General features: G+C 39.5%; 3 protein-coding genes and 1 long non-coding RNA gene across 5 annotated transcripts in view; 3 read left to right on the top strand and 1 right to left on the bottom strand.

Annotated features, from left to right (window-relative positions):
* The window catches only part of LOC105165906 (squamosa promoter-binding-like protein 14), a 7,593-nt gene extending 3,804 nt beyond the window's left edge, over positions 1-3,789 (bottom strand). Inside the window, exons 1-3 of one of the 2 annotated variants that reach the window (XM_088882598.1) lie at positions 3,286-3,789; positions 2,216-2,873; positions 144-325 (exon numbers count right to left, since the gene is read on the bottom strand). In XM_088882598.1, coding sequence (XP_088738724.1) covers positions 144-325; positions 2,216-2,826 — 793 coding nt within the window. In that variant the 5' untranslated portion in view covers positions 2,827-2,873; positions 3,286-3,789. The remainder of the gene's footprint in view (positions 1-143; positions 326-2,215; positions 2,874-3,285) is intronic. The other variant, XM_011085059.3, reaches the window with a different exon arrangement.
* Positions 3,790-7,615: 3,826 nt separating this feature from the next.
* LOC148787445 (uncharacterized) lies at positions 7,616-9,084 on the top strand. Its single transcript, XM_088882756.1, has 3 exons — positions 7,616-8,158; positions 8,358-8,581; positions 8,664-9,084. Exons 1-3 carry the CDS (start codon positions 7,616-7,618, stop codon positions 9,082-9,084), a joined length of 1,188 nt encoding a protein of 395 aa, XP_088738882.1.
* A 7,362-nt stretch (positions 9,085-16,446) lies between these two features.
* Positions 16,447-18,094, top strand: LOC148787444 (uncharacterized). Its single transcript, XR_016066468.1, has 2 exons — positions 16,447-16,513; positions 17,027-18,094. It is a non-coding gene; the product is annotated as an uncharacterized LOC148787444 (long non-coding RNA).
* Positions 18,095-52,123: 34,029 nt separating this feature from the next.
* LOC148787443 (uncharacterized) lies at positions 52,124-53,003 on the top strand. The gene is made up of 2 exons (XM_088882753.1): positions 52,124-52,301; positions 52,375-53,003. Exons 1-2 carry the CDS (start codon positions 52,124-52,126, stop codon positions 53,001-53,003), a joined length of 807 nt encoding a protein of 268 aa, XP_088738879.1.
* The last annotated feature ends 19,086 nt before the right edge of the window (positions 53,004-72,089 follow it).

Raw genomic sequence — 72,089 nt, 5'->3', positions numbered from 1 at the left:
CTGATCAAAAATGAACTGAACTTTCTTTTCTAAAACCTTTCATGTTTTTAAGCAAAAAAAGGCTTTAATCTTCCCTAGTAATAATTACATGATGCATCTATGGCCGACACATGAACTTGAACCTATACTAGCTAACTTTATACCTTGTGCACGAGTTAACACTGCCAATAATTTTACGATATCAATATTGTTGTCATTGCTGCCAGGAACTAACAACCGTGTCGTGCTATCTTCTGGCTGAGTTTTCCTCCTCCTCCTGTTGTGACCAGCAAGTCTGCGCCGACAACTTCTCTTCCCCTCATCAAATTCTGAGAGGGGGTGAAACCTAGAAAATGGAATAAACTCATGCTGAAGTACTGGCCCAAACTGTACATTAGAAAAGAAATATTTTCTACATATAAATATATATATATATATACACACAAGTATGAGTCGTTCATATTTATTTTTTATGTTTCTTCTTTCTGAAGACATAAATATTTCTATGAAACCAAGACTAGAATAGCATGGGAGAATGGTTGATGAGTAGAATAACCCTATCAACAACTATACGACTCCCTCCAAAAAAAAAGAGAAAAAAAAAAAGTCACTTTCATGGATATTGCTAAGAATAACTCATCACATTGCACACAATTTTACTTGAAGGATAACAGTAAAAAATGAGTAATCAAGATACATCCATAGTGTAAGTTGTCAGAGCATGAAGGAGATTCTTGGATCCTTTGCTTCTAACTTCAAACTACTTAAGTGAACCAAAATAATGTTGGAAATGGCTAGGCCCAATCTCTTCAATTGGGTCCAGATCCTAATAGATATTTGGTTTATAATTTATATCTATAATTAAGGAGTCCATATCTCATTTCTTCAAGAGAGAGGAAACAAAGTGGAAAAGAAGTATATTAGTGAGTCTAATAGGGAACAAATTTATAATTGCTTCATGGTTGCTGACTATATTTTCACACAACAAAAATGATCTAAACCAGGCTTTCATACAGGTTTGAACTTCTTCGAGAAAAATAAAATAAGAAATAACAATTAAACACAAAGAGATAAATGCTTCTCCTTTAACTAACTGCAATACATAGACGAATACAATTGGATTCGATGGAGAAGAATGTACTAAGTGATTAAACAAAGAATTGAGAATGAAATAAAGCTATGTAAGACTTTATTTGTGCAATTTTCTAATCAAATATATTATAGACCACATATAGTATATAGTCAATTGGTCAATGTTAACCTCTGTGTAATTTGATTTTTCTAAATGACCTATTTCCGAACAAAATTTATTTAAGTTAATTAGCTTTTCAAATTGGGTTGAAAATTAAAATAAATTACATTACTAGCTCATCTCAACAATTATATTTAGGTTCTGGATGGCTATTAAGTTAAACCTCCAATAGGAAATTGTTTTAATGTGCACAATTTCACTAATACAACTGTTGAATGTGACACTGGTGTCACTCCATAAATAGCAAAATTTGAAATGTTATTATGGAGTTTTTTTCTTGTTTTCTCTCTATATTTGTCTTGTTAAAATTGACATCCATTTCTAGAGCTACTCATTAGTTGTAAGTAAGAACTATATTTCAAATGAGTAGAATATATTTAGTTTTTCCTTATTTAGAGTCCTCAAAATTGCAAATAGTGCAGATAGATTTGGATATTAAAAAGCGACGCCAAAAACTAAATCTGAGATATCTTGGAAATTACAATTACGAAACAGTTAATCATATTAAAAAAGGCAAACCCTCCAATTAAAATAAATTTCAAATCTTCATAGGTACAGGTTTCTGAACTCATCCATGATTAGGACAAGTGAAAAGACAGAAAACTTATTAAGAGATACAAAAATCTTAAAAGTTACATAATTCTAAAAATCAATAATCGAATCAGAGTAACCATACATGTCTTGACAGTTGACAGTTCTACTAAACTGAGAAAAACACAGAAGTTCTTGAAAATGGCTAATGCCAGTCTAGATGCAATCTTCTCTTAAACCAAGGCAGTTAAACCAACATTAACATAATACAATACCATAAATATAGTTCTAGTAAACTGAAAAAACATAAAAGCCTGCGAGATGATGTAAACATGGCTAGTGGCAACATAGACATAATCTTCTCTTAAACCATGGCTAAAACTCAACAATAACCAGTAGCAGAACATAATAAAACACTTAGAGTTCATAATGAAGAGGTTGGATATACAAAACCTGCTGCACTGCTGGCAGAACCTCTGCATCTGTTTCCCCACTAAGGCCTTACCAGCTTTGCTGTGAACCTCACAAACCTTGTGACGACGGTGATAGTCTTTAGCAGTAGACAGATCTTCGTTGCAATTATCCACCTGACACACTGGATAATTAGCACCACCGGGCGATCCAGATCGTACTCTTTTGTTGGGCCTTGACACTGGCTGTGGCTCCACAAAATTTACGCCACCACTGCCGCCATCGCTTCTAGCTCTGTCTCCACCTCCAAGCTTCAGTCGAAGATTTTCATTATCTTCTGCAGCATGATCGGGCTTTCTAGGATTTTGAGCATTATTTTGTAACTCATTCCTCCTTGGCAAGCCTGGAAGAACCTGAGTGCCATTTCCCGCATGGATTTCGTCACATTGCAAAGGTTTGGCAACAAACCTCGAACTATCCCAATCCCAGGACTTAGGATTCCAGTTATCAGAAGCATTTTGATGAATATAAGTTGAGGAATGAAAAGGTAGACCGCGTTTCTTTGCCATGGGATACGAATCACAAAATCTTCCAGACAGGGTTTGGTGGATGACTGTGGGGGCAACTACTTGGGCGCCCACCTCCTCCATCATCTTCTCAATATAAAAACTTTGCAAAAGCCCAGAGCAAAGAGAAACACCTGGTGGACATAGGAAAATGAGGAGAGTTGGGGAATCTAACGCGGTTTGAGAACAAATAACAAGGAAACAAACATTTTCCTCTCTCGAAAAGTTGCAGATTTAAACACAGGTATCCAAAATGTAAAGCGTAGTGCTAAAAAAATATAACATAAACACCAGAAAATGGAAGGGAATAGAGATATAAGTAAAGGATTTGCGTGAAAGGCTTGTACTAAAAGCCATAATTTTGGGTACTATACCTTGACCGTATTCTTGCAAAACTTAAATCTGCTGTCAGTAATTAAAAAGCATGCCAGGGAGTCCAATTATTACAGAAATCATCAGGTCAAATGAATTACCACCACACAGCAGCCACCCCCAAAAATTAAAAAAAATAATACAATGAAATGAAAAAGGAAAAGCAGAAGGGACCTTATGTGTGAAGAGATTTCATCTCCAAAGGATGGACTCTCTCTGAAAAACACAAACTTGAAACAGATTTGTTCTCCTTAGCAAAGCAGTCCAATTCGTGATGTTGTTGTTCTTGTTGTCCTCGAGAAAAGCAAAAAAGAATAGAGAAGGGGATGGATTGTCAACGGGAAAACATGATTAAGTAATTGATGAAATCTGAGGAGAAAACATAGATAAAAGAGAGGAGGGGGTTGGGGGAGATCTAGGAGAAAGAAGAAAAGGAGTAGAATAAGAAATTGAAAAGGAAGGACTCAAACCCAGACCCAGTCTCTCTCTCTCCTATATCTCTTTCTCTCTCCTCACAACTTCAACTACAACTATTATATCTTTTACTTTTCTTCTCTCTCTCTCTCTCTGTACTCTCTGTAGTCTGTACTTTCTACTTTCTTTCCTCAACAAACTTTTCCTTCGTTTCACACTTCCAGTTTCATTTCTCAATTTCTTATTTAGTTTTTGCCCTTCTCTCCGCACACTACTACCGCAACCCCCCTCTTATTTAATCGTTTTCTTTTCATAAAATTGAGCTACACCAATTTGACAGCTGTCTATTAACTAGTAAAACACCCATCATCCTATTCCTATATATATAGACAGAGGGTTAAATGTGATCTTCATGAGAAATGAATAAAAAGATTTTTACTTTATTTTTCAGAGTCTATAACATAATTTGCTATTTAATTTTTTTATAGAAAATTTTTTACTTATTATTTTTTTCATATATATATAGAATTTAAAGCAAAAATCCTTGTGATAGTTGAAAAAAAACAAATTACCTCATGTAATAAATAAAATAGCAAAAATTATTCCTCTATGAAAAATACAAATAGAGGAATTACACCTTCCAACACCGGTTCGCATAATTCACTCGCTTTTTTCTTTATTTTTTTATTTTTTTAATTTTTTAATTATAAAATTCGATTTATACTCTTTTTAATAACTATAAGTTTTGATTGAATTTAAGGTCTAAATTTAACTAGTAAATCTAGGGCACTGATTTTGTTTATTTTCAATCAACTATTAAAATTTAATAGATATAAATTTTAATTATATAAATATAATATATATAAAAAATATATTATATATAATTTTACAATTATATATATATAGAAAGAGAGAGAGAGAGAACAGGGGTGGTGATGGCAGAGAAGGGAGGAGGACGTGGCGACGTGAAGGGGAGGGGAGGCTATGGCGATGGGGGAGGCGATGATGGGGGAAGGGAGGGGAGGGGGGGAGGGAGAGGGATGCGCAGAGGGAGAAGGGGAGGAACAGGCGCGAGGGAGGGAGGGGACTTGAAGGAGGGGGTCAACGGCGGCATAGGGAGATACCGACTGTAGGGGGTGGGGGCTGATAGGGATAATGTTTTATATTTCATATATTATTAATATTAATATCTTATTTATTTATATTAATTATATATAAATAACAATATGTAATTATATATAATTAATATTTTATTCTTAAAAATTCGCAATAGTGCGTGCATTATACCCACCATTTTAAGGGAGTAATTTGCTTTATTTTGTGAAATACAAGGTGATAATTTGATATTTTTATTTTTATAAAGAGTTATTTTGCATATACCCCAGGTAGGTTACATGCATTTTCCTATATATATATAAAGAAGAATTTTATAATTTAATAATGATGTGTAGAGTGTAGTGTAGTGTTGTGTTTTTTTCACTTGAGACGTAGTTTTTGTAGTACTAGCAATGATTGCACGTGGTTCCTTTGCATATAATTTTATCGAATGTAATGTGAAAATTAATTTTTTTTTGAATTAATAAGAAGTTGATGTTTCAAATTAATTAGCAAGTTTGGTACTGAAATTTGACGAAGTGAAACATTTCCATTAGCTGTAATGAGGCAGAACATTTATTGTATTTTCAGTTAATTGTTTGATAGCATCAATTATAGTTATGGGTATAGGTATTGAGTGAGCAAGAGAGACTATTCTTTGGTTCCTTGTCAAATGAGTGAAAAAAAATATTTGTATTGATCAAGCAAGTTAATTTACATGAGAAACTATTATATGAAATTTGATAAAATAGCATGTTTGAGAGGGTTCATCTGTTCATGTTTTTTGAAATGAACAATGTGTAACTGATTTGTAAGTAAGCTGTATAAAGTAAATTGTCACTTAAAAAGAATCATAACATTAAGGTAAAATTATAGACACCTTCAATATGTAATGTTTCAGTATGTCTCGATGTTGTCTCATATGCATTAACATCGACAACAGTTGGAACAGTATTGTTAGTTCTTCGGATGTGGTAAAGATGGCGTCTTTTTGCAAGATATGCTTCTCGTTGTTCTATTGTCATCCTTTCTCTCCTTTCTCTTTGGAGCGGATAAGCTGAGACCTAATCTACCAGAATCCGGCCTTCCTTCTCGAATACGCAGCTCTCTCCAAAGTCTCTGCAAAGAGGGACTCTTCTTATATAAATATGGGCGGCACCCCTCAACAGACTTCTTCCTTCAATAATCTGAAAACTCTCTTCAGATCTCTCTCTCTTTCAACTCATGTTCTTGCTACCGGAAATTCTTATTTCTATTACAGTTTCTTGTTATAATTTATCTCTACATTTATTTATTCTTAAATTTGAAACTAACTTAAGCATCGGAGTGCTAATGTGTTGTTTTGCATATCCTTTTTCTTAAGTTCTTTCACTCAATTAGCCCAGATCCAACATCAAGATCCAAGAACTTCGGACCGTGCTATAATTAAACGCATCAATTGGCGTCGTTTGTGGAAAATTGAGTGAAAGGCATGAGTTACTATGGAAACCCCGATTAATCCCGCTAACAAGCAGAAAGTCGTGGAGGCACCCAGCAACAATCAGCTTTTGCAGGTTGTTGTGGGAACCTTCCTAGCACAAATAGGAGGGTCTACTCCAACTTTGCCTGCTCTGATGCTAACCCCCAGGATTGTGGACCCATTGGTTGACCTTCCAAGGGCGAAGTACCTCTTCAGATACTACACTAGGAGAACTCTCCCCAGCCTTTGCTGGACGGAATTCAACAAGTAGTAGCAACGGCCATTTGGGAGCAAATGGCGGTACTAGTACCTGCCTGCTCAGCCCTTGTGGTAGAAGCAGGCATCCCTCAAGGAGGAGTAGAAGGAAGCCCACCAGAAGGAGACATCGCCGTAACCAAGGCTCCGCTAATGGCGATACACCCAAGAAGTTCCCCAATAATGGCTGGCTTGGTTGGGGTGCTTTCAAAAAGACCTCCAGGACGTCCAGCACCAGATAGCAGGAGTTTTAGGAGAAGAATAGCAAGGTGTCCCCTTCATAGACGCAGCGATGGCAGACGAGCTCCCTGTAAACTGTTGTGCCCTTGCTGTTGCTGAATAGGATGAGTCAACTGACCCTCAAGAACTCCTTTCGCATTTTGAGAACGCAACCCTCTTGCACAGGTACAAGGATGGGATTAAGTGTTGAGTTTTTGTCACCATCTTCGGCAAGGCCACACAACAATAGTTTAACCAGTTGCCCGTCGAAGCAATAGGAAGCTTCCATGAGTTCAGATCCCTGTTTCTGCATCAATTTCTCCAGCACCCAGAAGCTTCAGAAAATGAAGCTCAGCCTTTTCGCCATACGCCAATAGGACAACAAGTCTTTGAGGGAGTACTTGCAAAGGTTTAAAACCGCGCCTTAGAAGTGCCCTCCGCCACACAAGAAGTGAGGGCCAGCGCCTTCTTGCAAGGACTCGTAGATGGTGACTTTTTCAAATCCCTGGCCAAGAACCTTGTTTCGAAGTTCGATACTCTCCTAGCTCGCGTAGCCTAGTATATTAACATGGAGGACGTCCAAGGGCTTATTAACTCATCCTTAACGGTGGAGAGAACAACCCCAACCGCGGAATATTCAGGTCCCAAGAGCTCCCACAATGGCGCTCTTGTCATCACCACGTTATTGGCTAATTACGAAGTGGGGTGTGTGTTCATTAGGGAGTTTTGCTGACATACTGTTCGGAGAAGCATACGATCAAATGCAACTAGGACACACCCCTCTAGAAAAAGTGAACACCTCCTTCTACGGGTTCGTAGGGGAGATGGTTTATCCTAGGGGTATAATTTCGCTCCTTCTAAACTTAGACACCGATGCCACTCGAAGAACGTGCCTGTTAAAATTCTTGGTGGTAGACACCCCTTCAGCCTATAATGTTATTCTAGGAAGAGCCACCCTCAACGCCTTCGAAGCCGTGATATCCACCTACCACATGAAGATCAAATTTTCTACATCTGGGGGTATAGGAGAGTGCAAGGAAACCCCTCCAATCAAAATTTTATATGGAGGCTGTGCGAAAAGGACAAAAGAGAAGCAGGGACAAAGTTCCCAAGGAGGCATTCCCTAGCAAACGTGAAAAGGAGGTACCCCCTAGCAATGAAAAGGAGGTCATCGAGGGTAAAACAAATGAGAAGGCATCCCCAAAGGTCCAACCAATGGAAGAATTAATGAACATCGAGATTGTACCTGGGGATCCAAAGAAGTTCACACGCATTGGTTCTCAACTAGAAGATGCGACACGTGAAGAAATAATTAAATGCTTACGTCGCAATAGAGATGTTTTTGCATGGACTCCCCAAGATCTAGAAGGGATTAACCCTAACATCATAACGCACCACCTTAATATCGACCCAAATAGAAAGCCGATGAAACAAAAAAAGAGGCATTTTGTGCTTGAAAAAATAATCCAGACTAAAATCAACAATCTGTTGGCAGCCGGTTATCTTGAAGAAATACAATTCCCTAAATGGTTATCTAACGTAGTGTTAGTTCCCAAGCCAGGAGGGAAATGGCGATTGTGCATCGACTTCAAAGATCTCAACAAGGTGTGCCCTAAGAATTTTTATCCTCTTCCTCGAATTGGCCAATAGGTAGATTCCACGTCTGGATGTGGACTCTTAAGCATGATAGATGCATCACAAGGATACCACCAAATAATGCTAGCTCTAGAGGACCGCGAAAGAGTTAGCTTCATTACGTCTACTGGAACATTTTTTTTACGTTGCTATGCCATTTGGCCTAAAGAGCGTTAAAGCCGCCTGCCAGCGCTTGGTAGACAAAATATTTCGCTCTCAAATTAGAAGAAATGTAAAAGTATATGTAAATGACATGCTTGTGAAGAGCAGGAAAACCCAAGATCATGTGGCAGACCTAGAGGTGACATTTGCCATCTTAAGAGAATACCGGTTCAAACTTAACCCTGGAGAGTGCACCTTTGGACTAAAAAGAGGACGTTTATGGGATTCATGGTTACCCAAAGAGGGATTGAAGCCACCCCCCTCAAGATCAAGGTCATCCTAGATATGAAAGTACCCTCCAACATCAATGAAGTACAAAGGCTAATGGGGAGGGTAGCAGCGCTAAGCCGGTTCATTTTCAAATCGGCAAAAAAAGCCTGCCCTTCTTCAAAGTTCTTCGGAAGGCAAAAGATTTCAACTTTGAGGACTCTTGTCAACAAGCTTTTGAAGAACTTAAGCAATATCTAGCGGGGATCCATCTATTAATGAAACCGTCTCTAGGGAACACCCTCTATGTCTATGTGTCAGCCACCTCTCAAGAGGTTAGCTCCGTCCTGATTCGTGAAGAGGAAGGAAAATGGATGTTGATCTATTACGTTAGCAAGGTTCTTAATAGAGCAGAAGGACGATATGCTCTCATAGAAAAGATGGCCCTCGCATTGGTCATCATTGCTAGAAGGTTAGGCCCATACTTTCTTTCACATTCCATTGGAGTGAAGACTACCTACCTTTGAAAATGTCCTAAACTACCATCAAAGCCTAGGCTCTAGCCAATTTTTTCTCTAAAACGACAGGAACATCTGAAGAGGGCACCCATTAAGCCGAGAAATGGCTATTGCATTTAGACGGATCATCCAAAATTCAAAGTAGTGGTGCAGACATAGTCCTCACCCCACCCCAAGGATAAGATCTGGAGTTTGCTATTAAATTTGGATTCAAGGCCTCCAACAACGAGGCTGAATATGAGGCACTTGTAACGGGACTCAGGATACCGCATAAAGTGGGAGCTAGACATGTGATATTCATATTCCCAGTTGATAGTGAAGTAAGTGGAAGGCTCCTACGACATGATATAATATCTGCTGATAGCGGAATTGAAAACGTGATTTGAAAGCTTTTAAATTGTACAAGTTCAAAGAGAAGAAAACATTAAGGCAAACTGCCTCTCCAAACTAGCCAGTGCTCTCGAAGATTGTAGAACGAGGGACATCACCATAAAATACCTCCCTAAACCAAGAGCTCCCATTTGTACTCAAGCCATATCCCACTCAGAGGATTGGAGGATCCCCGTTATCCGGTAGCTTGAAGAGAGACGCCTCCCAGATAACAGATGGGAGGCTGCCAGGCTTAAAATTCAAGCTGCCCGTTTTTTATTACAATGAGGGATCCTTTACAAGAAATCCATTATGCATCCTCTACTCCAATATTTATCCCAGTCAAAAGGAATCCATATTCTTAAAGAAATACACAGCGGCTGTTGTGGAATGCATGCGGGCACGTGGGTGCTCGCCAACAAAGCATTGCGGGCAGGATACTTCTAGCCTTTCATGAAATAAGATGCAAAGAAACTGGTGATCAAATGCGGGAAATGCCAAATATATTCTTCCCTCATACATCAACCTGCGGAGCCCTTGTCAACTATGCTATCACCCTGTCCTTTAGCACAATGGAGGATAGATATTGTGGGACCATTCCCCCTAGCCATTGATTATTTTACCAAGTGGGTGAAAGCTGAACCACTTGCCTGCATTACAAAAATAGAGGTGATGAAATTTATATGGAAGAACATCATTTGCCTCTTCGGGCTCCTTCACAAAATAATCTCAAACAATGGTCGATAATTTCAAGGCCATAAAATACAAGACTGGTGTAAGAGCCTGCATATTAAGCAAAGATTCATATTAGTGGCGCGACCCCAAGCCAACAGGCAAGTCGATGTCACCAACTGAATCCTTGGCCAAGGGATCAAAAGACGATTAAAAGAGTTGGGAGAAATTGGTCAAAAGAATTAACTAGTGTCCTATGGGCATATGGTGCAACCCCTCGAGGATCCACAGGAGAAAGTCCCTTCACCATAATGTATAGGATAGAGGCAACCATTCCACTTGAGTTGGGAGTACCCTCCCTCAGAATCCTACATTTCTCTAAAGAAAGCAATACGGGGTTGTTGAAAGAAAATTTGGACCTTATCTAAAAATTGAGGGAAAAAACCTTCATTCGTATCAAAAGTTACAAGAATATCAGGATCAATGCCCACAACAGGAGGGTTAAGACACAAAGTTTTCAAGTAGAAGACCTTGTATTATGAAGAGTGGACACATTGAAACTGGTGGGAAAATTAGAACCCACCTGAGAAGGACCCTTCAAAGTTACAACAGTAATCGGACAAGGGGCATATGAGCTTGAAGATTTTGAAGAACACCCATTATCACGTCCCTGGAACATTCACAACCTCAAGAAGTATTACGCATAAAGAAGGGCGCCTCTATCCCATGTAGAGCACCCTCCAATAAATCCTCCTAAAAGATAAAATGTCCTCCCGCAAGGCACCTCCAATAAGTCCTCCTAAAGGACTCCTCCTAAAAATGTCCTCCCGCAGGGCACTCTCCAATAAGTCCTCATGAATGACTCCTTCTAAAACTGTTCTCCCATTGGGCATCCTCCAATAAAGTCCTCTTGAAGGACTGTTTCTAAAAGTGTCCTCCTGCAGGACATCACCCAAGAATTCCTCTTGCAGGACCCCCCTACAAAGTCTACGTCTGTAGACATCACAGAGCCCCATCTCTCTTTAGGTACATCCCTCTCAAAAAGGTATGATGTATTACATTTCTTGAAATGAGGCATAAAAACCGTATAGGAGCAAGCCTTGGCAAAACTTAGGTAGACTTCCATCATCTAAAGGACCCTTGGGGTTCCCCTTTTAAGCTCTCATACACTTTATATTCATTACTTCTTTATGCGAGTATATTTCGTGATACAATGTTTAAGAACTCATATGCAAGAAAAGTTACGGAAGCATCCCTCAAGAAAGCTGAAGGGAACCTTTCTACCTAGAAGGCCTAAGGAAGCATCCCTCAGGAAAGTGGAAATGTACCCTCCTACCAAGAAAGTCTAGAGGGAAATCCTTCAAGAGAGACAAAAGGAATCCCTCACCAAGGAGACTTAAGAAGGCATTCTCCAAGAAAAAGTGCAGGAAATTTCTTGCCCAGGAACACTGGGATAACATCCCTCAAGAAAGAGGCAAGGAAGCCTTGCCAAGAAAGATCGAGAAAGTATCCCTCAAGAAATTTGAAGGGAGCCCCTCATCACAACAAAATCTGAAGTCTCCAACATATCAAGAGAATAGCAGCAATTAAAGATAAGCATCAAGTATGGAAGGAAGGACTAGCAGCATTGCATTTCAAGCCCCTGGCCTAAAACTATGGCGGGGGGCGAACCAAAGAAGGAACATCCAAACAAAACAGTAAATCAAATCGTCTCATCCCCATTTGAAATGGCGGGGGGGAGAACAAGTCAAGCGAGAAAAGTGAAGATTGTTCCATCTAACAGCTTAAAAGTCAATCACATTACATCATCAGGTTTTTCCTCACAAGCGAGACAATCTGTCTCTTTCTCAAGGGGAGCATCAACAGTAGGCACTGGAGTGGTAGGAGGAGTTCCATCAGTGGCCAAAGGAGGTCCTTCTTCCTTCTCATATGGGTTGCCTTCTCCCTGGAGATCCCCCGCTATGGCATCAATGCTGCTTCGTTGGGGAGACCCCTTACTTCTGCCTCCACCTCCCCTAATAAGTTGTCCAAGTTTCTTTTTCTGCAAGGATCAATACAAAGCTAGGAAGAAGTAAAAATGGAAGGCCAAGAAATAAACCAACCTGAATCTGGGTGGAAGACTCTGTCTCCTTGGGTGGAGCCTTCAACAAAGAGATAAGGTGCATTGTATAAAGCTATGGCAAGATCAAGGAAGGCTACAACAGGCAACGAGAAAGGCGGGCACCAGGCTAACGAAGATGGGTCCATTTTTCCGGGGCTACAAAGACCCCCACTTCAAAGAGTTAGGAAACACCCTCCTTCCTTCAGGCGCCAGGTTAGTGAAGACTGGTTCCTTCTTCGGTGATACAAGGGCTCCTAATCTAAGGAGCTAGGAGGCATCCTCCCTCCTTAGAGTGGGGGGAACTGAAGGATAGGTGTGGCCCAAAAGTGATTAGCCCAAGTAGAAATTTCGAGACCAAGTCACGCTTGTCAGCCCATGATGAAGGTAACCCGCAAAAGTGTCAGGCTTAGCCTAAGAAGGGAGCCCTCCTCTACAGCAGGTTTACCCTAAGAGGGAGGCCCACTAGGCTCAGTCTAGGAGGGAGTCAACCACACCAGAGTCTGTCCAAGAGATAAGCTTGCCTCACTAAGTTCGGCCCAAAAAGAAAACCTTGTTCGAAGGACTGATACACCCTTCTAGGCCTAGGGAAGGGAGGTGCCCTCAAGAAAATGAACTCCTCAGCCTAAGAGGACTCCTTGCAGGGCAAGAGTTTTCATGAAGAATGAGTCCTTCCTCATCCGAAGGCGTGCTGCTCACTCCAGAGTCTCTGCGAAGAGGGACTCATCCTCTATAAATATGGGTGGCACTCCTCAACAGACTTCTTCCTTCAACAATTTGAAAACTCTCTTAAGTTTCAACTGGTGTTCTTGCTTACAAAATTCATATTTCTATTACAGTTTCTTGTTATAATTTATCTCCACATTTATTTATTCTTAAATCCGGAATTAACTTAAGCATCAGAGTGCTAACGTGTTATTTTGCAGGTCCTTTTTCTCAAGTTCTTTCACTCAATTAGCCTAAATCCAACATCAAAATCCAAGGACTTTGGACCCGTGCTAAAATTGCACGCATCAATAGTAATGATTAAATCTAGCAAATCAAGTAATTTAATTATCCAACTATAACATTCTTAAAGCAAATGTGATATTTAACCGATGCTAATTTATAAACTGGCAAACTCATCAAATTTTCTAATTAAACATTAAATTTGATAATATAAATTATATTTAATAAATACACTAATTAAATAATATAATTATATAAATTTATAATGATAAAAATCAAGAATTTTTGCCTTAGGGTTCCTCGAAAATGTGTGTATTGATGTGTGTGTTTTAGTTTTAGATGTTAATTGTCTAATATATATCGTAAAGTGGCGGGTGGCAGCCAATTTTTCTTTCTTTATATTTTTTTTGTTTAATTTTAAGTCAAAATTTTCATTAAATCTCCTAATTCATTAGTTTATATTATTTGCCTCCAAATATTTTATATAAAACTCTAATTTAAGCCTTTCAAGTTTTAATATATTTGAATTTAATCTATAATTTATTTATAATAAAATTTAAATTTTTTAATAGTTACCGATTAGTCTTTCAATTATTTATAAAATCCTATGAACGTTACAAAGTATGTTAAGAAACCTTAAAAACCTGTCACAACTACAAGCACGAAATTGCTTGAATTAATTCATTCAGATTAGTTAATTTAAAAAATAGACTAAGTAAAGGTGGTAAAATATATATATATATATATATAATTTTTCTAGATATTCTAAGATTTATCTACTAAGAACAAAAGATGAAGCAACTGAAATGATTTTGAAAACCAAGTACACAAGAAAATCAAAAGATTTGGGTTTATGGCGGTGGTGAATATGGCTAATTTTCTTAAGAATTTTTGTGAAATAAATATTGAAACTAGTGATTCTTATACACCTCATCAAAATTGCATAGTTGAACGAAAAAAATAGAATTATAAAAGAAATGGTGAATGTTATGTTATTACGGGGGAAGCCATTTACTACATACTATATTCTTAATAGAGTCTTACATATAAAAAATAAATAAAACACTGTATGAAATGTAGAAATATTTTAGACCGAACTTGGATGAGGCTGCATGTTTAGAATTTAAGAAGTATAATATTGGACTTAAAACTTTTGATTGTGCGTTTATTGGTTATACTTCGAATAGTATTTCCTATAGATTTATGCGTTTAAAGATAACTTTATAACTCTATCAACGCATCTAGAGATGTTGAATTTTTTGAACCTGAATATTCGTTGAATAATACTTATGAATCTCATAAAGTTTCCTCAAGCAATATGATTAATTCTCTAATAAACCCTTTTGCTTCAAGTATAATAGAACTTAGAAGGAGTAAGAGACAAAAAACTGAAACTAGCTTTGGACCAAATTTTTTAATTGTATTTTTAGTTGAAGACCTTGATAAGGTAGATGAATATTTTGTTTAAATATTTCTGGCTGATTAAAACCCTAAGTCATACATAGAGACCATAATTTCTATAGACTCCATTTAAATTATTTCATCTTGAATTTGCCGATGATTTACTACTTTTCTGTAAAGCTGATATGGACTCCATTGGGGTGTTTAAACGGGGTCTGGATCAATTTGCTGAGTTATCTGGACTTCGGCTTAATGTGCAAAAGAGCCATCTCATTTTATCACGAGCGGCACACGGGATGAGAGACCAGTTATTAGCAGCAGTCGGGTTTCAAGAGGGGCATTTACTAATGCGTTAGCTGCGGCTTCCTCTAATCTCTTCCAGACTATCAATAGCGGATTGCCAACCTCTATTGGCAAAAATTGATAGTCGCATCCATGGTTGGGAGGGTACGATATTATTATATGCGGGACGGATTCAGATTATTAAATCCATTCTCATGGCTTTGAGTATCTATTGGGCTTCCGTGTTCATTCTACCTAAAGATGTTATAAGGGAGTTTGAGAAGAGTGCGCACCTTCTTATGGAAACGTGCAACTAGTGGGGGTTATGTAAAGGTAGCATGGAGGGATGTATGTAAGCCTGCTGTAGAGGGAGGACAGGGCTTATGAGACATCGCTATTGTTAATCGTGCATTAATGAGTAAGAATTATACAATGTGATTCATTGTGATAGAACATCTATATGGGTGGAGTGGTTGTACCATGGGCGCTTGCGTGATAGGTCCATTTGGACAATTCCTGAGTATGGAGGTTCGTGGGGTTGGAGAAAACTCCTTTGCCTACATACCGTTATTCGACCATTGGTGGATTACCAAGTGGGTGATGGAGCTACCTTCTATTTGTGGCAGGACCCGTGGCACCCCCTCGGACCACTTATTCAAAGGTTCCCACGTGGCCCGCAACTCACTGGTCTTGGACTCTCGGAGAAACTTAATAGGGTCATTATGGATGGGCATTGGCACTGGCCCTCATCACGGACATGTTTGGAGATTGTACAGAATTTGCCCATAATCCATGGAGACGATGATCACGTTCATTGGCGAGATACGAATGGGCGTCTCACTGTTGCATTGCTATATCGTATATTACACCCGCTGAAACCCAAGGTAGGTTGGACTTCACTACTCTCGAGCTCCCTGAAGATCCCTAGACATACATTCATACTGTGGCTCGCTATATTAGGGAAACTATCCACATCAGTTAAACCGTGGTTATCGTATCTTGGGACCTGTGTTCTTTGTGATGAAGGGGCAATAGAAACACATACACACTTATTTTTTCGATGTCGTTATGCCAGACGATGCCTTATAGCTGTGAGACAGAATGTTCAATTCACATGGTCGAACCGAGACTGGGCCTTAGACGTGGAGTGGGCTACTATGAAGCGGAGAGGAAAGCATATCGTCAATTTATCCTACAGTGCATTACTCGTTGCATGTGTCTATCGTATCTGGAGAGAGCGGAACTTGCGCCGCTTGAGCATGTTTGTGACGCCCCAAATATTATAATACATAATTGTAGGATTAATTGGTAAATTTTTGTGAAATTTAGTTAATTAGCCACTAAATTATGGGTCATAATTAGAATATAATAACACTTGAATGAATTAAATTGGAGTTCGTTATAGTATTTTGGGACAATTTCTATTAATTAAGAAATTTAGGAAGGACGTAATTGGTATTTTGAGAAAAATTTAATAAAAAAAATCTATATATATATATTATATATATAATAATATAGTATATATATATAAAGTGAAGAGAGGGAGTCGAAATAGAGGCGGTGGGGCCTCTTCACCCAATTTCATGTTAATACACAATTTACACACACATACACATAATACACAATTCACACACACACCAACGCACACACACATCGTCGAAGACAGAGGTACGGTATTTATTATTTTAATTTATATTAATTTATATAATTATATTATTTAATTAGTTCTTTTATTAAATATAATTTATATTGAGCAGTGAACTATTTAATCGGAGTATTTTATGATTTTGATTATTTAAATTAATGTCAAATTAAATATCACAATTGCTATAAAAATGATATAGTTGGGTAACTAAAATATTAGATTTGTTAGATTTAATTATCCTTATAGCTAATTTACACAATTCCATCGGAATGATTAACCAAATATGTAATTCTATGTAGTATTGTTTAATTAAATTGTATAGCAGCGAGAAATTGATAGAAAATTCATAGAAGTATTTCGAAAGTTATATTTAATAAATGGCGTGTTAATAAAGAGGATAAACGAAGATTTGTAATTTGATAGAAATGGAATATTAAAGAATTATTAGAAATTATACGAATAATATTTAATATTATATTTAAAGTAAATTACGATATTCTCGATATATTAACTATACGTGGTATAACTCATTATAGGGTACGGGGTAGAGTGAAAGACCAAATCACTACCTTTTGGATAGATAAGCGTTGTAAGGTCGAGGTAAGTAAATAATTAGTATTATCTATATATGTCCTTTTTATTTGTGGTGCTACTGTTATATGATTTTGTGGTTCGTGCTGACATTGATTTATCTGAAGTATATGAGTGATGGATGATTTGATTTGATTGACGGTATTGTGTACGTAGAATGAGGAAATGCAGTGAGATATTATGTTTGTTGTTTGATGTACTGTGGATATCTGGAATGAGAATATGTTGATATATGGTTTTACGTTACTAGTTGCTTACAAGAATGGTGATATGTGGAAATGAGGGGGTGGTGGAAATTGAATATAATTGTGGTGTGAATACCCCTTGATGTGTTGAAAAGCCTATAAGGCGAAAATATGAAAAGAAAATGCTATGTGCGCAATGAAAAGAGCTTTGATGCGATGCTATGTGCGAAAAGAAAATGCTATGTGCGAAATGAAACAGCTATGTGCGAGATTGATAAGCCGGCTGTCAAGGGGGTTCACTTAAATTTATATGCGGTGAGATTGAGTTGGTGAGAAAAACACAATATCACCTTTTGGTAAGCAAACTAGGAAAAAGAGGAAGTTTAATTGATTATCTTATTGCATGATAACTATGTGGTGTAATAAAGATGGTTATGTGGAAGCAAATTGACTATATATTCTATGCATATTGCCTATGTATCTTGTTTGAGGTTATATTTGGTATACATATATAGATAGGTCTGGTTATTTGCTTACTAAGTGGCAGGCTCATCCCTCTGCTGACATTTTCTTAGACTTTGAGGTGTCTGACTGTTGAAGGCTAGGTCTACGTGTTATACTTAGGCAGGTCGGGCCAGTATGCAGTTTTCTCCTCTTTGTCAGTTAGAGTATAAATTGTATTTTGTTTGTATAAAGAGAACATAGGCGTAGAGATCAATTGTGGTGGATCACTTGTGGTGTTTGATTTGTATATATGTGATGTTGTGGGTTGACTATGTCGTTATGACGTTGTGACTACGTATGCATATTGATAGATGATTATGTGCATTTATATATATATAAACATGGATTATTATAAATATGACGTTTAGGGTAGATATAGCACTTGTAGCGAAGGGGGTGCTACATTAAGTGGTATCAGAGCAGGGATTAGACTCACTCTTTTACATTCGATTATAATGACTCACTCTTTTACATTCGATTGAGAAGTGTAGGTAGGTGGCTTTTGGAAGAAAAGCTATGAACGCGTGCGCCCTTCCCATCCAGGTCCCGACTGGGCCACACGATTTTAAATCTTTTTGGAGAAAACACTTTAAAAAATTCTACTTTTACCCAACCTTTTTTATTTATTTTAAACTAAGCTGACTGAGTTCGTTTTGCCCCTGAGAAAATCCGCCTCACTTAACCCTTTTTTATCTTATATGATCTTCCTTAAATCTCTCAACAACTGAGGCCTTCACTTTATATAAATAGGCCCCGATTTTACATTTCAGATACAAAGTTCGGAGATCTCTGCTTTCCTTATCTTCTCGTTTCTATTGCTGCCATTTTGAGTGATATAATTTGCTTATTTTAACTCTTTGTCACGAGCGTATGTAGAAGAGTGCTATGTTAATCTTGAGGAACAAATTGTATAAATTGTGTACTCATTAATGAATGAAGGCCGAGAAAAAAAGAATTTCCAACTCTATTTTGTCTATATTTATAAAGCTAATAATAAGTAATGCAAATTCCAAGGGTTGGATATGAGATAAGAATGAGAATGAGAGGGTAGGGGCAGATATATGTATGGGGATGGGAGGAAACTGCCAATCGCAGTGCCAGCTGTATATTACTAAATGGCAGATCGGCAGTAGTACATTTAGATGAGATGGGACTACTCACACTCCTCCGTACACCTCCACGTACTCTTCTTACTACCATCTATTATTATGCCGTCCCTTGCCCTCACCCTTATGGCCCCACCCCACATTAGGGTTAAATATGTTTTGCATTATAATATTTATATATTTTAAAAAATTATTCGATGCAGTATTGAATATTTATCGAATATGAATACGCTCGAATATGTGTTGGACATGATATTGAAGCGTCAAAAAATATATAAAAAGAAAGGACATGGCAGTGGATATTCCTATTGACACGTCATATAATTTTGGAGGTGTGTCCGACATATTTAGAATTATTTTTTATAATTTCAAAAAGTCATAAGTTGTCTTTGAAAAAAATAGACTTTATTAAAAAAAAAGAATTAATTCACTTCAAATTAAAAATTCTGGGATGAAATTACTAAAAGTATTGAGAGATGGTCATGATAATTTAATAATTTGGATATATTAGAATTGCGCACATTTTACTATAAAATCACTATAGAATATTATAAATTAATTACATTATAAATTTACATATTATATATATATATATTCAATGTAATATAATAAAATTATACTGATGATTTGTTATTAAAAGAGTTCAATACATGTAACAACACAAGAAAAAATTATGTAATTTTTTAGCAGCTATGTAAAAAATATAAGGATTATAAATATATAGAGTTTATTAAAATTCGGTACTCATTATAATAATCATAAATTTTGAATAATATTTATTTTAAATAAATTTTTATAATAATTCAAATTATGTTTTAGGGGAATGAATGATAATAGACATATTTTGGAAGATGTAAATACTATAAGAGGATTTTGGTTACAAAAAGTTGATCCATCTCATGATGGGCCATTTTGTCATATTTTATAATTTACGCGAGTAATTGCACTTCATACATTGTTTAGGGATACAACATATATTTAACATCACAGTATTGGAATGTTTGCGATATTTCTATTTTTATATTAAAAATAAATTGTACATAAAATCGTAAATTAAGTATTAACAAACTTCTCGGGGGTTTAGAATAAAAAATAAAAAAAAGTAGAAAAAGTTGAAGTTGAAGTATTTAGCAAAATAAGTTAATGATAACATTTATGATCATTTGCAAAAGTTGGTTAGAAAATTAATTATCATTTTTTATTTAAAGCAATTTATAAATAATTTAAAAACATACACTATGAATCAAGTACTTTTTATTTATTTTTCAACGGTAAGTTGATAAATGTTTTATTTAGTCAATTGCAAATATTGTTGGGCCTAAAAATTACGTAAGAAATTATTATTTAATTGGTTTCGAATTTATTATATGCACATTAAGACATGAAAGAAGGGTAAAAATGTTATCTTTTGAAATGCCGTTGAATGAAGTGTTGATTAAATGATGATGGATTTGACTAACAAAAATGAATTTAAAATAATACGAAATTAGAGTTCAATGGTCAAATTAGGAGGAGGAAATAGTGAAGGTAGTTGTGATTTAATAATGTAAAATTGATAATGACATATATTGTACCATATTTTGTATTATGTAAATAAATTATGGGAGATGGGGGAAGATGTACGACAATTAGCTAGACCAAAAAAAAAAAAAGAAAAACACTGATAGCTGGTAAGAATGATGGTAATAAAGTAAATATCATATCAGATTTGAAGGACCATGACCACAACAAGACCATTTGATTTTGACCCTCCCATAAAAGTTTGGGAAAAATTCAGAGATCTTTCGTGATAATACAAATGTTTAAAAAATTTTTATGAAAATTAAAATATTAAATACTTCTATGATATAAAATAAAATTTAAAAAAAATTCCTCAGTACAAAAATTGGGCCACACGCTTTTTGACTCCGAATTGACTATGAAAGTACCTTTTTTTTTTTAATATTTTTGCCATTCTCTCACATCTAATATATATAATATTATATATATTTATTAATAATAATATATTATTTTATATAATAATTAAATAATTATTATATAAAATAATATATTATTATTAATTAAATTAATTAAAAATTTATATATTAAAAAAAACAACGGTAGCGGTGAAGCCGTTGCTGAAGAGGAGGGCACGGCTGCGCCCTCCTCACCCTTGGGATACAGTCGTCGCCCAAAGCAGCAAGGGTGACTGGCGTCGCCCAAATGGACAGTAGGGGGTGGGAAGGGGAGGGGAGGAGGTCGGGGTTGTGTATGGCGGGGGAAAGAAGATGGGCGCGGAGGGGGGCGAATAGGGGTGGCAGATGAGTCGAGCCGGCTCGCGAGCTCGGCGAGCCGGCTCGACTTTGAGCTCGACTCGAGCTCGAAAAATTCGAGCTCGAGCTCGAGCTCGAGCTCCTATCGAGCTCGAGCTCGAGCTCATATTTGGCTGTTCACCAGCTCGCGAGCTCATATTTGGCTATTCACCAGCTCCTATCCGACGGTATGATTTAAAATCACATGGCCTGATTCAACGATACACCGTCTTGAATGATTACTCTTATGTTTCGAGTACGATATCTCAACATCCGTATATCCAATAAATCTAAAACTTTACCAAATGTATTTTTTTGTAAGTTTTATAATATCTAACGGTCAGATCTGAATTTTGATGGCCCGATTAACCCATATTTTTCAACAATGTAAGATGATAGTTACATCAATGTTATACTAACATTTATAAATACATAAATTTTGCAAATTGTTAACATATATTAATTTCAACTATACCTATGTAAAAATTTGATTATTCGATTTTATTATTTAAAATAATAATAATAATAATGATGATGATGATGATGATGGTTGAACAATTCTAATTATTATTTTATTATATATATAATGAGATTAAAAAGTTTAATCAATACTTATGAAATTTTAAAATTCGGACACCCGATTCATACGAAATTTAAATATATACAAGACTGTGTCAATTAGATCATATCAGACGGTATGATTTAAATCATATCAGACGGTATGAACATAATTAACTATATCTATGTAAAATTTTATGATTCGATCTCATGATTTAAAGCAATAATAATAATAATAATAATGATGATGATTCGAGCTGTCGAGCTTGGCGAGCTCGAGTTGAGCTCATCGGCTCGAGTTTGAGCTCGAGAATACATTGTCGAGCTCGAGCTCGAGCTTGACCTTGGCCAGCTCGTCGAGCTCGAGCTCGAGCTCGAGCTCGAAGATCCTGAGTCGAGCTCGAGCTCGAGCTCGAGCTCGACTCGTTGACAGGCCTAGGGGCGAAGCAGGTGGGGGTGGGGGGTAGGGGTTATAATTATTATTTTAAATTTTTTTATAAATTATAATTATACATATTATAAATATATTTTAATAGTTATAAATTATATATATTATAAATTAAAATAATTATATATTAATAACTATTATGTTTTCGAGTCTTGAAGTACCATTATTAGTTTCATATAGCCCCGAGACGTTAAATACAACATAAATTAGAGTTTAAATTACAATATAATATTGTAAATAGCTATCAAATCACCCGTCTTGTTGCTACTAAGACGCGGATCTCATGCAAAAAGGAGTCAATTGAATTTTTTAGGATATCAACATTTGGTGCGCTCCTTTGATGTAGGTGATTGAATGTTCTCAAGAACGAACCTCGTTTCAAGTTAGCTGTTGAAAATGGCTACTAGTTTCTGGGCAAGATAGACGGTATTCGGTTATTGTTCACAGTAGGAACATAAGTGTCTTCCTTCTAAAGTTGATCCACACCACCTATGACGGGATCTCCTCTAATTCTATGCTAGTAGGTGTTAGAAAATTGTAGAACGGGAGAGAGAGAACTCGTTTCTCTTTTAAGAGAACAAGAGCAAAAGAGCAAAGAGAGAAGGATATCAAGAGAGCAACAACTTGCATGTTAAATTCTGAGCAATGAATTCCCTTATTTATGGATCTCAAATGAGGCAAAGTTCAAATTGCTTCATCTTCTTCAAAAGAAAAAGACAAATTGTATTGTCCTTCTTGAAAAGGGACAAAACTATTGTCATATTATGAAGAGAAGATTAATTTTGTTTCTTCTTCTCAAGAAGACAAATCCAATTTTGTTTCTCCTTCTTAAAAAGGGACAATACTATTTTGTCATAATATGTAGGGAAGTTCAATTTTTTTCAATTTTGCTTCTTCTTCTCAAGAAGATAAATTCAATTTTGTTTCTCCAAGTTGAAAAGGGACAAAACTATTTTGTCATATTATGAAGAGAAGTTCAATTTTGCTTCTTCTTCTTAAGAAGACAAGTTCAACTTTGTTTCCTCTTCTCAAGAGGACAAGTTCAACTTTGTTTCTTCTTCTCAATAGGACAAGTTCAACTTTGTTTCTTCTTAAGAAGACAAGTTCAACTTTATTTCATCTTCTTAAGAGGACAAGTTCGACTTTTCTTCTTCACAAGAATTCTATTATGGATTTGTGTATGACTCTTTAGGTTCACTGCTTAGCTAGACTTGACTTGTATCATATACAATTTAATCGGCAACTAACTTGAACTTATAATTAAATTATATTTAATTAACCATCCTTAATTAGAGGGTACCCGTTACTATGGGTGACCACCTAGCAGTAGCCCATTGCACTAGAGAATAGGTGAATCTTCGTAAACTGTAATTTGTGCATGCTATACAGATATGATCCCTCCATCAAGCTATATCCCTAAGTCTAGGGCATGAAATTCCTAATTATTTTCCATCCTGGACTTTGATAGCTATGTATCTATTCTATTTGTGTGTCTCTTCAATCAACACAGAAAACCCATTTTCCTATTTAATTGACAGCCTTGGCAACGGACATCTGGAGAGTACACAATATAGAAAACGTAGGAAATCACCATCATCTCATGATGGACAATGGATCATTTCTCGGAATAAACCAACCTCTATGCACGTTCTGACTGCACTGATATAGGGCTTTTTCGCAACCACGTTTACATAGCCAAATCAGCCATCGCAAGATACAGTCGCCCGTATACAAGGCTACTGTGGCTCCATAAGTCAAAGTACTAGTTCCTGTACTATTGCAACTAAGGAGCTCTAGTCATACCGATCATGACTCATTGGTTTCCATATGACAACTCCTGGGAGTCAGTTCAATGAACTTGATAACTCCATATCAAGCACCCACTAAAGTGCACAGACGTAATACGTCATTGTCTATGAAATGCGATAATCATCATATGAACGCATCACTTAATGCAAGTCTCCAAGGAATCATGGTCAATGACCTGTCTCGACCGATTCATTGACATGGAACATTTTAGATTAATCCATAGAGGTTGATTTCATAATCGCCATCCTATGCACAACCCAACCCTGTAGTATTATGATCTAAGGGCTTCAACCAAATGCATACAAGTATTGCATAAAGCATAAGATGAAGTTGGCCAAAGAACAATTCTTAATATTTGATGTATATTGGTAAAAAATATTTACCTGCAAGGGTAAACAAGTAATTTAACATATATGAGGCACATGGTAAGCGCATGCAATACACCACACAATATAACTTTCAACATTACTATAAATACCAAAAAATATTATTTTTTAATACATCTACTATTCATTGATTGTGACCACACCTACCAAGAGACCCCCTCGAAAATCATATTTTCACCTGAAGAACAATTGTGTCCCGGATAAAATTTCCATTTCATCCATTCGCAAAAATCTTAACCACATCATTGGCGTTGTCTGTAGGAGATTTACCTCGACACTAAGTATGCAAACCAAGTCTCGAGCTCGTGACGTCCACGATTTAGACATGATCCGCGAAGCTCAAGTGAATAGAGCGGAACAAGACCCGCCTCACGAACAGTCACCACTCCAAGAGGTAAACCCCCTAACTCATGAGCAAGTACCCCTCAATTGGGAGATCCCACAGCCACGTCGACAATCTCCTCCCACGCCTCCCGAGAGAGCACCCCCCCGAAAGCTCTACCCCAAGAACCGATGATCCAACTGACACAAGAAGCTTTGTTAGTCCTGGTTCACGACACATTTACTCGAGCAGCGCCACAAGTCTTGGCCCAATTTGTAGCGCAACAACCTGCGAATCCGCCCCCTCCTTCCCCTCGCAGAATTCGAGAATTATCCTCGGCTCCCAAGGAGGAGCAGAGGCGGGAGGAAATGAATAGTAGGATCTCTAGGTCTAAAGTTGCATAGACTCAAGATCAGAACCTTCGCAATTGAGAATCTTCTGCTCCCCCACCACTTAGGGGAGCTGAGGATTCCTACTTGCCATTGGCCGTAGCCCCTCCAAGACATAGCCCTTCCAAGAAATTGGCCTTTTGCCCCGAACATTCTAGATGAAACGCTCCCAGCAGGCCTCAAAGTCTCAAATCTATCATAATATGATGGGACAAGTAACCCAAAAGAACACTTAGACAAATTTTATGCCAAGATTGATTGGTACGATCTCAGTGACGTCGCTTACTGCAAGGTCTTCCGCACTACACTCTCAAAACGTGCATTAGCCTGGTTCAACTAACTCCTTGCTGGAATTATTTCCAGCCTCGAGCAGTTGGTTCAGTGTTTAACTTCTCCATGAATAAAAAAGTTTCGAAAATTGTTGCATTTCTATTCACCATCCGCCAAAAGGAGAGCGAGACTTTGAGAGACTACATGCAATAATTCATAGATGCAGTGCATGAAGTTCCCCATGTTAATCATGAGTTCTTGGCTAGTATTATCCAACAGAACCTGTTACCGGGAAGATTTAAGGAGTCCAGAGCCGGCAAGCCCCCTAGCACTATGGAAGTTTTACTCGTGCGCTCCCAAAAATACATCTAGATTGAGGATTCTAACGCATTGGATCCTTCCCTTAGCAGCAAAATGAAAGGTTGGGAAGAGGAGAAAGAGCCAAAAAATAAAGAAGTTCGCGCACTACACCCCCTTGTATGCATCTAGGGGAGATATTAATTGTGGCGGAACAACAAAGGCTAATCAGTCAATGGCTGACAAAGATGAAAGATAACCCCAAGAGATTCAAATCCAATAAGTGTTGTCGTTTTCACCGGGACAAGGGACACACGATGGAAGAATGCCATCACCTGAAAAGTGAGATAGAAAAATTGATCCAGAGGGGACACTTGAAGGAATATCAACCACTATCCACATGGACGCCAATTTGATCGTGGGCTAAATCATGCCAACTCCTCATGACGATAATTATCCCAGAGCAGGAGTCATCCAATGACCCAAAAAGATCAGCAAGCCACGAAGGAGGAATCTTAAGTTCATGTAGCGGGAAAAATTATTTTTTAATAGTTCAGCATATCTGTCTCCCCTTTTGATTTCCCCTAAGATGTTGTATTATGAATTTTTAAGTAACAAAGTTAGTTTTCTTGTCGTAGTCCTGACAAAACCTAATTAATTTAGACATAGAGATCCCTGAGGTTTCAAGAGAATCCTAAAGGCAAAAATCGTCATTACCCCATAGGCAAAAGTCGTTGTTGCTCCGGGACCCCATAGACGGAACTTCATCGAGATCCCTGTCAATACTTTACATCCCTTTGAAGTTGGTAAAAGACCGACTCTGGGACATGAACAAGTATCCTTTGAGGCAACATCCCCTTATCAAAAATCCTTTAAGGCAATGTCCCCTTATAAATAAAAAATATTGGACTCAGAAAATTTTGCCCTCCCCCTTCTAAAGTTGGTAAAAATCCATAAGGCAACAAACTGACGAAAATAAGTCGTAAGAAAAAAAATACCAATTGAATTAGTACAATTACTACATTTATAGATACGAAAAACTACCAAGTTACATGCCCAAATGTCCGACTATGTGAGTTGGAAGAAATTCACCTCAAGCATTAAATGTCAAATACATACAAAAAATTTCGAATATATGAGTCGTGAATATTTGAAAATTTTCAAATACATACAAGTTTGTATAAAAGAGAAATGAACTTGCTTTAATAAAACCGTGCAAAATATATGCAGATTCAATGCAGATTCAGTCGACAATGCCTCACAGCAATACGAAGTATGGTTCGATTTCATTGGCCCAACCGAGATTGGAATACTGACATCGATTGGGCTGCACAAAGATGGAGGGGTAAGCATATTATTAAGATGTCATACCGAGCATTACTAGCTGCATGTGTTTACCACATTTGGAAGAAAAGGAACGTCAGACGATTTCAGCATACGGACAGGACTCCTATTGCCATAGCAGTAATGATAGTTGAGGATATTAGACAACGTATCCATAGTATTTCATTGCCTGAATTGATTAGTACACGAGCATTACTTAGAGTATGGCGTATCCCTTGGGCTAACGAGGGAGAAACCAACTGAGGATTAATTTGGTGTACTTCTTTTTCGATAAATAAAAGTGTCATTAAGTAAAATAATAGTACAGTACAACAATGTGGTTATCAGTTGGTTTATCCCTCGACAGGTCAAGGGATACGCCACAATATATATAAAGCTAGTGTACTGATTGATCTAGGTAGAGTGACACTAAGGATCCGCTGCCTGATATCCTCAACAATCAATAAAGTGATGGTGCTAGGTGTCCTCTCGGTGTGCTCGAATCGTCTCAAGTTTCTCTCCCTCTAAATGTGGTAAACACATGATGCTAATAGTGCTCGATAAGATATGTTAACAATGTGCTTACCTCTCCATCTCTGGGAAGCCCATTCAATATCCGTTATCCAGTCTCTATTGGGCCAAGAATATCGTACCATTCTCCGGATTGCTGTAAGACACTGTCGACTAAATCTACACTGAAAGAATAAGTGGCCATGTGTCTCTGTCGCTCCCTTGTTACATAGAATACATGGGCCAAGGTGGGCTAACCATGGTTTGTCCGTCGTAGCTAACTTGCCTAGAATAGCAAGCCATAGGATGAAAAAATAACGTGGAATCTTCAGTGATCCCAAAAGTAGTGAAGACCAGCCTACTTTCGGTTCTGGGGGGTCAAAAAAGCCTGTATAGAGCCTGAACTGTGGGTTGTCCCTGATCAAATCTCCAAATAATGCGGTCCTCCCCTCCATGGATGGTGGGTAAATTATGTGTGATCTCCAGACACTCAAAATCTGTGATAGGAGGCCACCGTGCTCAGTCTGGTTGATTCCTCCATTCCGAGTAGCCTCGGTCCCCGTGGAAATGTGACACTAAGAAGGCCGAGATAATGGCACGGGTCCTGCCAAAGGTAGAATTTCCTCCCATCTCCGATCTGATAGTCCACCATAAGGTGGAGGAAAACCTGTAGACGTAGAATTTTCCGCCAACCCCATGAGCCTCCATGTTCCCTAATCGTCCAAATGGAGGTGTCTCGTAACCGACCCTGGTAAAGCCATTCAACCCAAACTGAGGTCCTATCGCACCTGATGATATCACAGAGTTTCTTCGTCATTAATGCACGATTCAACATAGAAATATCCTTGAATCCTAGTCCTCCCTCATCCTTCGGCCGTCATAGATCTTTCCATGCTACCTTCGCATAACCACTATTTGTTGTCCCCTTCCACAAGAAAGTTCGCAGTCTCTTCTCAATTTCGTTACTAACTTTCTTTGGCAGGATGAACGTCGATGCCCAATATAAACTCAGCGACAAGAGTATAGATTTAATAATCTGCACCCTACTAGCATAAGAAAGAGCCATACCCTCCCAACCCGCAATGCGTTTATCAATTCTGAACAATAATGGACTACAATCAACAACTGTTAATCGAGAAGATAAAAGAGGTAGCCCCAAATACCTCATTGGTAAGAATCCCTCTTGAAACCCGAGTGCTCCCAGCATCTCCTCTCGTAATCCTTGTGGTGAACGTGAGATAATAAGATGGCTTTTCTGCACATTCAGTCTGAGCCCCGACCATTCAGCAAAGCGATCCAATCCTATCTTAAAGACTCCAATAGAGTCCATATCAGCACGATAGAATAACAACAAATCCCAATTGAAAAATCCTGGCTTCGTCACACTTCTAATGAAAGGAAAATAATTCATCCTGGTTAATCAACTGTAGGAAATCCAAGTGTAGGACTTTCATCACAAGCATGAACAGGTACGGTGATAGAGGATCACCCTGCCAAAGCCCCCTGGCCCCCTTAAAGAAGCCGTGAGGTTTCCCATTCAGCCCTACAGAAAACGAGGGTGTTGTGACACACGCCTCAATCCAGTTCACGAATGTATAAGGGAACCCAAATAACTCCATCACAGCAATCAGGAAGTCCCACTCTACCGTGTCATATGCCTTCCGAATGTCCACTTTTAAAGCACACCGGGGTGGTAGACGGGCTTGGTTATATCCGTAAAAAGTTCCTGCGCCAACATAATATTGTCTCCTATGCTTCGTTCGGACACAAACGCCGCTTGGCACGGACTAATAAGTTTGTCCAGTATCACACTCAACCGTTGGACAAGAAGCTTGGCAATAATCTTCTACAATCCATTGCAGCAAGATATAGGACGAAAGTCACCAACAGTCATAGGGGAATGTACCTTTAGTATGAGCGCCAAGAGTGTAGTATTTATCTGCTTCAGAAATCGGCCCGTATTAAAGAAATCCAATACTGCCGAAGACACCTTCTGCCCCACTATGGGCCATGCAGCTTTGAAGAAGCCCGATGAATACCCGTCCGGCCCAGGTGCCTTATCTTCAACAATGTCAAAAACCGCATGCTTGACATCCGTAGGTGTGAATGGCAAGACTAAGGATCTGATATCATCTTCACTCAATATATGCCTAGCGCATGGTCGCAGGAACCGAAGATTTATCATGTCTCGTCGTTCCCCACCAAGTAAATTTTGGTAGTACATGACGAACTCATTAATTACTGCTCCTGGATTTGTGTGAGTGGCTCCATGATCATCATAGATTTGTAAGATTCTCACCGATCTCCTTTGAGCAATCTCACCAAAGAACACCCGAGAGCACTGGTCACCCTCCTTCACCTTTTATTTATGAAACTCACCTTTCCCTAAAAAAAACCGTGCAAAACACCTAAATTTTGAACGTTCTCAGAATTCGACGAAACTTGACCAAAACGTTGGTCTAGACCCAAGAATTTATGTGGTAAATTTGTTAAGCTTAATAAATAACTACAAGTTTGTATAAAAGGAAAACGAACTTGCTTTAATAAAACTGTGCAGAACAGATAAATTCTGAACATTCTTAGAATTCGACGAAACTTGACCCAAACATTGGTATAGACCCAAGAATTTTGTGTGGTAAATTTGCTAAGCTTAATAATAACTAAAAGTTTGTATAAAATGGAAACAAACTTGCTCTATTAAAATCGCGCAAAACAGCTAAATTTTGAACGTTCTCAGAATTCGACGAAACTTAACCCAAATATTGGTCTAGACCAAGAATTTGTGTGGTAAATTTTCTAAGCTTAATAATAACTACAAGTTTGTATAAAAAGTGAAATAAGCTTGCTCTAATAAAACCGTGCAAAACAGCTAAATTTTGAACGTTCTCAGAATTCGACGAAACTTGACCCAAACGTTGGTCTAGGCCCAAGAATTTGTGTGGTAAATTTTCTAAGCGTAATAATAACTACAAGTTTGTATAAAAGGGAAACGAACTTGCTCTAATAAAACCGCGCAAAACAACTAAATTTTGAACGTTCTCAGAATTCGATGAAACTTGACCCAAACGTTGGTCTAGACCCAAGAATTTATGTGGTAAATTTGCTAAGCTTAATAATAACAACAAGTTTGTATAAAAGGGAAACAAACTTGCTCTAATAAAACCTCGCAAAACAGCTAAATTTTAAACATTCTCAGAATTCGACGAAACTTGATCCAAACGTTGGTCTAGACCCAAGAATTTGTGCGGTAAATTTGCTAAGCTTAAAAATAACTACAAGTTTGTATAAAAGGGAACCAAACCTGCTATAATAAAACCGCGCAAAACAGCTAAATTTTGAACGTTCTCAGAATTAGATGAAACTTGACCAAAACGTTGGTCTAGACCCAAGAATTTATGTGGTAAATTTCACCACTTGGGCCCTCTTATTACTAGATTCCCACGTGGACCGAGGCTCTTGGGACCTGATGAATCAGCCAAACTTCAAGTAGTTATTGATGAGGGGCAATGGCAGTGGCCTCTTATGACTGATTTGGAATGTATGGAGATGATTTACACACTACCTCAGATTCATGGAGGTGATGACAGGATCAACTGGAGATTCTCAAAGGGACGACCCACCACACAATCTCTATACAGACTTTTTAGTCCACCTGGACCGAAAGTAGGTTGGTATTCACTACTCTCGGGTTCATTGAAGATTCCGCGACATAACTTTATTCTCTGGTTAGCCATTCAGGAGAAGTTACCTACGACAGACAAACCTTGGATGAGTCATCTAGGCGGATGTATCCTTTGTGATGAGGGTAATGCAGAGACACACACACATATGTTCTTCCGATGCCGTTTTAGCAGACGATGCCTTGCAGCTGTATGCAACAAGTTTGATTTTCTTGGCCCAACCGTGAGTGGGCAAGAGATGTGGAATGGGCATCAAGGAAATGGAGGGGGAAGCATATTGTTAATATAGCTTATCGAGCCTTACTTGGTGCATTCATATACCATATTTGGCGAGAGAGAAACTTGAGGTGATTTGAACACACCGAAAGGACACCGACCACCTTGAGTATCTTGATAGCTGATGACGTCAGACAGAGGATCCTTTGTGTTAGTTTAGCTAAGTCAGTCGTCAGTACACGTGCATTATATAGAATTTGGCGTATTCCTTGGCCTGTCGAGGGAGAAACCGATTGACGTTCATCTTGTTGTACTGTATTAACTTTTACTTGATGAAACTTACATTTACCCAAAAAAAAAAAAAATAATTACAAGTTTGTATAAAAGAAAAACGAACTTGCTTTAATAAACCGTGCAAAACAGCTAATTTTGAACGTTATTACAATTCGACGAAACTTGAGCCAAACGTTGGACTAGACCCAAGAATTTGTGTGGTAAATTTTCTAAGCGTAATAATAACAACAAGTTTGTATAAAAGGGAAACAAACTTGCTCTAAGAAAACCGTGCAAAACAGCTAAATTTTGAACATTCTCAGAATTCGACGAAACTTGACCCAAACGTTGGTCTAGACCTAAGAATTTGTGTGGTAAATTTGCTAAACGTTATAATAACTACAAGTTTGTATAAAAGAGAAACAGACTTGTTTTAATAAAATCATGCAAAATACCTAAATTTTGAACATTCTCATAATTCGACGAAACTTGACCAAAACGTTGGTCTAGACCCAAAAATTTATGTGATAAATTTACTAAGCTTAATAACAACTACAAGTTTGTATAAAAGGGAAACGAAATTGCTTTAATAAAACGTGCAAAATAGATAAATATTGAACGTTCTTAGAATTCGACGAAACATGACCCAAACGTTGGTCTAGACCTAAGAATTTGTGTGGTAAATTTGCTAAGTGTAATAATAACTACAAGTTTGTATAAAAGGGAAACGAACTTGCTTTAATAAAACCGTGTAAAATAGCTGAATTTTGAACGTTCTCAGAATTCGATGAAACTTGACCCAAATGTTGGTCTAGACCCAAGAATTTGTGTGGTAAATTTGCTAAGCGTAATAATAACTACAAGTTTGTATGAAAGAGAAACAAACTTGCTCTAATAAAACCTTGCAAAACAGCTAAATTTTGAACGTTCTCAGAATTCGACGAAACATGACCCAAATGTTGGTCTAGACCCAAGAATTTGTGTGGTAAATTTGCTAAGCTTAATAATAACTACAAGTTTGTATAAAAGGAAAATAAACTTGCTCTAATAAAATCGTGCAAAAACACCTATATTTTTAACGTTATCAAAATTCGACGAAACATAACCCAAACATTGGTCTAGACACAAGAATTTGTGTGGTAAAGTTGCTAAGCTTAATAATAATTACAAGTTTGTATAAAAGGGAAACGAACTTGCTTTAATAAAACCGTGCAAAACAACTAAATTTTAAACATTCTTAGAATTCGATGGAACTTGACCCAAACGTTGGTCTAGACCCAAGAATTAGTGTGGTAAATTTGCTAAGCGCAATAATAAGTACAAGTTTGTATAAAAGGGAAACAAACTTGCTCTAATAAAATCTCGCAAAATAGCTAAATTTTAGACGTTCTCAAAATTCGATGAAACTTTATCCAAACGTTAATCTAGACCCAAGAATTTGTGCGGTAAATTTGCTAAGCTTAATAATAACTACAAGTTTGTATAAAAGGGAAACAAAATTGTTCTATTAAAACCGTGCACAACAGCTAAATTTTGAACGTTCTCATAATTCGACGAAACTTGACCCAAACGTTGGTCTAGACCCAAGAATTTGTGTGGTAAATTTGCTAAGCGTAGTAACAACTACAAGTTTGTATAAAAGGGAAACAAAATTGCTCTAATAAAACCGTGTAAAACAGCTAAAATTTGAACGTTCTTAGAATTCGACGTAACTTGACCCAAATGTTGGTCTGGACCCTAGAATTTGTGTCGTAAATTTACGAAGCTTAATAATAATTACAAGTTTGTATAAAAGGGAAACGTACTTGCTTTGATAAAACTGTGCAAAACAGCTAAATTTTGAACGTTCTCAGAATTCGATGAAACTTGACCCAAATGTTGGTGTAGACCCAAGAATTTGTGTGATAAATTTGCTAAGCGTATTAATAAGTACAAGTTTGTATGAAAGGGAAACAAACTTGCTCTAATAAAACCGCGCAAAACTTAAAACTTGCTTTAATAAAACCGTACAGAACAGTGTAAAACAACCACACAAGTGCAAAATAGGCTCTCTCGAGATGGACTCCTACAATTCTCTCTCGCCTCCTTCACACACTAGCACACCATCTTTTACACACACACAAATCCGAGGTTCTACTTCGATGGCCGGCGATGGTTCTACGGCCGATGATGATATTGGAGAGGATGGAGAAAGCGATGAGGAGAGCGGCCAAGGTTTGGATGACTTAACAACTGAGGAGATTACGGGTGGAGACACAAACCAGGCGGGATTTGGAGCGCGGGTTCAAGAGAAGGAGGAAGCAGTACGCATGATTCCGACGATGGAGGATGGCTGTACGTTGAGCATGAGGATTGAACGCCTCCAAAAGATGGCTAACGATGACTTTTCGACTATGGATGTGAGGCACCGTCCAGATCTAGGCGCAAAACCAATTCATGGCAAACACGGTTCGATATCCTTTAACATGCTTGAATTTTTAAAACTTGCACATACGGTTATTGATGATGGTGATAAACAAGCCTTGAAAGCGGTGCATGACTTGAAAAACAAATGGACGAAATGATTTGGGGACGAAGTAACGACGCGATGCTTCGCACCATCCAAAGGGGCAACAACCACGCCGTTTTTGCCAAGGATCTTACGACCGACTATGAGGAATGTCCTGCCATCGGTCAGACGAATGGAGATTACAGAAACGACGTCAAACTGTCCGGATCCGGTTCCAATTAATTCGCTAGTTGGAGGAGGAAAAGTGGCTAACTTCGTATCAAACTCTAATCACGTAGCAATTGTTGATGAGATGGGGGTTGACTCGGTCAATGTTGACCTATTCACTAATGACGTGGTCAAAAGTGTTGCAGATAGGAAGAAGGAGACTTGTGTTGACGTGGTCAAAGGTGGCTCAGTCAACAATGACGAGATCAACATTGACTTGGTCAACACCGTAGTTAATGTTGACATGGACAACTACAGGGGGAAGGAAACTTGTGTTGAAGTGGTCAAAGGTGACTTGGTCAACAATGATGAGATAAACATTGACTTTGTCAATGCTGCAAGAATATTGACATGGACAACGACGAAGACAGTGTTGACACAGTCAAGGATGGTAATAGTGGTGGATTTGGAGTTAGACGAACTTATGAGACAAACTCTACTTATACCGGCTTATTTATAGGGAACATTCCGTTGCAAACAAGCTCAGATCCAGTCGTGGATGACAAGATTGCTGATGCGTTCAATAATTCATCTCGTAAGACTCTCTCATTCATCCCCCCCTACAATACAAAATGATAAAATTATTGTCCGACCTACGATAGAATCTATACAAAACGGAGCTAGGCGATGGGAATCCACTGCGGTTGGTTACTTTCTGGGAAAGCGACCATATTTTTATCATGTCCAAAAGTTCGCCTTGTCAGCGTGGCCTGGTTTAAGGGATGTTAAGGCCACCTCAAATGGATTTTACTTCTTCCAATTCAAGACAATTGCATATATGGAAGAAGCAATTGAAGGAGGACCGTGGTTGTTCCAGGGGCAACCGATTGTACTCCAAAAGTGGGAACCGGGAATGGCAATGCAAAAACTCAAACATACACAAGTCCCAGTTTGGATAAGATTGAGACATTTGCTGGTTGAACTGTGCATGGTTGAAGGTCTTAGCACGGTGGCGAGTGGAATAGGCAGACCCCTATATCCGGATGCGATCACGAGAGCATGCACGAGATTGGACTTCGCTCGTGTATGCGTGATGCTAGATGTGAGTTCCACATTACCAAAGCATATTATTATCATGATGCCTAAAGAGGAAGGAGGAGAAATACCATGCAAAATTGATGTTGAATATGAGTGGCTACCTCCTAAATCTACAAGTTGTATGACGCTTGGACATACGGAAAAGGTTTGTGCGTTCATCAAGCCGTCCAACCCAGCTAAACCACCGGTCTCTGTCTATGTTCCTAAAATGATACCTGCAAGGCCACCACCCATGCAGTCGACTCAAGGGATGGACAAACAGAGAGAGGGACGAGAGCTTCCTCACAGGGAAGACCAAGAGAGAATACCGACAACTCAAGGGGTGGACAACCAGCGAAAGGGACGAGAGCTGAGCCGCCGACCTAAGAGGAGGACAACCAAAGAGAGGGACGAGAGCGTCCTCGTGAAAGAAGGTGAGTCGTGAGGAAAAGGGTAAGACAATTGCCGTGTATAATACGTTTGATGCTCTACAGTTGCTAGATGATGCAGAAGATACACCTCATGGTCATATACTGAGACCGGAGACTGAAATACAGATATTACATCATGTGTTAACCTCATTTGGACGGAGAGCAATCTCAGACGACTTAAACACACGGAATGAACACCCACCACCATAGCGTTAGTAATAGTCGAGGATACTAGACAACGAATGCATAGCATCATCTTGCCTAGATAGATCAGTACACGTGCTTTATTTAGACTGAGGTGTGTCCCTTGGCCTGTCAAGGGGAACACCGCTGGTTGATCGAATTATTTTACTTTCTTTCTTTATTTTTACTTAATGCAACTTACCTTTTCCGAAAACCGCACAAAACTTTCTATATGGGTCACATGGATTTGCACCATGCGACTACGAGGCAAATCTATATGGACGGTAGAGGCCACGACTGGTGCATGGGGTTGGCGTAAAATGCTTGGGCGACATAATATCCTTCAGCCACATATTCGATATGAGGTAGGTAATGGTAAACTTATATCTATGTGGCATGACCCTTGACACCCTATGGGGATTTTACTCTCAATCTTCCCACATGGCCCTTCTCATACACGCACACGGGAGGACATGCCACTCTGTGAGGTGATTCAGAATGCAGCATGGCATTGGCATTTGATTACAGACATTACCATGCTAGATATCATCTGCCTCTTGCCTCCTATCCAGGGCACACGAGACTCGATCACTCTGTTGGGAGGCCACTACACCAATAGGTTGGTATATGACATTTTTCGAGACCTGGGCCTAAAGGTAGGTTGGTTTTCACTCCTTATGGGCCCCTTCAAAATCCCTAGGAGCACATTTATTTTATGGTTAGCACTGCAAGAAAAACTAACCACTATGGATCGCCTGTGGTTGCAGCATCTTCCTGGAGATTGTGTACTATGTTCATTGAGTACTCTTGAGACGCATCAACACTTGTTATTTTCTTGTCCTTATGCTCAACAATGCCTTAGTATATTACGTAGAGAGGTCCGGTTATCATGGACAAATAGGGGATGGTTGGTTGATGTGATGATCGCTGCTCGGAGATGGAGGGGGAAACAAGTAGTAAATGCCGCTTATCGCAATCTTTTAGCATCTCTGGTATATCACATCTGGCAGGAACGCAATCGAAGGAAATACTAGCAGTTAGATCGAGATCATCAACACTTACACAGCTTATTCTTGATGAAATTAGATTACGTATACTTAGTGTTGAATTGCCTAATAAAATTAGTACGCTAGCCTTGTATAGATTATGGAAAATCCAATGGCACACAACATCAGTGAGTTGATTGTATACATTGTACACTTTTATACTTAATGAAATTTACCGTTATCGAAAAAAAAAACCGCGCAAAACCGCTAAATTTTGAACGTTCTCAGAATTCGACGAAACTTTACCCAAATGTTGGTCTAGACCCAAGAATTTGTGTGGTAAATTTGCTAAGCTTAATAATGACTACAAGTTTGTATAAAAGGAAAACGAACTTGCTTTAATAAAATCGTGCAGAACAGCTAAATTTTGGACGTTCTTAGAAATCGACGAAACTTGACCCAAACGTTGGTCTAGACCCAAGAATTTGTGTGGTAAATTTGCTAAGCTTAATAATAAATACAAGTTTGTATAAAAGGGAAACAGACTTGTTCTAATAAAACCGTGCAAAACACCTAAATTTCGAACGTTCTCAGAATTCGACGAAACTTGACCAAAACGTTGGTCTAGACCTAAGAATTTGTGTGTTAAATTTGCTAAGCTTAATAATAACTACAAGTTTGTATAAAAGGGAAACAGACTTGTTCTAATAAAACTGTGCAAAACACCTAAATTTCGAACGTTCTCAGAATTCGACGAAACTTGACCAAAACGTTGGTCTAGACCCAAGAATTTATGTGGAACATCTCTACCTTGAATCGCGCATTAATGAGCAAGAAATTATGTGATGTTATCCAGTGTGACAGGACATCCATCTCGGTTCAATGGCTTTACCAAGGCCGGTTACGAGATACATCAATTTGGACTGTTCGTGTGCAGGGAGGTTCTTGGGGATGGCGGAAAATGCTCAGGCTCTGTCCTTATCTTCGCTCTATTGTGGATTACCAGATTGAAAATGGAGGTAGATTCTATATTTGGCAATACCCGTGGCATCACTTGGGTCCACTTATTGAGCGGTTCCCTTGTGGACCACGCCATCTTACACTTGAAGAATCAGCAAAACTTAGTTTGGTGATTTCAGCTGGAGAATGGCAATGGCCTACCATGACGGACTTTGAATGTTTGGAGATCACACATAACCTACCGCTTATTCTTGGAAGTGAGGATCGAGTGGTGTGGAAATGTGACGAAGGGCAACCTACTACTCAGGCCCTCTACCGATTATTTGATCCTCCTGAGCTGAAAGTAGGATGGTGTTCACTACTTTCGGGATCCCTGAAGATCCCTCGGCATTCGTTCATCTTATGGCTCGCAATCCTTGGCAAACTACCTGCCACGAATAAATCATGGCTTTCTCACCTAGGAGTGTGCATATTGTGCGATGAGAGAACTACGGAATCTCATTCACATTTATTCTTCCGATGTAGATTTAGTCGTCAGTGTCTTTTTGAGATTCGCAGACAGACTCGCTTTCACTGGCCTAACAGGGATTGGACAACAGATATTGAATGGGTGACGCAGAAATGGAGAGATAAGCACATTATTAATAGCGCTTACCGTACACTACTTGCATCGTGTGTCTACCACATTTGGACGGAGAGGAACTTGAAGAGATTTGAACACACTGAGCGGACACCGGCCACTTTGAGTATCCTAATCATCGATGACTTAAGGCAGAGGATTCTTAGCGTTGATTTAGCTTCGTCAGTCAGTACACGAGCATTGTATAGATAACGTATCCCTAGGGTTGAGGGATAAATCATTTGATGACCACATGTTGTACTGCACCATTACTCTTTATTAATGAAATTTACATTTACCAAAAAAAAGAATTTATGTGGAAAATTTGCTAAGCTTAATAATAACTACAAGTTTGTATAACAGGGAAACAAAATTGCTTTAATAAAACCGTGCAAAATAGATAAATTTTGAACGTTCTTAGAATTCGACGAAACTTGACTCAAACGTTGGTCTAGACACAAAAATTTGTGTGGAAAATTTGCTAAGCGTAATAACAACTACAAATTTGTATAAAAGGGAAACGAAACCGTGCAAAACAACTAAATTTTGAACGTTCTTAGAATTGGATGTAACTAGACCCAAACATTGGTCTGGACCCTAGAATTTGTGTCGTAAATTTGCTAAGCTTACTAATAATTACAAGTTTGTATAAAAGGGAAATGAACTTGCTTTAATAAAACTGTGCAAAACAGCAAAATTTTGAACGTTCTCAGAATTCGATAAAACTTGACCCAAATGCTGGTCTAGACCCAAGAATTTGTATGATAGATTTGCTAAGCTTAGTAATAACTACAAGTTTGTATAAAAGGGAAACAAACTTGTTCTAATAAAACCGTGCAGAACACCTAAAATTTTAAACGTTCTCAGAATTCGACGAAACTTCACCCAAGCGTTGGTCTCTAGACCCAAGAATTTGTGTGGTAAATTTGCTAAGCGTAATAACAACTACAAGTTTGTATAAAAGGGAAACGAAATTGCTCTAATAAAACCGTGCAAAACAGCTAAAATTTGAACGTTCTCAGAATTCGACGTAACTCGACCCAAACGTTGGTCTGGACCCTAGAATTTGTTTTATAAATTTGCTAAGCTTAATAGTAATTACAAGTTTGTATAAAAGGGAAACGAACTTGCTTTAATAAAATCGTGCAGAACAGCTAAATTTTGAACGTTCTCAGAATTCGATGAAACTTGCCCCAAATGTTGGTCTAGACCCAAGAATTTATTTGATAAATTTGCTAAGCGTATTAATAACTATAAGTTTGTATGAAAGGGAATCAAACTTGCTCTAATAAAACCGCGCAAAACCGCTAAATTTTGAACGTTCTCAAAATTCGACGAAACTTTACCCAAATGTTGATCTAGACCCAAGAATTTGTGTGGTAAATTTGCTAAGGTTAATAATAACTACAAGTTTGTATAAAAGGGAAGCAAAATTGTTATAATAAAACCGTGGAAATCAGCTAAATTTTGAACGTTCTCAAAATTCGACGAAACTTGACCCAAACGTTGGTCTAGACCCAAGAATTTGTGTGGTAAATTTTTTAAGCGTATTAATATCTACAAGTTTGTATAAAATGGAAACAAACTTGCTCTAATAAAACCGCGCAAAACTGCTAAATTTTGAACGTTCTCAGAATTCGACGAAACTTTACCCAAACGTTGATCTAGACCAAAGAATTTGTGTGGTAAATTTTGCTGAGCTTAATAATAACTACAAGTTTGTACAAAAGGCAAACGAACTTGCTTTAACCGAGCTGATCCGGGTCGAAACTAGCGATCTCCTGAGCCGACCTCACTGTAGATAGTCCAACTCTTCCTAGATCAGATTTTGGGTTCCCTAAGAATAAAACACGAACCGTGAGCTCGTTGGGCACGTCCCCGACAATGACCCTCCGACGCTCAAGTCAGGTTGATCGAGAGAAATGTATGCTATCTCAAAGTTCGATCTTAATAAATACACAACAGTTACCTCAATAATGGCGTAGCGGGGTCTATTTATAGAGCACAGCTGGGTATCGGGTACTGGGCCACGTGGCCTTATCCTACTGGCTCATGTTCTGATCGAACGGCTTCCATTGTCCGGGTCTTCAATCGGTTTGTGCTACCCGGGTCGGGTGCTCCGCGACCCGCCCGTTACAAGAGGCACGGATCCTGATCGTGAAATGACTCTAATGCCCTTAATGAAGGGTACATTGGTCTTATTGCAGGGGTTACAAATGTATGCCCATCATTACTCCCCCACTTTTTCAAAGTGCATGACCGTTGCCTTTGAAGAAGTCGAACAGTCGCGTCCGTCGATCGGTTACCCAAGCGGACACGTGGCGGCATCTCGACGGTTGATCTGCAGCGCGCATTTCAAGAGGGGTCTGCCTATAAATATACCGGTCATTCAAACTCTCACGCCTGCCCCATATATAGACTTCTAGCGACCTGCACTCACGACTTGAAGTTCGCATTCAATCTGCTGCTTCCAGAGCCATCCTATTTTAAGGTACGATGTCCTCCAGCTCTAGTTCGAATTCTAAGTCGCGACCTGGCTCAGGGTCTCATGCAACCCATTCTGAGTCTACGTCCGGGTCTACCTCTAGGTCTGTGTCCGAGTCTGCGTCAGAGTCCGCATCTAGGTCCGTGTTTGGATCTTCTCATGGGTCTTTTTCTACCTATCGAAAGAGGAACAAAAAGTTTCCGATTTCAAAACTCACCGATGAACATGCCGGCCCCTCAACTCTCGCGAAATTCCAGGATAGGCTCGCTAAAAACCCTTGGGAAGCTGTAGTCAGTAAAGTTAGGACTCCCGTTCTCAAGATTAGAGAAAAATATCATATACCCTCCGATTATGAAATTATCATCCCTGCCCGTTTTGATCGCATGCATCGTCTCCCCGAGGGTTTCAGTGCTTTTTCTATCAAACACCTCGATGCCGGGCTACGATTCCCTTTGGTTCCCCGTATAGCCTCGATTTTGAATAAACTGGGGCTGTGCCTTATGCAACTTTCCCCCAATTCAATTTCTCATATCGTCCTTTTTGTTGTAATAATGCAATTCCTAGATATAGAACCTAGTTTTGATAATTTTTGGAGTTTGTACTCTTTCACCACCTCGAAACGATCCGGTACTAGAGGTTTTTTCTATCTTTCAGCCAAGCACGACTGTGGATACTAGAGCGCCCTGAAGTCGAATGTAGGGGTCTGGTTAGATCGCTATATTTTCATTCGATCTCTTAGAGGTGTCTGGCCTTTTAAAAACGAATGGACCAAGTATAAACCCATCCCGAAAACAAGTCGAGGGGGGCTGGAGGGCGATCAGATAAGGAGCCTAACGGCTTATAAGTACGACCCCAGGAAACTTCTCACTGAGAAGGTTTTGCAACTATCTGGGCTCTCTCCAGCGTCCCTCCATATCGAAGAGTCCTTAGGTGATTTTTCTCTTCCGGTCCCATTCATTCCGTTATTGGTGTGCTCGCATGTACTGACTTCTCTAATTTTGCAGATAATCGAATCATGAGTTCGCGCAATGCTATGCGGATGATAGTGACCCAAAACAAAGTGAGGAAGGGGAAAGAGGTCGCAGCTTCTTCTGATCTTCCTCCTAGTTCGCTCGCCCCAGTTCCTAAGAAGGCTCTTGTATCTGCGAGCCCCGCCGGCCAGCAACCCATCCTGGTCGATAGTGAGGAGACGCCTTCCGCTCCTGGAGGTCACCATGGCTACAACTCTTCGGAGTTAGAATTAAATTTGGACGAAGTCAGTGGCGACCAGGGGGTCAAGCAGGAAAGGTGAGGTCCTCCCACTGAGGTGCGACCCAAAAAGAGGAAGCGATCCTCACCCAAACGGGGTCTGGCAAACAAGGCCAAGTGATAAGGGCAAAGGGAAGGAGCCTGCAGAATCCTCTAACCTTCCCCAACCTAAACCGCATAGCTCGAACATGTTGAGCAGGATAGCTAGGGAAGCTGCAGAGAAAACTGGTGAGAATGACGATCGGGACAAATTTTTGAGGGTAGCCCAGCTCGCTGCATGTTGGGAGGAAAGCCGGGCGGCTCTTCGAGGTAACCAGCCGCCTCCAAAATGGGATAGCATGTCGAGTTCGGCTCTCTATGGCGAAGCAGGGAGTGACACTTTTGATCTTTATGATTCCATCATTTCCGTTCGCGATCAAGGGTCGCTGGTGACGAACAACCCCTTTCGGCTCGAGGAGTTCGGGGCTCATTCCATGATTCAGGTATTCTTCTGGCTGATTGTCTATCTCTTCATTCTGCTTTCTTATTTGCTTTATTCGACCTCACAGGCCATGACCTTCCTCCGGAGTCTCACTCTGAAGTGCACCCACTATCGAAGGAGTTTCATTCAAACTGACCAGAAGGTGCAAAGTCTCAAGGCTCAACTGGCAGAGCGAGATGAGGCGGACCTTAAGCACGCGGATAGCATGCTGGTCCTTGATGAGAAAGTCCAAAGCTTGGAAGCCGAGCTCGACGCTGCTCGGAAAGAGAAAGAGATTCTTCTCTCTGAGAAGGAGGTGGCTTTGGCGGAGGCCAGGAAGGAAGCATTAGATGCTGGACGTGAAGTCGGCCTTCTTGAAGGCCACAAGCAAGGAGTGGAAGAGGGCCAAGCTGGTCGCATTCCCATTGAAGAACATCAGCAAGTCTTGGCCAACTCCAGGATGTCCGCAGTTCGTGACTTTTTGAAGACGGACACTGTCACGACTGCCCACGAGATCAAGTCCGCGGATTCATTCGCCAAGGGTTATGAGACTTGCCAGTCTCAGATCGCAAAGCTTGGCGGGTTTCAGGAATCTTTCGATCGCGGTTAACTGAACATCGCGCTCGATGGCGACCTCCAACCTTATCCTGCCGACCCCGACCTGAAGGATGATGAGTTTATGGCCCTGAGAGACGAGCTGGAAGCGGAGGCTAATGCATGACCCGTCCCGATCTCCCCATTTTTGTAATAGGATTCTGACCTGACCATTCTTGAACTGTAAATCCTATAGACCGTTTTTTGGAGATGTAATTCTTTTGTCCACAGATCATTGGGGTGTAGGTTTTTGATCGCCCCTGTAGATGACATTCGATCAATGGAAAGATAATACTTTTGGCAGCTTGTGTACTTTGCTTCTCTGTTTATTTACCGAATGCTTCCTTTCGTTCAAAGATTGCATGTTTTTTGGATCACACGAAACTTGTCTTCGTTTGATCGTCCTTTCAGTCGGCGTGTGAAGTACATCTTTTTCAGATCGTACATTTAGGTTGCGTCTTTTTCAGATCGCACGATTGGACGCGTCTTTTTCAGTTCGCGCTAATTGGATGCGTCTTTTTCAGATCGCATGATTGGACGTGTCTTTTTTAGTTCGCGCTAATTGGATGCGTCTTTTTCGGATCGCATGATTGGACGCGTTTTTTTCAGATCGCATGATTGGACGCGTCTTTTCCAGATCGCATATTTGGCTTGCTTTGCTCAGTAGATAACGACAAAGACATGAAAGTGTGCACATACGAAGATAAGCAATAAAAATGTACGCAGTTTTATAAATTATTCTGAGGAAATTACAGTTTCGACCTTGAGGAAATTACAATTTCAAAGAAATTACTATATCCAGTGATGACTATATCCAGTATACTGAATGCGATCTTCCTAACCTTTACACGATTGGCGGCCTTTCACACGCTCCAGAATTCGACCTCCTCCAGGTTGATGGCCTTTCACAGGCTCCATAATTCGATCTCTTCCAGGTTGATGGCCTTTCACAGGCTCCATAATTCGATCTCTTCCAAGTTGATGGCCTTTCACAGGCTCCATAATTCGATCTCTTCCAGGTTGATGGCCTTTCACAGGCTCCAGAATTTGACCTCTTTGTTGATGAACTTTCATAGGCTCCATAATTCGATCTCTTCCAGGTTGATGGCCTTTCACAGGCTCGAGAATTCAACCTCCCTGTTCACGCATAGAACTTTTTCAGGTTCTGTATATTCCATGGGCGCGGCAAGTCTCGACCCTGCATGTCTTGCAGCCTGTATGTACCCTTCTTTCTGATCTCGGTTACCTTGTATGGTCCCTCCCATGGCGGCTCTAACTTTCCCACGTGCTTGGAGGCTTCTACCTTTTTCAACACGAGATCTCCTACTTGCAGTGGGCGTGGTCGAATCTTGCGATTATGGCTCTTCATCATCAGTCCCTTATGGTGTAGAATTCGGGCGTACGCGACCTCTCTCTTCTCTTCAATTACCGTGAGGTCGAAGCTTCGCTCATTTCGGTTAGCTTCGGGCTCGTACTGCATGATTATTTGCGATTCCTCCCCAATTTCTGCTGGAATGATGGCCTCTGTCCCGTATACTAGGCAGAAAGGGGTCTCACCCGTGGCAGATCGCGGAGTCGTGCAATAAGCCCACAGGACTCCTGGCAGCTCGTCAACCCACGATCCCTTGTTCTCAAGGCGCGTCTTCAAGTGCTGCAAAATCGTCCGGTTAGTCACCTCGGTCTGTCCGTTCGCTTGGGGGTTCGCGACAGCCGTGAAATGCTATCCGATCTTCAGCTCCTTGCACCACTCTGTGATCTTTCTCCCCTGAAACTGGGTGCCATTATCAGATATTAGTATTCAAGGTATCCCAAACCTGCAAATAATGTTCTTCCAGATGAAGTTGATGACTTCCTTCTCGGATATCTTGACCACTACTTCCGCTTCGACCCACTTGGAGAAATATTCGACCGCCACAATGATGAATTTCTTCTGAGCTTGCGCGGGTGGAAAAAGTCCGACAATGTCGATTCCCCACTGGTCGAACGGACACGCTATTCTGATCGGCTCCATTAGGGTCATCGCCGGCTGGTGTATCAGGGAAGCGTATTTCTGGCAGCTCTCGCATTTTCTCATCAGGTCCTTGGAATCCTTGACTAGGGTGGGCCAGAAATACCCTTGTCGCATGATTTTTTTTACCAGCGATCTCGCACCCGAGTGATTTCCGCAACTTCCTTCATGGATTTCCCGCATCACGTAAAGAGCTCTCTCCTCGTCTAAACATTTCAAGAGAGGCCCATCCACTGTACGTTTGTAAAGCTGGCCAGCTAGCAAAGTAAATAGTGTAGCTCGAAATTTGACCCTCTTCGCAGCAATGGGGTTGCTGGGCAAGGTACCGTCCTCAAGATAATTTACGATTTCGTCCTTCCATGACCCCGTCTTTGAGACTACCTGGACCTCAACTCTGTTCGAAAGGGACAATCGCTCGCGCACTAGGGCTGTGATTTTGCGGTCTCGGATTCCATCCATTGTAGCTCCGAATTTAGATAGGGCATCTGCCTTGTCGTTTCAGCCTTGGGGACCTGCGAAATAGAACATTTCTCGAACTTACCCATTAATCGCTGAACGATCTCCTTGTATTGGGTCATTATCCTCTCCCTTGTTTCATATGTTCCTTCGATCTGTAGGGCAATCAATTGGGAGTCAGTGAAGACCTCCAGATCTCGGGCACCGGCTTCATGTGCGAGCTCTAAACCTAGTATGAGTGCCTCATACTCTGCTTCATTGTTCGTCACTGGGAATGATAAGCGAGCTACAACTTCGATCTCTACCCCCTTTGGTCCTTGGATTAGTATGCCTGCTCCTCCATTATTGGCATTGGAGGATCCGTCCACATGTAGCATCCATTTCAGGCATGGCTGTTCGGTTGTTTCTGGCTCTTTCTGGTCGCCGGACAACTCCATCACAAAATCTGCTAGCACCTGCGCCTTCTGGGCTGTTCTGGGTTGATATTCAATGTCGTACTGCCCTAATTCAACGGCCCATTTTATCAACCTCCCAGAGGCTTCGGGTCGCAATATCACGTGTTTGAGAGGATGGTTTGTCAGCACCATCACTTTGTGCGATTGGAAGTATGATCGCAGTTTTCGAGCTGTCACTAGTAAGGTAAGGGCAAGTTTCTCCATTTCTGAATATCGTGATTCTGCCCCCTGGAGCATCTTGCTGACATAGTAGACTGAGTTTTGATTACTTCCTTCTTCCCTCACCAACACAGAGCTAACCGCATTCTCGGATACCGCCAGATACAAAGACAATACCTCTCCATCCTTAGGGTTTGCGAGCAAGGGGGGCCTGGTCGCATTCTGTGGTCCATGTAAAGTTTTTCGCTTTCCTCAAGACCTTGAAGAACGGTAAGCTTCTATCGGCCGACCGAGAAATGAACCTGCTCAGTGATGCGATCTTGCCCGTAAGTTTCTGGACTTCTTTAATCGAAATCGGCGACCTCAAATTCATTATAGCCTGGATTTTTTCTGGGTTAGCCTCAATTCCTCGTTCACTAATCATGTATCCAGAAATTTTCCTCCTCTTACACCGAAGGTGCACTTGTCCGGGTTCAGTTTCATGCTGTATTTTCTCATAATGCTGAAGGCTTGTGCGAGGTCCTCGATATGGTCCTGCGACCTCTTGCTCTTGACCAACATATCATCGACGTATACTTCTATGGTCTTCCCCAACAAGTCACCGAACATCTTATTGACAAACCGTTGATAGGTCGCACCCGCATTCTTTAGTCCGAATGGCATCATGTTGTAGCAATAAATCCCCTTCTCAGTAACGAATGAGGTTTTGTCTCTATCCTCTTCAGCCATTTGAATCTGGTGATATCCTTGATAAGCATCCATCATTGAGAAGATTTCGAAACCAGCGGTCGAGTCTACCATCATGTCGATCTGGGGCATTGGGTACGGATCCTTTGGGCAAGCTTTGTTCAAGTCTTTAAAATCAATGCACATGCGCCACTTCCCAGAGGATTTTGGGACGAGCACCACGTTAGAAAGCCAATAAGTATATTGGACCTCCGATACGTACCCGGCTTTAAGCAGCTTTTTGACCTCCTGTCTGATGACTTCGTTTTTGTCGCTGCCAAACGACCTCTTCCTCTATTGTACCGGTCGAGCCATCGGGTCGACATTCAGTCGGTGCACAATGACCTCTGGATCGGCCCCTGTGAAATCTGATGGGCTCCATGCGAACATATCAGCATTTTTTCTCAGAAATTCGATCATGGCCATCTCTCCATCCTTCATGTTGGACCCTATTCGGGTCGTTTTACTGGGCTCCTCGGGCACGAGCTGAATCGCTTTGTATTCTTCGCTGGGCTTCAAGTGCTCGGCCTCGTATGGTCGGGGTTCAGCGTCCTCTTTAGTGTTTTGCTTCTTCAGCTTCGGCTCCCCTTTCAACGACAAATTGTAACACATCCGAGCTTCCTTCTGGTCGCACGACACTTCTCCAATCTCGTATTCAGTGGGGAACTTCATCTTCATGTGGTATGTGGAGATGACCGCTCGGAACGAGTTCAGCCCTGGCTGACCTAAGATGACGTTGTATGTAAACGGGGTGTCTACTACCAGAAATTTGACCATCAAGGTCTTTCTTTTCGGCTCTTCTCCCATGGACACTGGTAGCTCGATCATCCCCATTGAGGCCACTTCGCTTCCTCCAAAGCTCACTAATGGGGTTTTTACGGGTTCGAGCCGTGCGTTCTCTAGCCCCATCTTATCCACCACGCTCTTGAAAATGATGTCCGCTGAACTGTCACTGTCGATTAGCGCCTTGTGGACAGTGAAGTTCGCGATATCTAGCTTGACGACCATTGGGTCGTTCTGATCCCCGGCATCCTTCAATCTGTCAGAACTATCGAACGAGATGGCCTCCTCATCCTCCACCTTCAGCACGAATTCTCTTTCCCTGCTCGATTCCACAGTTCGAGCGCACCTTTTACGTGTTCAACTCTAGTCTCCGATGCTCGGCCCTCCTGCGATCGTGTATATTACTCCCTTCGTGGGTGCATTGCTCCCGTCGGCCGGGGTCCTATCAGTTCTCGAGGGACCTGGGTTCCGATCTCGATCTCGGCTCCTTGACCTACTTCTCCTTCCTTCCCCATTGATTTTACAATTTAGGGGGACGCAATCTCGGAAATATACCTGCATGACTAGCCTCTCAATTTCATCTTTTAACTGAAAACACTCCTCGGTATTGTGACCCCTCTCCCGATGAAACCTGCAATACTTGTTAGAAAATTTTTTGGAGGGGGTATACCTCGTATGTCTCAGCCATTTCAAAACATTCGCATTTTCCACCATCATTAAACCTTTTTCTCGCGATATGGCCAACGGAGTGTAGTTATGGTATTTCGGGATATACTTGGGCTTCTTCTGCTTCTCAGGTTTTTGCTTGCTGCCACCCCCTTCTCTATTCTCATGAGGTCGTCTGAGTGCATAGTCGCGTTCTCTCCGTTCGGAGTCTTTCATTGCGTTCATCTCCTCTTCATCAATGTATTTTTGTGCTAACGCCATTAACTGTTCGACGTCGCTGGGCGGATCGCGGGCGAGAGCAGACGTGAAAGGACCCTTTCGCAGCCCATGGATGAGGATGCTCACAAGCATATCGATCCTCAATTCTTGCACCTCTAAGGTCTCATTATTGAATCTCCCCATGAAATTCTTCAGTGTCTCATCTTCCCTCCGGCAGATATTGAATAAATGGGTGGCTGACCTCTTCTGCTTCTTCTTGCTTGCAAAGTGAAAGTTGAATTTTTGTATGAGTTGCTCGTATAATTCGATACTTCCTCGGGGCAAATTTCTGAACCATTCTTGAGCTTTTCCTATAAGTGTGGTCGCAAATAATTTTGCCATGATGGGGGCTGACTGGCCATATAAATTCAGCACCATCTCGAATGCGGCCACGTGTTCTTACAGATCTCTCATCCCGTCATACCTCCGTAAGTCGGGCACTCTGAAACCCGGCTCGACTGTCTGTGTATCTGTTTACCCACGCTCTCGACCTCGGCCCGGGATATCACGGGCTCCCTTCTCTTCACGCGAACTTGACTGCTAGAGCCGGCATCAAATGATGCTGGTCGCTTGCTACAGTGTTCCTATTCGCCTTGCACTCTCGACTCTCTTTGTGGCTCAAGCTTCTCAAACAACTGCCTCCTCGCCATTTCCTTAACTAATGGAGTCGCGGTTCTTCTTTCGTATTCCACGATTGCCTTCCGACTAGCTTCTTCTATCATTCTCTATAATTCGTCTTGGGTTAACTGGATAGTTGCTCCTCCTTTTCTCGGTGTCTCCTCATCTCCGGCGTTTCTCCTCGATGAACCTTCCATTATGATAATGAATTCTCAAATGTTCCCACAGACAGCGCCAACTAATTCGGGTCGAAACTAGCGATCTCCTGAGACGACCTCACTGCAGATAGTCCAACTCTTCCTAGATCAGATTTTGGGTTCGTTGAGAATAAAACACGAACCGTGAGCTCATCGGGCACGTCCCCGACAATGACCCTCCGACGCTCAAGTTAGGTTGATCGAGAGAAATGTATGCTATCTCAAAGTTCGATCTCAATAAATGCACAACAGTTACCTCAATAATGGCGTATCGGGGTCTATTTATAGAGCACAGCTGGGTATTGGGTAATGGGCCACGTGGCCTTATCCTACTGGCTCATGTTTTGATCGAACGGCTTCCATTGTCCGGGTCTTCAGTCGGTTTGTGCAACCCAGGTCGGGTCCTCCGCGACCCGCCCGTTACAAGAGGCGCGGATCCTGATCGCGAAATGACTCTAATGCCCTTAATGAAGGGTAACTTGGTCTTATTGCAGGGGTTACAAGTGTATGCCCATCACGAGCAAAACAACTAAATTTTGAACGTTTTTAGAATTCGACGAAACTTGACCCAAATATTGGTCTAGACCCAAGAATTTGTGTGGTAAATTTGCTAAGCTTAATAATAACTACAAGTTTGTATAAAAGGGAAACAAACTTGCTCTAATTAAACCGTGCAAAACAGCTAAATTATGAACGTTTTCAGAATTCGATGAAACTTGACCAAAACGTTGGTCTAGACCCAAGCATTTATTTGGAAAATTTGCTAAGCTTAATAATAACTACAAGTTTGTATAAAAGGAAAACAAACTTGCTTTAATAAAATCGTGCAAAACATGCTCAGAGCCAGTCATTGTAGACATGGACACTGATGAGGTCAATATGGATGGGGCCAAGGAGACGTTGGTAGACACGGTCAACCTTGGTCACAGAGGTGGACTCGGAGTAGGAAGAACACTTGAGACAAACTCTACTTATACCGGCTTATATATAGGGAACATCCCATTGCAAACATGCTCAGAGCCAGTTATGGATGACAAGATTGCTAATGCGTTCAACAATTCAACCCGTAAGACTCTCTTATTCATCCCTCCTACTATACAAGATGGTGACATTGTTGTCCGACCTACGATGGAATCTATAGTAATGGAGCTAGTCGATGGGAAACCACTGTGGTTGGTTACTTTTTGGGAAAGCGACCATACTTTTATCATGCCCAAGAATCCGCCTTATCGGCATGGCCTGGTATATGAGAGGTTAAGGCCACCGCAAATGGATTCTATTTCTTCCAATTCAAGACAGTCGCATATATGGAAGAAGTAATTGAAGGGGGACTGTGGTTGTTCCTAGGGCAACCGATTGTACTCCAAAAGTGGGAGTCGGGAATGGTAATGCGAAAACTAAAACATACACAAGTCCCAACTTGGATAAATTGAGACACTTGCCGGTCGAATTGTGGACGGTTGACGGACTTAGCATGGTGGCGAGTGGAATAGGCAGACCTCTATATCCGGACGCAATCACGAGAGCATGTACGAGATTGGATTTCACTCGAGTATGCGTGATGCTAGATGTGAATTCCAAGTTACCGAAGCATATTATTATTATGATGCCTAACGAGGAAGGAGGAGAAACACCATACAAAATTGATGTTGAATACGAGTGGCTACCCCCGAAATGTACCAGCTGTATGACGTTAGGCCACACTGCCACGGCCTGTACGTTCAATCGACCATCCAAGCAAGCCAAACCGTCGGTTTCTATCTACGTCCCTAAAGTAGGTTCTAAAAGGTCTCCACCTATGCAAGAGGAGGAGGCGTCAATCCAAGGGAGGGAAAGCCAGAGAGAGGAAAGTGAAGTTCCGCGTGGACGAAGGCTGAGTCGCGAGGAAAAGGGTAAGGCAATAGCTGTACATAATACGTTTGAGGCTCTACAATCACTTGATGACGCACTTGAGACACCGCGGGGTCCTAATCACAACAGCCCCATACCTCGTGACCCATGTTGAATGCAGCTATTTGGAATGTCTGTGGCCTGAATAAACGAGACCATCAGCTAGCTGTAAAAGGCATTGTTGCTGAGTTCAGGTTACAATTCATTGGTCTTCTTGAAACTCGTGTTCGTCCTAACAATATTGCTGCTATTCAATCTTTCTTATTACCTCATTGGAAATGGTTTGTGGATTATGGGCTGGTCGGTAATCGTATTTGGATTGCATGGGATGAAAACCTTATGGATGTTCAAGTGGTCGAATGCAGTACTCAATTCGCCCATTGCCGAGTTCATGTACATTCACTAAATGAGATAGTCGCCATTACGGTTATATATAGAGCAACAGGGGTGGCGGAAAGAAGGGAGTTGTGGGATGCTCTTGAAACTATTGCGGTATAGAGCACTGATATTCCATGGCTTATTGGAGGGGACTTTAATGCAGTACGTGATATGAGCGAAATATGTGGAGCCCGGGTGCCATTCGAGTGGCTATGGAGGAATTCAATGGCTGCATTGATAACACAGGACTACTACCTTTACCAATGCAAGGAGAGTGGTATACGTGGCACAACTACAATGCTAACCCACGAAATGTTCTATACGTGTCTCACAGCATGAACCTCAGATCACTCTCCATTGGTGCTGAATGGGGATAATAACCAAAGGTATGAAGGTATGTTTCGATTTGATAATTACCTCACGCTATCTCCAGAATTTATCCCCCAGGTCCAGCAGATTTGGCAGCACAACATTGTTGGAACTCCGATGTATGCAATAACAAGGAAACTCAAAGCACTCAAAACGGTTTTTCGAGAATTGAGGAGGAAGAAGGGAGATTTATCGCATAATGTCCAACTGGCTAAAGGGTTCCTTGAGATGGCACAACAGCTCGTTACCACTATTAGGCAGGATGAGCTATTCTTACAAATAGAACACTGCTGCCGATTAGTACTAGCCAAAGCAGCCGAACTTGAGCAGGTGATGTTGCAACAGCGAGCAAAAATGCAGTGGATGAAAGAAGGTGACCAGTGCTCCCGGGTGTTCTTTCGCAAGATTGGACAAAGGAGATCGGTGAGGAGAATTCTACAAAACAACGATGAACAAGGAACAACGCAAACTAACCCCAAGGCCATCAACGAGTTTGTTGATTACTATCATAAACTTCTTGGAGGAGATAGGCGACATGAAGTGATCAATCTTAACTTCCTTAGACCCTGGGCGCGCCATCTACTTAGCGACGAGGAGGCCAATTCGTTACTTGTGCCATTCACGCCAGCAGATGTGAAACAGACATTATTTGACATTGCTGAGGATAAAGCGCCGGGACCGAACGGGTATTAATCAGGTTTCTTCAAAGCGGCATGGCCCATAGTGGGGCAAGAGGTGTCAGTAGCTATACTCGAGTTCTTTCAAACGGGGTATCTGCTGAAACAGACTAATACTACACTTTTGGCGCTTATACCAAAGGTACACCCCCCTATGACTATTGGTGGATTTTGGCCTATATCTTGTTGTAATATACTGTACAAGATTATCACCAAGCTCATGGTCCAACGATTAAGTATGCTGCTGGATAAAATTATAAGTCCGTGCCAAGCGGCGTTTGTGCTCGGACGAAGCATTGGAGACAACATTATGCTAGCGCAAGAACTATTCATGGGATATAACCAAGCACGTCTCTCTCCTTGGTGTGTGTTGAAAGTTGACATCCGGAAGGGATGTCAGGCATATGACACGGTTAAATGGGATTTCTTGGTTGCAGCATTGAGGTTATTCGGCTTCCCACCTACATTCATGATGTGGATTGAGGCTTGTATTACAACACCCTCCTCAATAGGGATAAACGAAAAACCCCATGGATTCTTTCAGGGGGCTAGAGGACTTCGGCAGGGTGACCCTCTCTCACCTTACTTATTTGTGCTAGTGATGGAGGTCCTTACATCTGAGCTTTCTACAACTAATTGATCAAGAAGAATCATTCACGTTCCATTGGAAATGCGAGACAGCCAAAATCTTCCAGCTAGGATTCGCCGACGACTTACTTCTATTCTGGCATGGGGACATGGAATCTATTAAAGTATTTAAGACAGGGTTGGATCGGTTCGGAGATTGGTCGGGACTCAGGCTGAACGTGCAGAAAAGCCATCTCATAATCTCACGTGCAGCACAAGGATTACTTGAGGAGATGTTTGCCATGCTAGGATTTCAAGAAGGGGTCTTACCAATGGGGTACTTGGGGCTTCCCCTCTTATCCTCTAGACTAAAGATTGCTGATTGTCGGCCACTGTTATTGAATATTGACAAACATATAGCTGGATGGGGAGGTATGAACATCTCTTATGCAGGCAGAGTACAAATTATCAAATCTGTACTCACATCATTGAGCTTGCACTGGGCATCGACGTTTATCCTTCCAAAGAGAGTTATTAATGAAATTGAGAAGAAGCTGCGTACCTTTTTATGGAAGGGGACATCAACCAGTGGATACACCAAGGTAGCCTGGAAAGATCTTTGCCGACCAAAGGATGAAGGAGGACTAGGATTCAAGGATATATATATCTTGAATCGTGCACTAATGACTAAAAAGCTATGCAATATCATTAGATGCGACAGAACTTCGATTTGGGTAGACTGGCTTTACCAAGGATGGCTCCGTGACACGTCTATTTGGACAATCAAGGAACGTGGAGGCTCATGGAGCTGGCGGAAAATCCTACGGTTGCGGGATTTTATTCAGGATTTGGTGGACTATCGGATAGGGGATGGCGAAACATTCTATTTATGGCAGGACCCGTGGCACCACCTTGGAACGCTTCTCACGAGGTTTCCGAGAGGACCTAGGCTACTTGGAATAGAGGAGACGACTAAACTTAATCAGGTGATTAGCGAACAAGAATGGCAGTGGCCGCCTATCACGAACCCTGAATGCGTGGAGATCATGAATGTACTACTTACAATTCATGGAGGGGAAGACTGTATAATTTGGAAAACCAATACTGTGCAACCAACCACTCATGATCTCTACATACTCTTTGCTCCACCAGGACCGAAAATAGGCTGGTCTTCACTACTTTCGGGATCACTTAAGATCCCACGTCATTCATTTATTTTATGGCTTGCTATCCTTGGTAGATTGAGTACAACGGATAAACCATGGCTGTCTCACCTTGGCCCTTGTATACTATGCATAGCGGAAGTGACGGAGACACATAACCACTTATTTTTTTCAATGCAGATTCAGTCGACAATGCCTTACGGCAATATGAAGTATGGTTCGATTTCATTGGCCCAACCGAGATTGGAATACTGACATCGATTGGGCTGCACAAAGATGGAGGGGTAAGCATATTATTAACATGTCTTACCGAGAATTACTAGCTGCATGAGTTTACCATATTTGGAAGGAAAGGAACGTTAGACGATTTCAGCATACAGACAGGACTCCTATTGCCATAGCAGTAATTACTAGCTGCATGTGTTTACCATAGTATTTCATTGCCAGAATCGATTAGTACACGAGCATTACTTAGAGTATGACGTATCCCTTGGGCTAACGAGGGAGAAACCAACTGAGGATTAATTTGGTGTACTTCTTCATCTTTTATTTATGAAAGTTACCTTTCCCCAAAAAAGACCGTGCAAAACAGATAAATTTTGAACGTTCTTAGAATTCGACGTAACTTGACACAAACATTGGTCTGGGCACTAGAATTTGTGTCATAAATTTGCTAAGCTTACTAATAATAACAAGTTTGTATAAAAGGAAAACGAACTTGCTTTAATAAAACCGTGCAAAACAAATGATACCTGCAAGGCCACCACCCATGCAGCCGACTCAAGTGATGGACAAACAGAGAGAGGGACGAGAGCTTCCTCACGGAGATGACCAAGAGAGAATACCGCCGACTCAACGGGTGGACAACCAGCGAAAGGGACGAGAGCATGAGCCGCCGACCCAAGAGGAGGACAACCAAAGAGAGGGACGAGAGCGTCCTCGTGAAAGAAGGCTGAGTCATGAGGAAAAGGGTAAGGCAATTTCCGTGTATAATACGTTTGATGCTCTACAATTGCTAGATGATGCAGAAGATACACCTCGTGGTCATATACTGAGACCGGAGATTGAAATACAAACATTACATCATGTGTTAACCTCATTTGGAAGGAGAGCAATCTCAGACGACTTAAACGCACGGAATGAACACCTACCACCATAGCGTTAGTAATAGTCGAGGATACTAGACAACGAATGCATAGCATCATCTTGCCTAGATAGATCAGTACACGTGCTTTATTTAGACTGAGGCGTGTCCCTTGGCCTGTCAAGGGAAACACCGCTGGTTGATCGAATTGTTTTATTTTCTTTCTATATTTTTACTTAATGCAACTTATCTTTCCCAAAAAAAAAACCGTGGAAAACAACTAAATTATGAACGTTCTCAGAATTCGACGAAACTTGACCCAAACATTGGTCTAAACCCAAGAATTTGTGTGTTAAATTTGCTAAGCGTAATAATAATAATAAGTTTGTACAAAAGAGAAACGAACTTGCTTTAATAAAATGCAAAATCGCTAAATTATGAACGTTCTCAGAATTCGACGAAACTTGACCCAAACGTTGGTCTAGACCCAAGAATATGTGTGGTAAATTTGCTAAGCGTAATAATAATTACAATTTTGTATAAAAGGAAAACGAACTTGCTTTAATAAAACCGTGCAAAACAGCTAAATTTTGAACGTTCTCAGAATTCGACGAAACTTGACCCAAACATTGGTCTAGACCCAAGAATTTATGTGGTAAATTTGCTAAGCTTAATAATAACTACAAGTTTGTATAAAAGGGAAATGAACTTGCTTTAATAAAATCGTGTAAAACAGCCAAATTTCGAACGTTTGCAGAATTCGACGAAACTTGATCCAAATATTGGTCTAGACCCAAGAATTTGTGTGGTAAATTTGCTAAGCGTAATAATAACTACAAGTTTGTATAAAAGGGAAACAAACTAAGCGTAATGATCACTTTGTTGTACTGTATCATTTTTTACGTAATGAAAATTACATTTACCAAAAAAAAAAAAAGAGAAACAAACTTGCTCTAATAAAATCGTGCAAAACAACTAAATTATGAATGTTCTCAGAATTCGACGAAACTTGACCCAAACGTTTGTCTGGACCCAAGAATTTGTGTGGTAAATTTGCTAAGCATATATGTGACGTTATTAGATGCGACAGGACATCGATTTGGGTTGAATAGCTGTACCAGGGACGCCTACAATGCACCTCTATATAGACGATTACGGACCAAGGCTGCTCATGGGGATGGAGGAAAATCCTCCGAATACGGATGTTTCTCCGAACCATGGTGGACTACCGGATTGGAGATGGGAGGAATTTCCTCTTGTGGCAGGATCCGTGGCACCACCTTAGCCCTCTTTGTGAATCTTTCCCACGAGGACTGAGGCTACTTAGACTAGATGAGTCCTCCAGACTCAGCACGGTGATTCATGAAGGAGTATAGCAGTGGCCCCTTATCACGGATCTTAAGTGTTTTTAGATCACACATGTACTACCCACTATTTTTGGAGGGGAAGACCGTATAATTTGGAGCTCTGAGAATGGTCGACCAACAACACAGGCTATTTATGAGTTATGTGACCCACCAGGACCGAAAGTAGGCTGGTCTTCACTACTTTCGGGATCACTTAAAATTCCACGTCACATCTTTATTCTATGGCTTGCCATCTAAGGCAAGTTGGCTACGACAGATAAACCATGGCTTGCTCACCTTGGCCCATGTATCCTATGCAATGAAAGAATGACAGAAACACATGCACATTTATTCTTCCAATGCAGATTTAGTCGAAGATGCCTCACGGAAATTCGAAGAACGATATGGTTCTTGTGGCCCAATAGAGAGTGGCAAGATGATATTACATGGGCTTCACGGAGATGGAGGGGTAAACACATCATCAACATGTCTTATAGAGCACTACTTGCATCATGTGTATACCACATTTGGAAGGAAAAAAACCTGAGACGATTCGATCACACCGAGAGGAGGCCTACTACCATAGCACTACTGATCATTGAGGACATTAGACAACGAATCTATAGCATCACACTATCTAGAACAGTCAGTACACGTACTTTATTTCGATTATGGCGAATCCCTTGGCCTATCGAGGGGTAAACGATTTGGGGACCATATTGTTGTACTGTACCAATTTTACTTAATGAAACTTACTTTTACTAAAAAAAAAAAAATTTTTCTAAGCATAATAATAATTACAAGTTTGTATAAAAGGAAAACGAACTTGCTTTAATAAAACCGTGCAAAACAGCTAAATTTTGAACGTTCTTAGAATTCGACGAAACTTGACCCAAACGTTAGTCTAGACCCAAGAATTTGTGTGGTAAATTTGCTAAGCGTAATAATAACTACAAGTTTGTATAAAAGGGAAACAAACTTGCTTTTATAAAATCGTGCAAAACAGCTAAATTTTGAATGTTCACAGAATTCGACGAAACTTGACCCAAACGTTGGTCTAGACCCAAGAATTTGTGTGGTAAATTTGCTAAGCTTAATAATAACTACAAGTTTGTATAAAAGAGAAACGAACTTGCTTTAATAAAACCGTGCAAAACAGCTAAATTTTGAATGTTCTCAGAATTCGACGAAACTTGACCAAACTGTTCGTCAAGATCCAAGAATTTATGTGGTAAATTTGCTAAGCTTAATAATAACTACAAGTTTGTATGAAAGGGAAACGAACTTGCTTTAATAAAATCGAGCAAAATAGCTAAATTTTGAATGTTCTCATAATTCGACGAGGGAGCGTGCATCTTGTGCGATGAGGGAGCTACGAAATCTCATTCACACTTATTCTTCCGATGCAGATAGAGTCGTGAGTGCCTGCTTGAGATTCACAGACGGATTCGATTTCACTGGCCCAATAGGGATTGGTCAATAGATATTGAGTGGGCGACGCGGAAATGGAGAGGTAAACACATTGTTAATATCGCTTACCGTTCACTACTTGCAGCATGTGTCTACCACATATGGAAGGAAAGGAACATGAGTAGATTTAAACACACCTAGCGGACACCAGCCACTTTGAGCATCCTGATCACCAATCATGTCAAATAGAGGATACTTAGTGTCAATTTAGCTTCATGAATCAGTACACGAGCATTGTATAGATTGTGGCGTATCCCTTGGATCGAGGGAGAAACCAATTGATGAACACATGTTGTACTGTACTATTACTTTATTAATAAAATTTGCATTTACCCAAAAAAAAACACTTGACCTAAATGTTGGTCTAGACCCAAGAATTTGTGTAGTAAATTTACTGAGCATAATAATAACTAAAAGTTTGTATAAAAGAGAAACAAACTTGCTCTAATAAAACCGTGCAAAACAGCTAAATTTTGAACGTTCTCAGAATTTGACGAAACTTGACCAAAATGTTCGTCTAGACCCAAGCACTTATGTGGTAAATTTGCTAAGCTTAATAATAACTACAAGTTTCTATAAAAGGGAAACGAACTTGCTCTAATAAAACCGTGCAAAATAGCTAAATTTTGAACGTTCTTAGAATTCGACGAAACTTGACCCAAACGTTGGTCTAGACCCAAGAATTTGTGTGGTAAATTTGCTAAGCTTAATATTAACTATAGGTTTGTATAAAAGGGAAATAAAATTTTTCGGTAAAGGTAAATTGCATTAAAAAAATATAATGTACAGTCATATGGTTGATGTTGTGTGCCATGGAATTTTTCATAATCTATACAAGGCTATTATACTAATTTTATTCAACAATTCTGCACTAAGTATACGTAATCTAATTTCGTCCAGAATAATGTTAACTAATGCCGGCGGGTCTCGATCCAATTGCTGAAATTTCCTCCTATTGCGCTCTTGCCAAATGTGATATAGTAGATATTCTAAAAGGTTGCGATAAGCGGCATTAACTACGTGCTTTCCTCGCCACTTTCGCGCAGCAATCATCACATCAATCATCCATCCTCTGTTTGTCCTTGAAAATTGGACCTTCATGCGTAAGATTCGAATACACTGGTTTGAATAAGAGCAAGAAAATAGCAAGTGTTGGTGAGTCTCCAGCGTACCCAATGACCAAAGAACACAACCCTATTCAGATGCTGTAACCACGGACGGTCCATGGTCGAGAGTCGTTCATTAGAGCTAGCCATAAGATAAATGAATTTCGGGGAATTTTAAATGGGTCCATAAGGAGTGAATACCAACCTACATTTGGGCCTGCAGAACGAAAAATGTCATACACCCTCTTATTGGTGTAGGGGCCTCCCCTTAGAGTGATCGAGTCGTGTGTGCCGTGTAGTGGAGGCAAATTTTGGATGATGTCCAACATAATAATATTCGCCTGTGTGTGTGTGTGGGTGTGAGAGGCAATGGCCAATGTCATACTCCATTGTGAATAACCTCTCTAAGGAGCATATCCGCCCGTGTATGGGTGTGATAAGGGCCGTGTGGAAATATAGTCATTAAGATCCCCATAGGATGCCAAGGATTCTGCCATATATATATTAATTCCCCATTGCCGATCTTATAATGGATATGAGGCTGTAGTATATGTCGAATTTCAAGCAATTTGCGCCAACCCCATGCCCCAGAATTGGCCTCAACTGTCCATATAGATTTGCCTTGAAGTCTCATGGTGCAAATCCATGTTACCCATATAGAACCGCGAGATCTACTTACTATTCTCCAGATATGTCTACTCATAAGAGTTTGATTGAGGGCTGCTACATCCATGATTCCCTATCCTCTTTCTTCCATTGGACAACACACTTGATTCCAAAAAACCTTCGGATATCCAGAGGTTGATGCACCTTTCCACAGGAACTGACGGAACCGTTTCTCTATCTCCTTAATAACTCCTTTTGGCAAAATAAATGCCATAGCCCAATAAATTTGTAGTGACATGAGGATTGATTTAATGAGTTGAATTCTAGCTGCAAATGACATTCAAATCGAAGCCCAACCCTGCAATCTCTTATCAATCTTTATTAGCAAAGGATTGCAATCAGAGATGGAAAGCCGAGAGGTAATAAGTGGTAATACAAGATATGTAACTGGCAATTCTCCCTCCTGAAAATCGAGGATGCTAAGAATTGTATTTTTAAGCGGTTGAGCGACTTTAGAGAATATAACCTGGTTTTTAGCAGCGTTAGTATGAAGACCTGATAATGAGGAAAAATCGTCCAAACTTTTTTTTGGGTAAATGTAAATTTCATTTAGAAAAAGTAATAGTACAGTACAACATGTGATCATTAAATGGTTTGTCCCTCAACCCAAGGGATACACCATAATTTATACAATGCTCGTGTACTAACTGATGAAGTTAAATCAACACTAAGAATCTTCTGCCTGACGTCATCGGCGATTAGGATGCTCAAAGTGGCCGATGTCCGTTCTTTGTGTTCAAATCTCCTCAAGTTCCTCTCCCTCCATATGTGGTAGACACATGATACAAGTAGCGTACGGTAAGCGATATTAACAATGTGCTTACCTCTCTATTTTCGTATCGCCCACTCAATATTTGTTGCCCAATCCCTATTGGGCCAGTGAAATCGTATTCGTCTGCGAATTTCAAAAAGGCACTGACGACTAAATCTGCATTGGAAGAATAAGTGTCAATGAGATTCCGTAGTTCCCTCATCGCACAATATGCATGCCCCCAGGTGAGATAGCCATGGTTTGTCCGTGGTGGGTAGTTTGCTAAGAATTGCGAGCCATAAGATGAACGAATGACAAGGGATCTTCAAGGATCCTGAAAGTAGTGAAAACCATCCTACTTTTGGCTCAGGGGGATCAAATAATCAATAGAGGGTCTGAGTAGTAGGTTGCCCTCCTTCGCATCTCCACACCACCCGATCCTCACCTCCAAGAATAGGCGGCAGGTTATGTGTGATCTCCAAACATTCGAAGTCCGTGATGGTAGGCCAATGCCACTCTCCTTCTAAAATCACCAAACTGAGTTTTGCTGATTTTTCAAGTCTAAGATGGCGTAGACCATGAGGGAACCGCTCAATAAGTGGGCCCAAGTGATGCCATGGGTCCTTCCAAACAAAGAATCTCCTTCCATTTCCAATCTGGTAATCTACGATAGACCGAAGAAGAGGATGGAGCCTGAGCATTTTCCACCATCCCCAAGAACCTCCATGCTCACGGATAGTCCAAACCTATGTGTTCGGTAACCTTCCTTGGTAAAGCCATTGAACCCAGATGGATGTCCTGTCACACCGGATAATATCGTATAAAGCCATTAATGCGCGATTCAAGGTAGAGATGTCCTTGAACCCAAGTCCTCCCTCATCTGCCGGTCGACACACATCTTTCCAGGCTACCTTAGCGTAGCCACTAGACGTCGTACCCTTCCATAGGAAAGTCCTCAACTTCTTCTCAATTTCATTGATAACTTTCTTAGGTAATATGAATGCAGATGCCCAGTATAGACTCAATGCCGAAAGCACGGATTTGATGATTTGTACACGCTCAGCATATGATAACGAAATCCCTTTGCATCCAGTAATGCGTGTATCAATTTTTGAAATAAGTAGTTGACAGTCAGAGATAGACAGTCTAGAAGATATTAAGGGGAGACCCAGATACCTCATTGGCAGGTGCCCCTCTTGGAAGCCCAAAATCTCCAACATCGCGTGTGTCAATTCTTGAGCCGAACGGGAAATGATTAAGTGGCTTTTTTGAACATTCAGCCAAAGGCCCGACATCTCCGCAAACCAGTCCAATCCCTCCTTAAAGACTCTGATGGAGTCTAAGTCAGCTGTGCAGAAGAGAAGGAGGTCGTCTACAAATCCCAACTGGAAAACCTTGGAGCTCTCACACTTCCAATGATAGGTGAATTGCATGTTCTGCTCAATTCGTTGCAAGAATCCCAAATGTAAAGCTTCCATTACAAGAACAAACAGATAAGGAGATAGTGGGTCTCCCTGTCGTAATCCTCTTGCTCCAGTAAAGAACCCATGAGGTTTTCCACTGAGACCAATCGAGAATGATGTCGTGGAAACACACTCCTCTATCCACCTTGTGAATGTAGGTGGAAATCCGAACAATTGCAAAACTGCTAAAAGGAAGTCCTACTCCACTGTATCATAGGCCTTCCTGATATCCACTTTAAGCGCGCATCTGGGAGGTAGGCGCATCTGGTTATAGCCCGAAAATATTTCCTGGGTTAACATAATGTTGTCCCCAATGTTTCTTCCTGGTATAAAAGCTGTCTAACAGGGGCTAATAATTTTGTCCAGCAATACACTAAGTCTTTGAACTATTAGTTTTACAATGATGTATAAAACATTGCAGCATGAAATCGGTCTAAATTCATTAAGCGACATAGGAGTGTGTACCTTTGGGATTAGAGCCAAAATCGTGGAGTTGATCTGCTTCAATAGTGTTCCGGTAGAAAAGAAATCCAGAACCGCTCTTGTTACTTCTTCCCCTACCACAGGCCAAGCTACCTTGAAAAACCCTGATGAGTAACCATCAGGTCCCGGCGCCTTGTCTTCAGCGATGTCAAACTTGCTTCACACCATCGGGCGAGAATGGTAGGAGTAAGTTGGTAGCTTCCTCATCATTAATACAATGCCTCACCCATGGTCTAAGGTATTGAATATCCACTGTCAACCGTCGTCTGGTGCCTCCTAAGAGGTCTGATAGTATGAGACAAACTCATGGGCGACCTCCCCTTGATCCGTGTGTGTGGTACCATTCTCATCATTGATCTGCAAGATTTTCCTCATTACTCGTCTTTGAGCGATCTTACGAAAGAAAACCCGGGAACATTGGTCTCCGTCTTTCATCCACTGCATCTTAGCTCTTTGCTGCAACATATTTTGTTAGAGTTTGGCCGCTTTAGCATAAACGAATCGACAGCAGTGCTCTAGGAGTAAGTAGAGCTCATTCTGTCTATCAAACCTCACCAAGTGTTGTGCCTCATCAAGAAATCTTTGGCTAATTGGACATTCAGTGTCAAATCCCCCTTATTCTTCCTCTCTAGTCGGAAAACCGGTTTAAGAGCCTTTAGTTTACGTGTCACGGCGTACATAGGTACACCAACAACCTCATGATGCCAAATGTTCTACACATTGGGGATAAACTCAGGTGAAAGGGATAGATAGTTATCAAATCGAAACATACCTCCATTATGTTGTTGTGTATCCCCTTGTAAAACCAGTGGGGAATGGTCAGATGTCCGTGGTGTAAGGCTGTGATAGGATGAGGTAGGGAACCTTGCCAGCCAACGATCATTAATAAGAATCCGATCCAACCTCTTCCGTAAACTCCGTGCGGATGTACTGCAATTATGGACGTGAACCATTCACCTTGCATAGGAAGTGGAATCAAGCTAGCCTCCAAAATACCAACATTAAATTCTTCGGTGGCCATCCTTATATCTCCTGATATGCCACATACCTCGTTAAGGTCTCGTACTGTGTTAAAGTCACCTCCCACCAACCACGGGACGTCTGAGCACTACTGAGCAAGTGTCTCTAGTGCAGTCCACAAAATTCGACGGTCAATCACCTCAGACGCACCATAAAGAACAGTAACAATAACAATTTCATTGACAACCCTACTAGTGATACGACAGTGTACGAATTGTTCACCCAGGTCAAGAACATGGATATCAATAAAATTCTCATCCCACGCTAGCCATATACGATTTCTAAAAGAATTGTAATCAACAAACCACTTCCATTGAGGTAGCAAATAGGACTATAAATTTAGCTGTTTTGCTCGGTTTAATTAGAACAATTTTATTTTTCTTTTATATAAACTTGTAGTTATTATTAAGCTTAGCAAATTTACCACACAAATTCTTGGGTCTAGACCAACGTTTGGGTCAAGTTTCGTCGAATTCTAAGAACATTCAAAATTTAGCTGTTTTGCACAGTTTTATTAGAACAATTTTGTTTCCCCTTTATACAAACTTGTAGTTATTATTAACCTTAGCAAATTTACCACATAAATTCTTGGGTCTAGACGAACGTTTGGGTCTAATTTCGTCGAATTCTAAGAACGTTCAAAATTTAGATGTTTTACACGGTTTTATTAAAGCAAGTTCGTTTCCCTGTTATACAAACTTATAGTTATTATTAATTTTAGCAAATTTACCACACAAATTCTTGGGTCTAGACCAACGTTTGGGTCAAGTTTCGTCGAATTCTGAGAACGTTCAAAATTTAGGTGTTTTACGCGGTTTTATTAAAGCAAGTTCGTTTCTCTTTTATACAAATTTGAAGTTATTATTAAGTTAGCAAATTTACCACAAAAATTCATGGGTCTAGACCAACGTTTGGGTCAAGTTTCATCGAATTCTGAGAATGTTCAAAATTTAGGTGTTTTACGCGGTTTTATTACAACAAGTTTGTTTCCATTTTATACAAACTTGTAGTTATTATTCTGCTCAGCAAATTTACCACACAAATTAATGGGTCTAGACCAACATTTGGGTCAAGTTTTGTCGAATTCATATAACGTTCAAAATTATATATGTTTTGCATGGTTTTATTAGAACAATTTTGTTTCCCTTTTATACAAACTTGTAGTTATAATTAAGCTTAGCAAATTTACCCCACAAATTCTTGGCTGTAGACCAACATTTGGGTCAAGTTTATCGAATTCTGAAAACATTCATAATTTAGCTGTTTTGCACGGTTTTATTAAAGCAAGTTCGTTTCCCTTTTATACAAACTTGTAGTTATTACTAAGTTTAGCAAATTTACCACACAAATTCTTGGGTTTAGACCAACGTTTGGGTCAAGTTTCGTCGAATTCTGATAACGTTCAAAATTTAGGTGTTTTACGCGGTTTTATTAGAGCAAGTTTGTTTCCATTTTATACAAACTTGTAATTATTATTATGCTTAGCAAATTTACAACACAAATTCATGGGTCTAGACCAACGCTTGGGTCAAATTTCGTCAAATTCTGATAACGTTTAAAATTTAGATGTTTTGCATTGTTTTATTAGAACAATTTTGTTTCCCTTTTATACAAACTTGTAGTTATTATTAAGCTTAGCAAATTTACCACACAAATTCTTGGGTCTAGACGAACGTTTGGGTCAAATTTCATCGAATTCTAAGAACGTTCAAAATTTAGATGTTTTACACGGTTTTATTAAAGCAAGTTCGTTTCCCTTTTATACAAACTTGTAGTTATTATTAAGTTTGGCAAATTTACAGCACAAATTCTTGGCTTTAGACCAACGTTTGGGTCAAGTTTCGTCGAATTCTGAGAACGTTCAGAATTTAGGTGTTTTACGCGTTTTATTTGAGCAAGTTTGTTTCCATTTTATACAAACTTGTAGTTATTATTACACTTAGCAAATTTACCACACAAATTAATGGGTCTAGACCAACATTTGGGTCAAGTTTCATCGAATTCTAATAACGTTCAAAATTATAGATATTTTGCATGGTTTTATTAGAAAAATTTTGTTTTCCTTTTATACAAACTTGTAGTTATTATTAAGTTTAGCTAATTTACCACATAAATTCCTGGGTGTAGACCAACATTAGGGTCAAGTTTCCTCGAAGTCTGAAAACGTTCATGATTTAGTTGTTTTGCACAGTTTTATTAAAGCAAGTTCGTTTCCCTTTTATACAAACTTGTAGTTATTATTAAGTTTAGCAAATTTACCAAACAAATTCTTGGGTCTAGACCAACGTTTGCGTCAAGTTTCGTCGAATTCTGATAACGTTCAAAATTTAGGCGTTTTACGCGATTTTATTAGAGCAAGTTTGTTTTCATTTTATACAAACTTGTAGTTATTATTATTCTTAGAAAATTTACAACACAAATTCATGGGTTTAGACCAACACTTGGGTCAAGTTTCGCCGAATTCTGATAACATTCAAAATTTAGATGTTTGGCATGGTTTTATTAGAACAATTTTGTTTTTCTTTTATACAAACTTGTAGTTATTATTAAGCTTATCAAATTTACCACACAAATTCTTGGGTGTAGACCAACGTTTGAGTCAAGTTTCCTCGAATTCTGAAAACGTTCATAATTTAGCTGTTTTGCATGGTTTTATCAAAGCAAGTTCGTTTCCCTTTTATACGAACTTGTAGTTATTATTAAGTTTAGCAAATTTACCACACAAATTCTTGGGTCTAGACCAACGTTTGGGTTAACTTTCGTCGAATTCTAAGAACGTTCAAAATTTAGTTGTTTTACACGGTTTTATTATAGCAAGTTCGTTTCCCTTCTATACAAACTTGTAACTATTATTACGCTTAGCAAATTTACCATACAAATTATTGGGTCTAGACGTTTGGGTCAAGTTTCGTCGAATTCTGAGAACGTTCAAAATTTAGCTGTTTTGCACTGTTTTATTTAAGCAAGTTCGTTTCCCTTTTATAGAAATTTGTAATTATTATTACGCTCAGCAAATTTACCACACAAATTCATGGGTCTAGACCAACGTTTGGGTCAAGTTCCGTCGAATTCTGATAACGTTCAAAATTTAGGTGTTTTACGCGGTTTTATTAGAGCAAGTTTGTTTCCATTTTATACAAACTTGTAATTATTATTATGCTTAGCAAATTTACAACACAAATTCATGCGTCTAGACTAACGCTTGGGTCAAGTTTCGTCGAATGCTGATAACGTTCAAAATTTAGATGTTTTGCATGGTTTAGAACAATTTTGTTTCCCTTTTATACAAACTTGTAGTTATTATTAAGCTTAGCAAATTTACCACACAAATTCTTGGGTGTAGACCAACGTTTGGGTCAAGTTTCCTCGAATTCTAAGAACGTTCAAAATTTAGCTATTTTGCACAGTTTTATCAGAACAATTTTGTTTCCCTTTTATAAAAACTTATAGTTATTATTAAGTTTAGGAAATTTCCCACATAAATTCTTGGGTCTAGACGAACGTTCGGGTCAAATTTCGTCGAATTCTAAAAACGTTCAAAATTTAGCTTTTTTACACGGTTTTATAAAAGCAAGTTCGTTTCCCTTTTATACAAACTTGTAGTTATTATTAAGTTTATCAAATTTACCATACAAATTCTTGGGTCTAGACCAACGTTTGGGTCAAGTTTCGTCGAATTCTTAGAACGTTCAAAATTTAGTTGTTTTACGCGGTTTTCTTAGAGCAAGTTTGTTTTCATTTTACACAAACTTATAATTATTATTATGCTTAGCAAATTTACCACACAAATTCATGGGTCTCGACCAACGTTTGGGTTAAGTTTCGTCGAATTCTGATAACGTTCAAAATTTAGATATTTTGCATGGTTTTATTAGAACAATTTTGGTTCCCTTTTATACAAATTTGTAGTTATTATTAAGCTTAGCAAATTTACCACAGAAATTCTTGGGTGTAGACCGAGGTTTGAGTCAAGTTTCGTCGAATTCTAAGAACGTTCAAAATTTAGCTGTTTTGTACAGTTTTATTAGAACAATTTTGTTTCCCTTTTATACAAACTTGTAGTTATTATTAAGCTTAGCAAATTTACCACATAAATTCTTGGGTCTAGACGAACGTTTGGGTCAAATTTCGTCGAATTCTAAGAACGTTCAAAATTTAGCTTTTTTACACGGTTTTATTAAAGCAAGTTCATTTTCCTTTTATACAAACTTGTAGTTATTATTAAGTTTATCAAATTTACCACACAAATTCTTGGGTCTAGACCAACGTTTTGGTCAAGTTTCGTCGAATTCTGAGAACGTTCAAAATTTAGGTGTTTTACGCGTTTTATTAGAGCAAGTTTGTTTCCATTTTATACAAACTTGTAGTTATTATTACACTTAGCAAATTTACCACACAAATTAATGGGTCTAGAGCAACATTTGGGTCAAGTTTCGTCGAATTCTAATAACGTTCAAAATTATAGATATTTTGCATGGTTTTATTTGAGAAATTTTGTTTTCCCTTTATACAAACTTGTAGTTATTATTAAGCTTAGCAAATTTCCCACATAAATTCTTGGGTGTAGACCAACATTTGGGTCAAGTTTCCTCGATGTCTGAAAACGTTCATAATTTAGCTATTTTGCACAGTTTTATTAAAGCAAGTTCGTTTCCCTTTTATACAAACTTGTAGTTATTATTAAGGTTAGCAAATTTACCAAACAAATTCTTGGGTCTAGACCAACGTTTGCGTCAAGTTTCGTCGAATTCTGATAACGTTCAAAATTTAGGTGTTTTACGCGGTTTTATTAGAGCAAGTTTGTTTGCATTTTATACAAACTTGTAATTATTATTATTCTTAGCAAATTTACAACACAAATTCATGGGTTTAGACCAACGCTTGGGTTAAGTTTCGTAGAATTCTGATAACGTTCAAAATTTAGATGTTTGGCATGGTTTTATTAGAACAATTTTGTTTTCCTTTTATACAAACTTGTAGTTATTATTAAGCTTATAAAATTTACCACACAAATTCTTGGGTGTAGACCAACGTTTGAGTCAAGTTTCCTCGAATTCTGAAAACGTTCATAATTTAGCTGTTTTGCACAGTTTTATTAAAGCAAGTTCATTTCCCTTTTATACGAACTTGTAGTTATTATTAAGTTTAGCAAATTTACCACACAAATTCTTGGGTCTAGACCAACGTTTGGGTCAAGTTTCGTCGAATTCTAAGAGCGTTCAAAATTTAGCTGTTTTACTCGGTTTTATTAAAGCAAGTTCGTTTCACTTCAATACAAACTTGTAACTATTATTACGCTTAGCAAATTTACCATACAAATTCTTGGGTCTAGATGTTTGGGTCAAGTTGCGTCGAATTCTGAAAACGTTCAAAATTTAGCTGTTTTGCACGGTTTTATTAAAGCAAGTTCGTTTCCCTTTTATAGAAACTTGTAATTATTATTACGCTCAGCAAATTTACCACACAAATTCTTGGGTCTAGACCAATGTTTGGATCAAGTTCCGTCGAATTCGGATAACGTTCAAAATTTAGGTGTTTTACGCCGTTTTATTAGAGCAAGTTTGTTTGCATTTTATACAAAGTTGTAATTATTATTATGCTTAGCAAATTTACAACACAAATTCATGGGTTTAGACCAACGCTTGGTTTAAGTTTCGTCGAATTCTGATAACGTTCAAAATTTAGATGTTTGGCATGGTTTTATTAGAACAATTTTGTTTTCCTTTTATACAAACTTGTAGTTATTATTAAGCTTATTAAATTTACCACACAAATTCTTGGGTGTAGACCAATGTTTGAGTCAAGTTCCTCGAATTCTGAAAACGTTCATAATTTAGCTGTTTTGCACAGTTTTATTAAAGCAAGTTAATTTCCCTTTTATACGAACTTGTAGTTATTATTAAGTTTAGCAAATTTACCACACAAATTCTTGGGTCTAGACCAACGTTTGGGTCAAGTTTCGTCGAATTCTAAGAACGTTCAAAATCTAACTGTTTTACACGGTTTTATTAAATCAAGTTCGTTTCCCTTCTATACATACTTGAAACTATTATTACGCTTAGCAAATTTACCATACAAATTCTTGGATCTAGACGTTTGGGTCAAGTTTCGTCGAATTCAGAGAACGTTCAAAATTTAGTAGTTTTGCACGGTTTTATTAAAGCAAGTTCGTTTCCCTTTTATAGAAACTTGTAATTATTATTACGCTCAGAAAATTTACCACACAAATTCTTGGGTCTAGACCAATGTTTGGATCAAGTTCCGTCGAATTCGGATAACGTTCAAAATTTAGGTGTTTTACGCCGTTTTATTAGAGCAAGTTTGTTTCCATTTTATACAAACTTGTAATTATTACTATGCTTAGCAAATTTCCAACACAAATTCATGGGTCTAGACTAACGCTTGGGTCAAGTTTCGTCGAATTCTGATAACGTTCAAAATTTAGATGTTTGGCATGGTTTTATTAGAACAATTTTGTTTTCCTTTTATACAAAATTTGTAGTTATTATTAAGCTTATCAAATTTACCACACAAATTCTTGGGTGTAGACAAACGATTGAGTCAAGTTTCCTCAAATTCTGAAAACGTTCATAATTTAGCTGTTTTGCACAGTTTTATTAAAGCAAGTTCATTTTCCTTTTATACGAACTTGTAGTTATTATTAAGTTTAGCAAATTTACCACACAAATTCTTGGGTCTAGACCAACGTTTGGGTCAAGTTTCGTCAAATTCTAAGAACGTTCAAATTTAGCTTTTTTACACGTTTTAATTAAAGCAAGTTCGTTTTCCTTTTATACAAACTTGTAGTTATTATTAAGTTTATCAAATTTACCACACAAATTCTTGGGTCTGGACCAACGTTTGGGTCAAGTTTCGTCGAATTCTTAGAACGTTCAAAATTTAGGTGTTTTACGCGGTTTTATTAGAGCAAGTTTGTCTCCATTTTATACAAACTTGTAGTTTATTATTATGCTTAGCAAATTTACCACACAAATTCATGGGTCTAGAGGAACATTAGGGTCAAGTTTCGTCGAATTCTGATAACGTTCAAAATTATGGATGTTTTGCATGGTTTTATTAGAATAATTTAATTTTCCATTTATACAAACTTGTAGTTGTTATTATGTTTAGCAAATTTACCACACAAATTCTTGGGTGTAGACAAACGTTTGGATCAAGTTTCCTCGAATTCTAAGAACGTTCAAAATTAAGCTATTTTGCACAGTTTTATCAGAACAATTTTGTTTCCCTTTTATACAAACTTGTAGTTATTATCAAGCTTAGGAAATTTCACACATAAATTCTTGGGTCTAGACGAACGTTTGGGTCAAATTTCGTCGAATTCTAAGAACGTTCAAAATTTAGCTTTTTTTGCACAGTTTTATTAAAGCAAGTTCGTTTCCTTTTTATACAAACTTGTAGTTATTATTATGTTTCCCAAATTTACCACACAAATTCTTTGGTCTAAACCAACGTTTGGATCAAGTTTCGTCGAATTCTGAGAACGTTCAAAATTTAGGTGTTTTACGCGGTTTTATTAGAAAAATTTTGTTCCCCTTTTATACAAACTTGTAGTTATTATTATGCTTAGCAAATTTACCACATAAATTCTAGGGTGTAGACCAACATTTGGGTCAAGTTTTCTCGAATTTTGAAAACGTTCATAATTTAGCTGTTTTGCACAGTTTTATTAAAGCAAGTTCGTTTTGCTTTTATACAAACTTGTAGTTATTATTAAGTTTAGCAAATTTACCAAACAAATTCTTGGGTCTAGACCAACGTTTGCGTCAAGTTTCGTCGAATTTTGATAACGTTCCAAATTTAGGTGTTTTACGCGGTTTTATTAGAGCAAGTTTGTTTCCATTTTATTCAAACTTGTAAATATTATTATTCTTAGCAAATTTACAATACAAATTCATGGGTCTAGACCAACGCTTGGGTCAAGTTTCTTCGAATTTTGATAACGTTCAAAATTTAGATGTT

The sequence above is a fragment of the Sesamum indicum genome, linkage group LG7 (assembly GCF_026168435.1).
Source record: "Sesamum indicum cultivar Baizhima isolate 11 linkage group LG7, ASM2616843v1, whole genome shotgun sequence".
Lineage (NCBI taxonomy): Eukaryota > Viridiplantae > Streptophyta > Magnoliopsida > Lamiales > Pedaliaceae > Sesamum > Sesamum indicum.
The sequence above is the reverse complement of the archived record's forward strand: the minus strand, read 5'-3'. Positions and strand labels throughout refer to the sequence as shown.

Excerpts from the sequence above, each read along its gene's own strand:
- LOC148787445 (XM_088882756.1), top strand. The coding sequence starts at position 7,616 with ATGGAGGCTGTGCGAAAAGGACAAAAGAGAAGCAGGGACAAAGTTCCC. Across the intron at positions 8,159-8,357 it reads ACTTCAAAGATCTCAACAAG|AGCGTTAAAGCCGCCTGCCA; the intron begins GTGTGCCCTAAG and ends TTTGGCCTAAAG. Across the intron at positions 8,582-8,663 it reads GGACGTTTATGGGATTCATG|TACAAAGGCTAATGGGGAGG; the intron begins GTTACCCAAAGA and ends ACATCAATGAAG.
- LOC148787443 (XM_088882753.1), top strand. The coding sequence starts at position 52,124 with ATGTGGAGCCCGGGTGCCATTCGAGTGGCTATGGAGGAATTCAATGGC. Across the intron at positions 52,302-52,374 it reads CCTCAGATCACTCTCCATTG|AATTTATCCCCCAGGTCCAG; the intron begins GTGCTGAATGGG and ends CGCTATCTCCAG.